The sequence below is a fragment of the Papaver somniferum genome, chromosome 1 (genome assembly GCF_003573695.1).
Source record: "Papaver somniferum cultivar HN1 chromosome 1, ASM357369v1, whole genome shotgun sequence".
In the NCBI taxonomy this organism is placed as follows: domain Eukaryota; kingdom Viridiplantae; phylum Streptophyta; class Magnoliopsida; order Ranunculales; family Papaveraceae; genus Papaver; species Papaver somniferum.
Window position 1 is genome coordinate 241,842,403 of NC_039358.1, and position 71,584 is coordinate 241,913,986.

Genomic DNA, 71,584 nt, shown 5'->3' on the forward strand with positions numbered 1-71,584 from the left:
GCGAAATGAGGAAGATGGAAATTGATCGCTCTTCTTGTTGTAATTTTTTGTTGTAAATTCTTGTAAATTTAGCTTTCATCTTTTTAATATAAATCTTCATTCCTTCGCTTCGTATTTATGACCTCTTCATATGCATATAAGACTATCAATATGGGCAAATAACACTTCCCTTGCATTCCCATTGTTGCCTCTTGTTATTTGGCATATCTAGATAGACCAAGTATGATTGTTTTCCTCTATCATAAACTTCTCTTGGTGCGATCACATGTGGAACTTCATGAATAATTTCTTTTCTTTTCTTGTATTATCTATGAGGTCTTATTTTTGCCTTCCTATGTAAAGGTCTTACGCTGCCTCTGTTTATGTGCGACGAAATCGCAGGCAGTCTTTACACCGTAGTGTATTGACCCATTGATATCGTCTTATCATTTTCTTGTACTATTTCCTCTTCAGGTTAATTCGTATAAATATCACAAGTCTTAATACTCGTATGAGTTAAAAGTCTTGTGACATTTACGACTTTTGACACAATTCAGATCCCTAATGGAGGGTGTCGTCCTTATCTTCCCCCTGGTTGACCCTTCAAGGAAGCTTACCTCTATCGGGTTAATATTATGGCTCTTCCCATCCAGTTTTTCAACAACCAGTTGATTTGTCTTGTAACCTTTCAGTTATAAGACTGCACCCTAAGTGGGGTTTCTTTGGACCGAGTGCATCATAGTTAGGACTTGTCAAGAGTGTCAAGGTACGCTCCAGACGTCCCGGGCACTCTTGACTCAACCGTGTACCTCGGCGCCCTGATCGAGTTTCTGCACTCCTTGGGAGAGCCTTTCTCACCTTAGGCTCTCAATCTAAGATTATTATCTTAGACTGAAAATTTAAGATATCTCTCCCGGATGGGCATTATCGTTTATTCTCACCCCAAATCTCCACAACTCAAGTTCCGACGTCGGTGTAGCCTTCCCTTGAGTCATGAATTCTAGGTTTCTCCAATTGTGACGTGCGATAGGTCTTACTATATTGCCTCTTGCATATAAGCGAACTAGGGTGCACGCCACATTCAGATTCCTAGATAATCTGATAATAAATATCATTTTTTGTAGCCTTTTATAAAGGTCTTATTATAAAGATTTCTCTTTTTGTTTTCTTATTATGGATTTACCATATGAAATTAATATTTCTCATTCCAATCTTTTAATTCGTACAACTCCAGTACATAAATGCTTTAATCGAATCATCTTGCTCAAAGAAAATCAGATACACTATTCATTTGTCTTCTGCACTTTCTGAATCTTCTTAAGTTCGCATATGTTTTCCAGAATATTCATTCGCATAACCATTCAGTTGGCTTTGTGCGAAAGTCATTGTACCCTCCAATTTTTGATATTTTTCCTCTACGCTTTTTCTTTCCATAGAAACTGTGTTGCTAATCTTGATTAACATTCTTTATTCGCAGAAGAATCTATTCCAGCACTTCGCATACTTGTTTCCCCAACTTCGTAAACCGCATCAACCATCAGTTTCTATGCTCTTTGACTATCTGCCGCATATGTTTTCCAATTCAGTCGCTTGAATTCTCTTGCTTCGCATTTGTCAACATCAATTTCTTGGCAATATTTACTTCAACTGTATCTCCTCTTATAATCCCAACACCCTGAGGTAAAGGAAACTTAATGCATTAATGAAATTTTGATGCAACAACTAATATACTATGCCTCCATGGTCTTCCAATGAGAGCATTATAAGGCGATTCAACATCCACTACACATAATGTGATATCCGTTGGTTAATTTTGTAGAAGAGTTCGCATAGTCACTTCTCCCTTTAGTTTATTCGCAGAACTATTAAAGCCATAGACTTTGTATGTTGAAGGGATTAACTCATCATCTCTTCCACCCATGGTTTTATATGTATGATAAAACAAAATTTCTACAAAATTTCCAGTATCTATAAGTATTCTATTTATCGCCCAGGTGTTTTTCTCATTTTCTTCCTCATCTTCTTCCAATGGCTTCAAATTAATTCCCAATCGCACTACCAGTGGACACTCATGTGATTCTCCTCCTCCTGGTGTTTCATCTGCGTCTGAACGAGATTTTCTGCTTTTGCCATTCCTTCAAGGGTGATATTTTTGCCAGGTTAAGAATTTCCCTTCCTTCAGCATCTCTTGCATATACTCGACTTAAGACAATATCATGAAAATCTTCAATGTTTTTAAACGAGTGTATGATCGAGTTACAATATAAATTCTTTGCCTTCGCGCCCACTTTAATAACAAATGTATTCCTATCTTTCTCCTTTGCATATGTATTTCCTTGAGGTGGTGGTGCTGGTAAATTCCTTGGTTGTTTTAGTAAGAAATGGTCCAACTTTCCTTGCTCAATCATTCGCAATATTCCTCACATTTCTACAGTTGCTTGTTGTCTGACCATGAAATATATGATAGACACAAAATTATAGTAGTGCATTTTACTTAGCTATAGCCACATTACACCGAAATCTCTTGTTTTGTCTTAAGAGGGGAACACATTTGCTCAGGAGCGGAGCCAAAAAAAATTGTTATGAGGGTGTAAAAAAGCAAAAGTAAGCATAGATATAGAAACTTTTTTGGTATTGAGTATAAAATAGGCCTTTGGAGCCAGCTGGACAGAGGGCACAAGTGCACACCCTTGTAATGCGCTGGCTCCGCCTCTGCATTTGCTCCTCGTTATAGCTAAGCGGTGCCTAAAGGAAACTCGGTTTACGTCAATTAAATTGCCTAAACTAAGTTCCCACATTCAATTTTTAATATATATGCTAAAGTTTAGAGATTTTCCAGTTTATACATTTAAAATCCGAAATATGGGACAAATAGTTTCGGATGGAAACTTCGTTTCTTCACCATAAGCCAAGAAATGCAAATCTGCCATAGAAATCTGTTTGAATAGTAGCAATGTTGCTCTCTTTCGGTTTAGCTGTATTGCAACAAGCTTTTGCTAATCTTTAAAAATTGTCAACGAAAAAGAATGCTTCTGTAAGAGAGATCTAATGATAATATTTGGAATCTGGGATTTTTTAGAAATCTGTTTGAATTTGAGCAAGACACCCGACTCAAAGGAGTCCAATTTTGTGCACACTCCTTTAAAGAACGTGCACAAAACAAAGTAATCTGATTGGTCCGTACAAACCAAGCCGTTTACTATTTATTAAAATTGTCTTATTTCTGTTTTAATTCAGTTGAAAACTTAAAAAAGGCAACCAATATAAATGATATCCAAAAATGCAGTGATTCTCAAAGGAAAATGAGTATTTGTCTTGTACTAATTTTTTTAATTCTTGTTCCTTGATATGTAATTAGTTAAGCTTATTCAATGTACAATAATTCATACGAAAGCATCAAACAAATGTATTCCATCTTTGTTAGTTAATCCTAATGTCCAACCATCGGACCATGATTAGTAAACCCAAAGCCCGTCATTATCGATTACAACTCCAACAAAGACAAACTTTTCATTACTAAGAGAATCAAATAATATAAGAATGTTATCACAATAAGAGAATTAAAATATGAGACAAAACATTATTGCAAAGCATCGACTGTGTATTTTAATCTTTTTCTTGCGATGTTCTTACAGCAATATTCGTATGATCATATACAATTATGATATAAGAATTTATTATATAGTGTTCTATTGAATCACTAATTCATAGTATATTTTTTCGGACTGCCGTTAGTTAGCGGATTGTAGAGAAGGTAAATACTGGACACACAATATTTTAGGAAAAGATGAGATATTATTGTCTTTATTAAATTTAAATAAATTTAAAAAAGAATAAAAATATAGGGCTCAGCTTGTTGTTAGGGTACCGACCAAAAACTGTGTTTGATTAATCCTTATTATTATTAAAGAAAATTGGATAACCGTCATTTAAAAAGGACCAATGAAATTACTTTGTTATGCGCACACTCTTTAAAGGGGTGTGCACAAAATTGGACTCGACTCAAAGTGTACCAATTGGAAGTTGTAAGAGTTTTGTGATTAGACTGGACTTCAAATCCCATAAACAAAAGCCCCATAGATTTATCATTGTTAGAAGGATTTTTTAGGGACCATGGTTTTTTTGGGGGACCATGGTCTTATTAGACCAACCTCCCTATACTTATAAGGGGTGTCCCAAAGTTAGATAAATACCCATTTACCCTTTATTTTAATTTAAATTAAAACTAACTTAATAACTATATAAATCTAATCATATACATCTAATCTAAATGAATTTATTAACCAAAATCAAAACCAAATCAAAATCAAAAGAACAATCGAAAGTTTTTAGTTTTGAAAAAAAGTTTATTCTCTTCTTCTTCTCTCTTTCCTTGACGTTCCTCGTTCGATTGAAAAACCCATCAATCTTTTTAATTCGTTTATGGATAGGAAAATTCAGTAGAAATCATCAAAATATGGTTTAAATGGATGTTAAAGTGACATGTTCGGTTAGGAATAATTTTAAAAAAAGCTAGTTTTGTAACCGAACATTCTGAAACCAAGAACACGAAGAACACTTCGGTTATCACGAATTTAATTTTTCATAACCGAACTCCGAGTTCGGTTGGTTTGAAAAAAATTCTAAAACTAGTTAGTAACCGAACTATATCCATAATACAAAAAAATTAAAATGTAACCGAACTGTGTTATTTTTCCTACTATGTTGAGTTATGATATAACCGAACTTTACCTACCTTGTTCGGTTGGTTCGCAAAAATTTCTAAAACTATCTAGTAACCGAACTCTACTTATATTCCAAAAAGAAATTTTTTTTCCAATGTAACCGAACTGTGTTATCTTTCCTACTATGTTGAGTTTCAACTTAACCGAACTTGTTCCACTATGTTCGGTTTGTTCGCAAAAAATCTTGACAAACCGAACTCTTCACTGATTGCATACATGTGGAGTTCGGTTAGATATGTTGTTGGGTTAAAGTTTGCGAACCAACCGAACATTACTCTGTAAGTCCTATAAACAAAGTTCGGTAACCTGCGTGTATGGAAAAGGTAACCGAACAACTAAAAACCTCCATTAAATAACGAGTTCGGTAACCTGCGTATATGGAAAAGGTAACCCAACTACACTTTCAGATGAGTTCGGTAACCTGTTCTTCACATAAGGTAACCGAACAAACCCAAATCTACCCTAAAAATTTACAGTTTTTTGAAAATTTGGAACAATTCAACTAACATTATCGAAGTTTGAAACATACCTAGGTACCCAAATACTCTTCCTTCTGTTGTGGTTGGTAAAATCCTTTGTTTTTCATGTTTTCCTTCTTCATCTTTTCCAACTTTACTCTCTCAATAATTCTGCTTCTTTTTAAAAAAAGAGCCATCTGATTTTTTAATCTCATTAATTATCTTTAACTTAATCATTTTACTAATCACTACGCTAACTATTATTAACACTAACTAACACTAACTAATCATTACCAAAAATTAATCAAAAGGGTAATTTAGGTATTAATAAAAATATCTAGATAAAGGGGTGACCTAGATTTACTTCTAATGTCTTTACCCAAAATAAAACCATGGTCCCCAAAATAACCATGTCCCCAAAAAAACATTTCTTTTTTTACCATACAACCGGATTCACCGCCCTAAATATCCGAGTCTCATGGTAAAAATGAAATTTCCCGAAAACCCGGCCAGTTAAAAATAAAGCAAACCCCAAAAAAATCTATTTTGTCTCTTCATTCTTATCTACAAAAATACCACAAAATCAAAAATTTCCACAAACCCTAGAGAAATCAAACACCCAAACCCCAGATTCACCCAAAAAAATCATCAGTCATGGCATTAGCAGGTGCAAGTAATCTAACTGCACCATTCCCAACCCCAAAATCCCAATTCAAAAAGCTTCAAAACAAACCCAGAATCTTTGCAATTCACTCCCTAGAGAAATCAAACTCATCATCGTCAAATCCATTAAAAATTTCATCAAATTGGAGTTTAGATAGTTGGAAAACTAAGAAAGCATTACAAATCCCAGCTTATAATGATAAACAGGAACTTGAAGATGTATTAAAACAGCTTGAGAGATTCCCACCATTAGTATTTGCAGGTGAAGCAAGGAAATTAGAAGAGAGATTAGCTGATGCTGCTGTTGGTAAAGCTTTTTTGCTGCAAGGTGGTGATTGTGCTGAGAGTTTCAAAGAGTTTGGTGCTAACAATATTAGGGATACATTTAGGGTTTTGTTGCAGATGGGTGTTGTCTTGACATTTGGTGCTCAGATGCCTATTATCAAGGTTTGACTGATTTTTATACCACTTTTGTTCTTCAATTGAACATTTTCTTATTGCATATTGTCTCTATTTAGTCATTGTGGTTGTCCTGTGGAAAATGGGTTGTTGCATTTTTAGATTTTGGATTGAATATGGGTGTTGCATTTTTAGATTTTGGATTGAATTTGTGTAAATTTGTTGTGTTTTAAGGTGGGAAGGATGGCGGGGCAATTTGCGAAACCAAGATCTGATCCATTTGAGACAAAAGATGGGGTGACACTGCCTAGTTATCAAGGAGATAATATCAATAGTGATGCATTTGATGAGAAGTCTCGCAGACCGGATCCACAGAGGCTTTTAACAGCTTATGCACAATCTGCGTCCACATTGAATCTTCTTAGAGCTTTTGCTGTTGGAGGATATGCAGCTATTCAGAGAGTTACAAAGTGGAATTTGGATTTTGTGGAGAATAGTGAGCAAGGTGACAAGTATAAGGAGCTTGCGCAGAGAGTGGATGAAGCTCTTGGGTTCATGGCGGCAGCTGGACTTACTGTGGATCATCCCATAATGACTACCACTGAATTTTATACGTCTCATGAATGTCTGCACCTTCCTTATGAGCAATCGCTGACAAGAGAAGATTCGACTATGGATGGTGGTCTCTTTTATGATTGTTCTGCTCACATGCTTTGGGTTGGTGAGAGGACTCGTCAGTTGGAGGGTGCACATGTTGAATTTCTCCGTGGTGTGGCCAATCCCCTTGGCATAAAGGTCTGTGCTCTTGCGTTCAAAGCTAGCGTGTTTAAAATGTACCTTAATTTAGTTTCTCTGTTTCATTTTACCTTGATATTCCTAAGAGAAACTTTGATGAACTGACGTAGCTAATCTTGCAAGCTTACATAGTAGTCTGTGTTGTTTCGTATTTGTTTAGGTAAGTGACAAGATGGATCCAGCAGAGCTTGTAAAATTGTGTGAAATTCTTAATCCTCACAATAGACCTGGAAGGTTGACAATAATCGTCAGGATGGGAGCTGACAAAATGCGAGTGAAGCTTCCACATTTGATTAGAGCTGTACGCCAAGCAGGGTTGATTGTCACATGGGTGAGTGATCCCATGCACGGCAACACCATCAAAGCTCCATGTGGCCTCAAGACCCGCTCATTTGATGCCATCAGAGTAAGTAAAAAACTCCGCAACAGTACTTTCCCATGGTGATTTGGTATCCTAGGAAGTAAATTTCTGACACACCATCTATTTAAACAATTTCAGGCGGAACTGAGAGCATTTTTCGATGTTCATGATCAAGAAGGAAGTTACCCAGGAGGAGTTCATTTGGAGATGACAGGACAGAATGTCACAGAGTGTGTCGGAGGGTCAAAGAATGTGACTTTCGATGACTTAGAATCAAGATACCACACTCACTGTGATCCCCGGCTCAATGCTTCACAATCTTTAGAGCTTGCTTTTGCTATTTCAGAGAGACTTAGAAAGAAAAGACTTAGAAGATCAGCAAACCAAACCGTTCTGCAAAGTCAGAACTAAGGAGCGTTCTGATTATTCTGCCTGCTTATAGCGAAATCTTCACATCTAATCCAATAATCTTTTTTTTTCTTCGATCCGTACAATGTATTTAGCTTCGGCAAGTTTTCTTGACAGATGCTTGATCTTTTTCTCACTGAATCGCTCGTTTGTAATTGTAGGAACAAGAAGAATCTGTGATGTTATCTTTTTTCGCACTGTTGACGGCCAATTTGCCTGAATAAATCTTTTATTATAATACTCTATATTAGAAGCTTATTTCAGCTGAAACTTCATCTTTAAGGTATCACCATGTTACTAGTATTTCATGAATTCCTTCAAACCAGCTCAAGTTATATTAAATCAAATCTTTTGCCGACTCCATCGTCGACGCATAACTTGATAAAGGTGCAAGTAACTTGAGACATTGACATTTCTTTCTTGCAGTGTATTCTAATTCTTCCTCGTCAAACTTCTGTTATCAAGCAATTTCTCACCGATTTCTGCAAAAATCCTCTCAACTTCTCTAAGTTAACGGCTGCAAGTACATTCTTCTTGAAATCATATTCTGAAAAAAGGAATTATACGTTATTCTTGCTTGCATAGCCTGCGCTTCAAGTCCGAAACCATAAAAATGCACTGGCCTTTCATTTCTATAAAAGGCGTACTCCATCGGCCAAATATCTCATCTCAACTATCTCAGTTTCTCTTAGCCATGGCAGAATTCAGAAACAGCAACTACATCCTCCTTTCAGCGGCGATTTTCTTCACAATCTTCTTTGTGACACTCCTGACAAATGCAGATGCAATCATTCATAATGTCGCCAGTTTTGGCGCAAAGGCAGATGGAAAGACTGATGCAAGTCCAGCATTTCTCAAAGCATGGATTGCTGCTTGTAGTTCTTCCAAACCATCTATGATATATGTTCCTCTTAAGAAGTATCTTATCGGTCCAACCGAATTCGTAGGACCATGTAAAAATTCCAATATTACTTTTCGGATTGATGGGATGCTCATTGCTCCGGATTATAAAAAGATGAAGTTCTCTGCTCAGCACTGGATAACTTTTAACTATGTAAATGGGATGTCTATACTTGGAGGATTTCTTGACGGCCGAGGCTCTAGCTTATATGCGTGTAAGGTTGCTAGAAAAGACTGCCCAGCAGGTGCCACGGTTCGTATACACTTCTTAACCATATCCGTATCAGTTATTTCAACTCTGCATATACCTTTCTCTTTTCTTTTTCTGTGAAGTTTCCAACTCTTTTTGTGTTATTTTCATGTGCAGTCGCTTTCCATCTATAATTCGCACAACATAAAAGTTCAAAATCTGAAATCCCTTAACGCAAAGCTGTACCATATCGTTGTATATGGATGCAAGGATGTAGTATTAGACGGAGTCCAGATTCGTGCTCCAGATGAAAGCCTTAATACAGATGGTATACACATACAAAAAGCATCCAATGTCCGTGTCTACAACAGCGGTATAAAGACTGGTGACGATTGTATCTCCATTGGTGCTGGTACTAGAGACCTATTGATTCAGCGCGTTGCTTGTGGACCTGGACATGGTATAAGGTAAGGCTTTCTCTTAAGCATATGAGACTCCGGACTGAAAACTAACTTGTGTTATTGTAACAGCATTGGGAGTCTGGGACATCAACTAGAGGAAGAAGGCGTGCAGAATGTGACGGTGAAAAGCGTAGTATTCACTGGAACGCAAAGTGGGATGAGGATCAAATCTTGGGCAAGACCCAGTAAAGGATTTGTTAAAGGAGTTGTATTCAAGAATGCTATAATGAACAACGTTCTATTTCCAATTGTCATCGATCAAAATTACTGTCCTGGTATCGAAGGCTGTCCTACCTTGGTACGTAGATGATTCAAGCCAAAACCTTAAAAACAATTAAGCTTGTGTTTGCATTGTTTAACATGTTCTTGAATTTTGATTTTGCAGAACTCGGGGATACAAATTAGTCAAATTACGTACTCGAATATCAAAGGAACATCAGCAACTCAAGTTGCTATGAAATTCGATTGCAGTAAATCGCATCCATGCAAAGACATCCGTGTTGAAGATATCAAACTTGTCTATCGTCAAGAACATCAAGAAAAAGAAGGTAAACCACAACAACCAGCTACATCCTTCTGTCGAAACGTTCATGGCATAACTCGAGGTTCAGTCTTTCCACCAAGTTGTGTATGAGTCGTATATAAAAATTTGTGAGCATCTCATTTGTCTGTAAATATAATTGATGAATAAAACTGCATTTGAATTTATTGAAAAGCGTCTCTACACGTCTTGGCAGTGAGCACTAGGAATGAACTTGATTGTTCAAATAGAAAGGTTCTGATTCTTTAGGATGTTTTTCATTTCTTTTACTGTTAATTTTTTTGATTGTTTTTTGAGTCACATTTTTAAGCATCAACTTTAAAATAAAAATTTCCATCGATCTGTTTTCAGTACATTTGGTTTACTTAAACTAAAATTGTTTTTCTATTTGCCTGAAAATGCATAAACTAAATTTTTGAAATAGACAGACTTAAGACTTAACTAGAAATGGATGCCTGCACATATTTCTTTCCAACGAAAATTGTAAAACCTTGCTCTCCAGTACTGTGAGCCTCCATGTTTACATCTGTGAACTCTTCTTCTGTTCCGGTGTTTTGATAAGTTAATAATTGTTGCCTATGATCATCTCGACACTCATATATAATCACATAAAGTAGAACTGTAGCCATCTTACTCTTCTTCCCTGAGTATGAAACCTCTAGGTTACTCTTCTTCCCGGCTAAAGATTTTCACCACAAATGATTTAGACACTGGTCTGTCACTTGGTTAGGCATTACTAGTTATAATACAATGTAGAATTGGTTTTCTTTTCAACTTTTTTCATAAGGACTGGTTGCAACAGTCTGTTTTTAAGAAATATCTTAAATTTCAAAAAGGTGGTTTCTTGTCTTATTCTTTGACAGCTAAGATTGTACTTCACAGACCCATACCTCTTCAGGCAAACCATCACCTTATGTTGTAGGAAGCCTTACCTCTAATGCTTAGGTCTTGTCTCTCTCCGTTACGTGTCCCTCTCATTCCTTATCTTTGTTTTTTTACCAGCTTCTATTCAATGCTTCTGCTGAACTTTATTGTCGCTATCCCAGTTTCACTTGCAAATTTTCTCTGCAGTGGAACTTTCTATCCTTTCTTTTTTTACTCTTCTCCATAAGAGTTTTCTATCCTTTCTGCAGTGGAATTTTCTATCACAGTTTCAGTTGCACTGCTTCTTTTAGCTTTCTTTCGATCTCCAGTTGTGCTTTTAATGAATCTACCAATTTTACTACCTGTGGTTTACAACCCTTAAATGCTCAACCAATCCTAAGACGCGCTTCAGCTAGAGACTCACCTCCTCAACCTCTTTTCCCTTTGATCATAGAAGATGTTAATAATGAAACTTCACCAGTGGGTAGAGTTTTCTCAACGTCTATTTTTGATAAGGACTACATCAAGTAGTCCTTAAAATACAAATGGGGTCCTAGGATTAAATTCAAAATCTCTTTTATTTCTGAAAACTTGTTCCTAGTTGATTTTCACCAAAGGGAACATGTTGCTTTAATACTAGCTTACAGACCTTGGCAGGTATATGGGGATGCTTTTCCTATGTGTCCCATATTCTTTGATGTCTAATAGAAAGAGACGCATTAAAATACATCTCAGTTTGGGTCCAACTCCTAAATCTCCAGAACTTTTATTACCATGACTGCATTATAGCTAGGATTTGTAAAAAGATTGGAAGGGTTTCTGAAATATATCCCCCAAATGCTATCCCTGAACCTGTAGACCCTGTTTTTGTGAAGGTAGAACTTAACATTGAGAGACAACTTCTTAGCTCTGTTAGAGCCAAAGTTGGGTCAAATATGGAATCTGTGATTCACTTTGTCTATATGAATCTTCCCCATCGTATCTGCCTAACTTGTAACAGATTGGGTCATGTGCAATCAAACTGCGCTATACTAGAGAATCGTATGTTAGAAGGGATCTATGACAGTTCTCCCTACATAGAAATAGATGATGAATCTCGAAGTTGGGAGATGAGTTTAAGGTGCTTTTAGATGAGGAAATTGATTTGGCAGGTTTTTCTGACGAAACTATGAGCTCTCCATCTTTTCTTTCTCCGTCTTCTGTTCTAGAAGATATTATTGATTTTGATTTCATAGATGCTGATGATTTTCTCGATCAATTATATGGACCTGACTCTGACTCATCTGCAATGGGAGAAGAGGAAGGTGAGTCAGACGGTGTTCTTTTGCCTTTAAGTGGGTCGGATTCGGTTTTGGATCATCTTCACTATCGGGTACTTGTTCATCACTGTCATCATCACTGTCTTCGCCACCTTCAGATTCAGAATTCTTGATTCCAGTACGCTTAAGCAGTTTCAAGATGGCATCTTGTAGCATTGGTCTTGTAACCGTGTTGCTATCACCAAAGTGTCTAATGTAGAATGGTTTCTGCCTCCATCCACCACCTCCCATCAAAAAGGTGTCATCAGTTCTTCTTCCTGCCATTCTTGGCGTTCCAAACATTACACCCATTTTTTCTGGTGTCGACGTGATAATGTGTGTTTCACCTCTTCTAACAAACTCAAATGTGAGCTCATTCTTGACTCGACCCCTTTTGTAACACTTCAAGTACTTTTTCACTGCACCTTCCAACTTTTCCCAATGACTTTCTGAGTACTTAGTGTGCCAGAACATCAAAAACATCTGTCCATAAGAAGATTCGGCTATCTTTTCCAATGTAGCTTCACTCAAAGTATATTTACTCTCCTTCATTCTGGCAACCAGGCTATGTAATGCTGTGAAACCAGACCTATACAACTTCCTAACAGATTTTGGCACAACCTTACCTGCAAAATTTAATTGGTTTTATTTCAGTATAACATTTATGGACTACACATTCATCATCTCAGAAACACAATCAATCACTATTGGCCTTATGTACTTCATATCCAAAGATCATTATCACATAAACAAAGAAACTGATGAATTTAGAGTACATAAACACTACAATGTCTCAGTTTTTTAGTTATGTACTGCCAATTATGTGCCAAAAACACAAACAGTGGTAAATAGCCACATAAACAATGTTACCCATTCACTACTGGACTTATGTACTGCCAAAAAACAACCTAATTAAGAAAAAACCTCAGTATTTGATATATGTACTGGTGGTTCTATGTATCAGAAATAAAATGAAACACATTGCATATCACTTTTGATTCTTATTCTACAGTTTTATAATTATGTACTGCCAATTCTAAGTGCTAGAAACACAAAGTAGAAGTTGCTTGTAAAGTCTGATGGGTTTTCATAAATTTTTAATCAGTACTTCAAATATGTACTTGTGGATCTATGTCCCAGAAACACAAAAAAATACTGAAAGTGTTAGAAATAGTACCTTTTTTTTTCTGAATTGGTATGTTTTACTCGGTTTTCTTCGTTTTATTTTTAGTACATCTGGAGATTCATCATCCGATGAAATTTTTGAAGTTTTTTTCTTCGATTTCGGTGTTTCAACCTTTTTACTCTTTTTCCTCTTTGATTTTCGTCCTGAAATTCTTGAATCGTCTTCTGATGTTCTAGGAGCAGTGCTATCATCCATCATTGTTTCTTCTTCTTGGATTGTTCTTGTGATTTTTCTTGTTTTAACCATTATCAGAAGAGAATATAGGTTTTAGGGTTTTTCTCTATTCTTGTGAATCAGAATCGTTGTTTGCAAACTATTCTCTAAATGATTTTTGAGATATGTTGTCTCAAAAATCTCTAAATGAATTTGGGTTTCTATTCTCTCTATGAAGAGAAATTTTTTTCTCTTTGAAAATCTCTGAATGTGAAGTCTTAAAACCGCAAGAAGGTGGTTGTACGGGAAAGAGAAACCGCAAGAAGGTGGTTGATTTCACACGTGAGCAGTGCTGGGGTAAGCTGGTCATTTTGCTAGTTTCAAATAATTATGGACCTAATGATAAGTCTAAAAATCGGTTGGACCCTACTATAACTAACTTAATGGGCTTAGGACCAACTAGCAAATTTTCCAAAAAAATAAAGGCAAAAGCCAAAAAACTACCAAAAAGGAGTTAATAAAAAGAGTAATGAAGTTGCTACCGGAAGAGCAACGATAGGTTTTCATATGTGTTGATCGATGACATTTAGAGACGTAAAACATATGCGATATTAGTTTGTTTGTTTTTTTGAAAATTACTTATATTGAAAGAAAAAATTACATAGAGGTACCCAAAATGTTGGTTTCCCTCATCTCATCCAGAGGATTTGAGATATTGGTGTCTACCAACATAATGTTAACTCCATTTTGGAAGATAGAAAATTAGCTGAATTAGAAAAACAAACATCAGATAGTAAAGAAGAATTTAAAAAATGTGGCATCAACACCCATTGTTGTTTATAAATTCCTTGTTTACGCGCTTCTTTTGATAAAATGTCTGCCACTTCGTTGCCATTCCTGTTCTTAAACATAAAACCCAAAAAGTTTTCACATGTCTTCAAAATCTTCACAGCTTCAGATACTATGGCTTTGTTTCTCCAAAAGATGTTGCTCTGCTTGTCCTGAGCATAAAGGATGAGCCTCTGAAAATCTCTCAGAGGCACCACCTGTATCGTCTCTCAGAATTATACCATATCCAGCAGGAGTAGAAGAATCAAACCAAGAAGCATCAAAGTTTATTTTGAGTTGGTTTACTTGGGGTTTTGACCATCTACTAGCATTTATATTAATATGACTATGTAACACAGAAGTGGTATTATTTATAACTCCCTGTTTTAATTGTCTCAGAGGAGACCAAAAAGCCAAGTGCCTCTGAACAACAAGAGATAGTTGAATGCTTGTTGTTGATTTTGATTGAAATATTCGTAGACATCTTTATTTCCAAATCAACCAACATTTAGTTGGCATGATTTCTATCTCAGATTTTTCATATATACCTGCTATCCAGTTAGAATACATTTGTGCAAAAGAGTAATCTAAATTACTACTATGATTTATACCCACAACAGGAGGCAGCAAAGCCACAGATTTAGCATAAGGGCATTCAAAAAACAAGTGCTTTAAAGATTCACATTCATGATCACAGAAAATGCATTTTATATCTATATCATCCATATGTTCACTCAATTTTTTCCTAACAGGCAAGGCATTATGAATACACTTCCATAAGAAAATTTTTATTCTTTGCGATACATTCAACTTCCAAAAAGATTTCCAAAAAACAGTTATATCAGTATTAATGGAAGCCAAAGAAGGATTTTTCGGTTTTTTTGTACATTGATTTAACCGTAAAATTTCCATCATTTTAAGCAGCCAACGTAATCTGTCTTGTTTCAACGTACCATTCATATTTGTGAAAATTCTAATTCCTAGAATCTTATCAGCAATTTCCGAAGTAAAGTTACTTTTAACTTTCGTTACATTCCACTTTTTGGTATTTGAGTTTAAAAACTCAGATACAAGTGTTAGGAGATTGTGTTTATTACCACAGTAAGATATTAGGTTTTGTTCCATACTTGGTATCCAAATGTCAGTCAAAATGTTGATAGACTTACCGTCGCTTACCTCCCAGCAACTAAATTTGTGGATTAGAGAAACCCCCTGAATAATGCATCCCCAAATCCACGAAGCATTGTAATGTTTTTTGGTATAGAAAATAGTTGAGTTTTTAAAATATTTGTTCTTAAGAACAGTGCCTAATAGAGTATTTTGCTGTGTTTCTATCCTCCAAGCTAGTTTAGCGATCATTGTCTTATTCATTTTATTTGCTTCCTTAAAGGCTAGACCACCTACTTCGACTGGTTCACACATAAAGCCCCAACTGATAGGATAGTAACCCTTAGAGTTTTTTTGTTTTCCCCACCAAAAGTCCCTTTGGACATCATCTATTTTGTCAGTGATTTTTATAAGCAAAGAAAAGAAGCCCATTTGGTATATGGGCAGGCTAGATAAAGCAGATTTAATAAGGACTTTTTTACTTGCTTGAACCAAAGTTGTGCCATTCCAACTTTGAGCTCTGTTTTCCATATTGGTGACAATCTTATCAAAAGTCTTGATTTTTGATCTATCAATAAATAAAGGAGCTCCTAAGTAGGAATCTGTAATGCTAATTTTCTTAATCTTCATAAGTCTAATCATAATCCTTTGAAATTTTGAGTGAATTCTTTTGCTAAAGAAAATGCCTGACTTAGAAAAATTTATGAGCTGACCAGATGCATTACTAAATTGATTTATGATATTTAAGAGATTTTTACAATTAACTAGACTATCTTTAGAGAACAACAGACAGTCACCTGCAAAGAGAAGATGAGAGATAGGGATACTATGCCTAAATATTTGTATACCAATTATATGCTTGGTTTTTTCTTTTGATGAAATAAGCCTAGAGAAAACATCCATACATATTAGAAAAATGTAAGGAGATAGTGGCTCTCCTTGCCTTAATCCTCTTGTAGGGGTGAAAAACTCACCTGGTCAGCCATTTAGAAGCACTGCAATTGATGCAGTAGACATACACTGATGGATTAAACCACACCACTCCTTACTGAATCCAAAAGCAGATAGGGTTTGAAGTAAAAAGTTCCAATTGACCCTGTCAAAGGCCTTGGATATGTCAATCTTAATGCCTAAACCTCCATGTTTCGTTTTCATTTTCTTTATTGAGTGAAACACTTCATGGGCCACTACAATGTTATCTGCAATTTGCCTAGAAGACAAGAAGGCCGACTGGAAAGGGGAAATCATCTTTTCTAAGCGAAGTTTCAACCTATTAGCTATTAGTTTAGAAAGAATTTTATATGGGGTATTACTCAGTCCTTTTGGTCTGAAGTCACTAGGGGATTTAGGTTGTTTGATTTTAGGAATTAAAAAGAGAAAAGTCTCGTTTAACTTTGGGTCAATTATTTTTGAAACAAAAACATTTTGATTAAAGCAACAATTTGGTTCCCGACTAGAGCCCAGTTATGCTTGAAGAAACTCACCGGGAAAACATCTGGTCCTGAAGATTTATTAGATTTCATGGATTTTACTACCATCCAAACTTCATCTGAAGTTGGGATTCTTAATAAATCCGCATTATCCTGGTCATAAATGACTTTAGGAATGAGATTCATTAATTCTTGGTCAGGCACTGTAGGGGAGACAGTAAAAAGGTTTTCAAAATGCATTTTTAATTCCTTGGCAATTTGAGGTTTTTGTTTCAAAATTTCCCCGTTTTGATTTAAAAGACAATCTATCTGATTCCGTTTTCTTCTTTTTAAAGTTTTCAAATGAAAATACTTTGTATTTATTTCTCCAATATTAACAAAGTTCTCTCTTGACAATTGTTTGGCGATTTCCTCTTGAGTATCATATAGATTTTCTAGATCTAAGAGTTTCTGATTCAGATGTTTCTGTTTATTATGAACTCTACTAGACGACTGAATTGAATCAATGCTTTGTAGGAGTTTTTTAATCTTCTTTTCAGGGACTCCGAAAACATTCTTCCGCCAAGACGTAAGGTTTTCACCTAAGATTTTTAGGTTATTAAGCACTACGTCAGTCACATTCAGTAAAGAAGGATTCCAAGTTTGTGATATTAACTGCATACAAGAGTTTTCTTTAAGCCAAGTATCAAAGAATTTAAAAGGGTAGTTTTGACTGAGAGCCGAGAAAGGGAAGAGGTCTAACCTAATTGGTATATGATCAGACCCGAAAGACGGGAGATGAGTTAAAGAAGAGTCAGGGAAATGCGAATTCCATTCATCATTTGTATAGGCTTTGTCTAGCCTTTCCTGAATGTTTTTATTGGCCTCTCTATAATTATTCCATGTGTAAAAGTTCCCTTGAAAGCCTATGTCTGAGAGTCCGGCCCTTTGAAAAAGCCTTTTGAAAGGCTCCGCTTCCATACTATTGAAGGGTAAGCCCCCCAATTTTTCAGAAGGACTGAACACTTGGTTGTAATCACCTATTACAACCCATGGAATACCAGAGTGAACTATTCTAGACGATATATCTTCTAGGAATTCCCAAGATTCTAGTTTCCTAGGTTTATAAGGGTTTCCGTAGAATGCTGTTAATAGCCAGAAATTGTCGAAGAAATTTGTTTTGATTAAAACATTTAACATGTTTTTGTTAGAATACACAATTTCGAAATGAAAACCGTCGACCCATGCCAAAGCAAGACCGCCTGCTTTACTAGAGCTGTCAACGGGGCAAGATAGGGTCAACCCTAGCCCTAGTACTATTCATGTACAAGCCAAAAACCCCAACCCTAACCCTAAGCGGGTCAGCCCTACGGGTTGACGGGTCAATGTTATTTATTTAAATAAAAAAAATAAGAATTCTGATGTTACTGAGAATCGAACCTAGCTCTACCAAGTTCTCACTTAGCATTTTGACCACTGGGCTACGGGAGCACCTTTGACTTTATCCCGTAAGTACATGGTTTACATAGTATCTTTTTCACCTAAAATAAAAACCCTACGCCCAACTACATTTCTCATTTCTTCTCCGTATCACCATCTCTTCCCTTCCTCGGTTGCTGCATCTCCTTCGCCCTCCTTCCTCTTTTTTTCATTTTTCCTTACTTGCTTCTCTACCTTTTTAGATCAGGATTTAATTATGATACAACCTCTCTATCCTCTCGCCTTTCATTTTGCTTCTTTGTTATTAGACCTAGATTTTTCTAGGAAGCTGTTCACAATCAGTTGATTATTATTTTTATTATTTATTGAATCAGTTGATTATGATTTGTATGGTAAAAATCGTACATAAAACATATCCATCCTACATTCCTCTCCTTACATGTTTGTTTCTCTCTTTGTTTGATTAATATTATGGTTGCTTGATTTGTATGAATTAAAAGAATGGGTATTAACTAAATCTTCAAATTTCTGGACTGGTTCTATTGTTCATCTTATTTGATAAATATATGTTTTTTTACCACTTGTTTGTGTATACTTAAAAGTTAATAAAGGTTTAGATGTACATACATATGATTAACATCTTGAAAATAAGAAATCAACGGGAATAAGGTCTAATCAGGTCTAGGTTTTCTATATTTCGTCAAGGTAATATAATTCAACGGGTTGGCTGGTAACCCGCGGGTTGACCCTAGCCCAGCTTGTTTTCTGTTAGGGCTATGTATGCCAACCCTAACCCGGCCCATTTAGGCAACAAATCAAGCCGAGCCGGGTTAGGGTCAACCCGCGGTCCAGGTTATAAATTGACAGCTCTATGCTTTACCAATAGGGTCAACAAAGTAACTATTAGGGAAATCAGACAACAATTTTTTTAGATAGTGTTTCTGAGACTTAGTCTCAGACAAAAACAAAATTTCAGATTTTTCAGTTTTTATTATATGATCTAAACGTTGCCTAGTTTTTTTTTTGAACCACACCCTTGCGTATTCCAAGCTACAATTTTCATTGTTCTAACTACAGAGACCTAAAGCAGGAAGAGACAGTGACACTAATTGAGATCTAAAGTAAAACTAGAAACCAACAATCCAGAACTAATATTAATCTACACACATTTAGTTTTCACAGAAAAATGCAAATTTGAATAGCAAATGATGAAAGGAAAAAGACAGGGATAAAGATATATTTGTGCAACAATTTATTTAGATAAGTCTACAACAAGATCATTTATAGCAGCAAGCAAAACACGTTATCAAAATTAGATACAAGGCACTGAGATTGCGAAAGATTGAGTTAAGAAAAGTACCTAAGACCCCTGATTTCCTTCATCAGCAGCCTTCATTATGGATACAATTTGCTCTTCAATAGGGAAAGATACTGGTATCGAAAATGCAGATTCTTCTAAAAAAGATCCATACTGATCAAACTCGTTTTGACTCGAATTAAATTCTAAATTTAAAACAGGAGGAGGAGGAGGATGAGGAGGAGAAGGATGAAATGGTCATAGGAATGACCATCCGAAGCTAACAAATTATCAGACTCAGAAGAAACATTAGAAGAAGAAAATTCACTTGAAGAAGACGAGAAAGTGATTATGAATGCAGGTTTCACAGGAAGTTCTAACAAATTATCAGACTCAGAAGAATCATTTGAAGAAGAAAATTCACTTGAAGAAGACGAGAACGTGATTAAGAATGCAGGTTTCACAGGAAGATCGTTTTCCGGAGTGAAGAATTGATTATCAGAGAGATGCAGTGATGTCAGATCTATAATCGCCGGAGCAGCTGAGGATTCACCCAGACAGAAATTTGTGTTCTTCACTAAGTCCCCTAAAAGTCCATCTGACCTAGTTTTGAAATCCCAATCTGAAATGTCATTGTAGTTGGGTAAGGGAGAAAAACTAGGGGTTATGGGTGAAAGGTCCGAATAAGGTCTTTTACCCATATTTGATGGATACTAAAACACTCCCGAGGACATCACTGGTTGTGTCGTCTATTTGTTGGTATCGATCATCTAGTACAAGCTTTTTTTTTCCAAGTACATATTTACTCTACTGTCATTTAAGTTTCTGTATTTGATTCTATTGATGTTATTTTGTCATAGTTGTTGTATGCGAAGTATACTCACTTGGTGAAACCAGTGACGTTACCAGATGATCGATACCTTCCCAGAGAGGCAAGGTGGAATGTGAGAAAGAGAAAATCTAAAGGTGATCCAAATCTGCAAGAACTTCCTAAAAAAGTGAAGAATGCACGCAAGTTGTTGAGCCTAAGGAAATCTCCGTTCTATAAGGATTTGAGTTCACAACAAAGAGCGCTTCTCTCTCCTTTTTTTGACAAAGCTACCTCAATGTGAGTCTCTCTTGGATTGGTCCCTTTCATTTTAACAAAACTTTATGTACTTTGTTTAGAATCAAACTTATAATTGATTTGGATTATTTGAATTTGCAGCACCAGTGATTGGAAAGCTCCTGCTGTGATTGGTCATCACATATTATCTGCAGAGACATTTGAAGATCTGTTACATAACAGGGCTTTTGAGGGAGATCTTATAAATTACTGGAAATACCAACTGAAAAAAGCATATCATAATGAGCAACCGGTGAATGGACAAAGAAAGTACATTCCAGTACTCCACATTGATCCAACAGGCTGGGTATGTTTTCCAATTTATCTCGATAAACAACATGCATCATGTCTTTGTAAAGTGCAGTGCATATCTCTGATATTGTGTTTTACATTGATTCTGAATTCATGCTTATTTGTTTTATATATTGAGAATTTGAATAGCATATCTGCGAAACTAAAACGAAACAATTTTTTTTAATGTTGTAACAAATATTATGCTTTCATAAATGTGTTTTACACTATAATTTTCAGTACATATTTACTACACTGTTGTAACAAATAGATATAATTTTCTTTTTTTTCTACCTTTTCAGTTTTATTTAAGTGACCCAGTACATCAAGTAGAAGCAAACACTGCTGTCTTATTACCCATCAGGAATATGGAGGAAGGAACCAGGAAGATTATTATTCCAATGTCACACCAAAACGTGCATTAGACGCTTCTTTTGTATGAATGCGAGAAAGGAGAATTCTTCCACTACAACACTTGGGAAGCTGTATCCAAAAACGAGTGTCTTGATAATGCTAACTTATGGCAGAATACTGCTTGTTAGCAATTAATGAACGCTTGTCGAGCCTGCGCCTTCCACTTGTACACAGAGTAAAGATGATTAGTTACCCAACACCTCAACAGGGAGACTATCCAGATTGCGCAATATATATCATGCACAACATGAAGAAAGTTGCAAAGGAGGAAGTAATTGATGGAGTGCGAATGAGCTTGGGAGACCCAGAAGAACTAAAGGACAAAATGCATAAGAAGATGATCTCTTTAGCATGCGACATACTCTCAGCAACATCTCCTCCTGAGGAGAGCTGGAATATTCATGCTCCAAAAGGTTTTTAAGACAATGCTTATATGAATTAGGGCTGCATAGTAGAAGTTATCATAGAGAACATATTCAGATTTTGCTAGTTTGTTTTAGACAATATCAAAGTTTAGTAATTATTCTTATTTATTTTGATAACAATTGTTCTCGAAACTATGGTGTTTGTTTTTAATCTATGTACAGTTGTTTCGCTTTATAAAAATGTTGACATGTTGGATGGTAAAAGTTCATAGTATGAAGTGTTTTGGTGTGTCTTATGTAACATAGACCAGCTATTAGATTCAATTGAAGAATATGATTGTCTAAATTTGTTAATCATGATGGGAGAGAACATGAATCTCAGAGCTGGTCTCTTTGTTTGGTGTGTCTTAATTGAACACACAGTACATAATAGTTGTACTCAGAAAGTCTTGAACAACCAGCCATAATGGCCTAGAAGAACTTAGGGTACATAATAGTTGTACTCCAAAAATCCTGAACAGCCACAATGACCTGGAAGAAACACATAGTACATACTCACTGTAATATTTATGTAGTACATAGGTGTGACATATTGTAACATTTTTCAGAGTGCACCTTGAAAAAAAATTTCATCTAGATAGTTGTTCATTACAAAGTAGATAACAAATCACTATTAAAACAAACTTGGAAATCAACCTGAAAAACCAATAATATTGAAAGTGGATAATGCAGTACAAAGTACCATTAAAAGAGTCTTAAATGAGCACAAAGTACCTTGTCCCAGAAAGATATCAAACAATACATAATTTCAGCACTCTAAAAAAAGCTAACAAAAGTGTTTAAAATGATGCGCAAAACAGAATCTGCATTGTGACCAATAAAACTAATAAGGGAGAACTGAAAATCTAAAACTCATGGGTATGAAGGAATGAAAGTGCACGTTGCCTTGTTGTGGTGAGTTTTGTTCTTGCAGTTGGAACACCGGACAGACTTCTTAGCTTTCTCCCATGCATTCTTGATACGATTTCCCTTTGACCTACCTGGTGGAACTCGTGTATGGGGTGGAAAATAGTATCCTCTAGCAGATACTGCTCTGGCCTGTTGTAGTTGGGGATTGGTCTGATAGCAATTGAATACAGCTGCTGAAAATTTGTAACTTTGAAGTAGTCTTCGATATAATCTACGTATCGATCACCCTTGGCAGAAATATATGATGTAGCATGAGAGCATGGAAAACCATAAACACGTCATCTTTGGCAGGTTCAAGTCTTGTTCAGCAGGTCAACTGTGTGAGACCTGCAGATGCGCAAAAAGCTTTTCAACACAAATAACTTAAAAGCAGTACATATATGCAGCACTGCAAACAAATACAAAAAAAAACAAAACATATGAATCACTCCTACATGTATGTTATAGTACAGTAAAAGTTTTTTTATGGGATAAAGCTAACCTAGGCGAATGAATCTCACACTCATACGCAGATGACTGAGTAACATTCCAAACTCGACCAATTTGAATATGTTCTTTAAGTAACGCCTCGCAGGTAGGAGTGAGATTCTCTGGTCCATCAACAGACTCATTTCGCGACGTTCATTCATCGACTCCATAACGCGTAACCTATGATTGGAACAAAAAGAACACATGTAATAAATTTTGAACAAAAAAAAATGAACCAAATACAAAGAAAACACCAACAACAAAAAAAACACACAAACCTGATCATGTCAACGAGGGCGCAGGCAGGCAACCTCTTGTCTTTCCGAATCCAATTATTGAAGGGCTCAGCAACGCTTGATGTAATCTGACCAAATCTACAGCCAGTGAAGAACGCGCTGGACCAATGTTCCCTAGGCATATTGCGGCAATACTCAGCAACCCCACTCAATTTACATTAGTGCTTCTTCATATCTTGCTGGTGTGAGAGCATAAGTTTCTTTTTTGAAACAAGCCATAACTTCTTTGTACTTCTCGTCCGATTTCCTGATTGGTAAGTTTCCTTGCAAGTGGTAGTAACAATAGCCATGATGGGAAGTAGGAAAGTGTTTAGGAATAGCCCTCAACAATCCTTCATGACGATCAAACATAAAGGTGATAGGACGGTCATCAACAATGTTGCTAAGATTGCGCATAAACCAATCCCAATTGTCAACATCCTCTCCTGGGACCAATGCAAAGGCTAGTGCATAAAAACCTGCAAAAAACAAACAGTACATATATTATATACTGTCACTAAGTATGTTGTTATATTAATAGACTTAACATATATTATGTACTGGAAAATAGACTAAGAATTTCCAGTACATAATAGACATATTGTACTCAAAAAAAGGTCTTATGCTTACATATATGAATTAGTGTGTGTTAGACACAATAACTTTTCAGTACATAAATGGTATAATCAAAAAGTTCCAACGATTAAAAGAAGTGAATAACTTGTAAACAATAACAATTAAAACGTAACAAAGAGCACTTGCCTTGATTCCCATTCAGACAAGTAGCAGCCATAAGGGTACCTCTAAATCTCCCGGTCAGAAAAGTTGCATCAACAAAAATCATTGGTCGACAAAGTCTATAACCTTCAATACAAGAGCCTATTGCAATGAATAACCTTTCAAATGTCTGAGTTGCATCGTTAAACTGAAAATCCACATAAGAGCCAGGATTTGTTTCTTTTAATGAATTCACCCACTAAACCAGATCAAAGTAAGACTTTACATCATTCCCAAAAATTTCATGGTGTGACCGTTCCAAACCATGATATGCATGGTGATATTTGATATTAACACCAGCACCAACTTTTATATAGTCTTCAATTTCGCGAGGTTTGATAAGTGGGTTGTGCATCACACGATCATGAATAAGGTTGTGTACCAGCTTCTTCGATACTTTAGGACTTCTCAATTTCACACCAGCTCCACAAGTGTGCCTCCCGACATACTTTTTTATCCTAAAAACATCGCAAGTAGAATCAATAGCAACTGCATGGATCATCCAAGTGCATGGGAATTTACTGCATTTCATTGTGAACCTTTCACGATCATTCTTCACCTTTGTTACACGATACCCAGTCTTCAAACAATACTTTTGACAGGCCAACCAATCAGCATCAACACCACCACCAAAAAGCTTGTTCGTATCATAAAAAACATTCTCCCACCCATCGGACAAAAGAGGTTTAACAATTTCTTTTTCATCAGTTTCATAAATATCTCTAGCTTACCTAATCAGTTCTAAATTGTTGTCGTTGTCGCTGAATGTAGAAGAACTACATCCACCAGCAGAAAGAAAATCCACATGCATCTCAAAGAACGCCGATTTCTTTGAAAAATGCAAGGCAGCGAGACCATGAAGTTGAAAGTCAACAATCACAGGCACTTTGACACCATTCTCAACATAAGTGATGATAATCTCAGAAGGGTTCAAGGTTCTCCAGTTTTCAGAAATAAGAAATTTCAGGTCATCAATACTAGACTTAAAAGTAACCAGGTGAGCAAAATGATGATGCTTATAATAAATGTATGCATAGAAGTAGGTATTTGGATTGGAACACTCTGCATCAGACATGTTTTGAACCTGCAAATGTGATAAAGATGTAACAGTATTAAAATACAGTATTTCACATACGTACTGATGGGTCAAACTGAAAAAAGTGAGAGATCTATGCAAGAAACAGATTCTAACAGCAGTTTCTATGAGTATGCCTTATATGTACTGCAGATTCATGAACTACAAAATCAACTGCATAACAAAGAATAATTAAGAATCTAGGAGAAACAGCAGAATCGAAGCGTGTAATACGGTATTTCACATACTACTGATGGGTCAAACTAAAAAAAGTGAGAGATCTATGCAAGAAACAGAATCTAAGAGCAGAAACAATGAGTATGTCATATATGTACTGCTGGATAATACGATCTGAAAGTGAAAACAAACCTGATTTTGAAAAGAAAACAAAAAGATAATCAAATTGAAAGCTAAAATAAGCTAAAAACTTAACAATCTATCCAAATAACGGAATAAATACGAACAAGATTCATAAAAAACAAACAGAACACAACCGATCTCCATGAAACTGTATTAGAAAGAAGAAAATAGAAAAGATTAAGCAACATACCTGTTAAAATCACTAAAGAAATCTTCAGAAACCCTAGTACGAAAGCGAGAAGAAGAAAGAGAGCAGAAACCGGATCTGAATTCGCTGGTATTTTTTTTAGAAACTTTGAAATAAGCTGCTTAAATATATGTAGGATTGGAAGGGTAGTTTAGGTATTTGAAAATTTCACATGATTTGTCCCGCACGTGTACAGGACCTGGGATTAAAAAATTGGATCCACTTTTAAGTTTTCTTTTTATTATGGACATCTAGTTACTAGACTTTAGTGGGTGGACCTGTCACTAACTAGTATCACTATAATAGTACCTATTGGTAATTCCTATTTATATTTTTCTTCATCGGGTTGATATTTGCTAAAAATTGATGTCGCATATATGATTATCTTCAGATGTAAGGGTGCCAGGTGTGGAAGCAAGTGCTAAGAAAAAAGATAACCGTGTCATTGGAGGAAACCATTTCTGCGGTAATACTATTGTGGACAGGAACACGCTCATCACTGCTGCACATTGTGTTGATAGAGAATTAGTACCCCATAATACTTTTGGTCGGCCTACACGATTTTCCTACTACCTCCGTTCTGTGAAAGAAGTATTGTCTAAATTTTGCCGAAATGGAGGAAATATGTTATTATCTGCTCTCCCCTTTCCTATTGGTTGTGCTTGTTTATTGGTTGTCCCCGGATAAAAACATGTATGTGGTACTTGGTGGCAACGCTAGAATGTAACCGTTACGTCTGAACTTGTTTTCTAAGTAATTAACTTTGGTGGCATTTTGATTTATGCTACCTTATGATTATTTAATCAAATGAATCGGTCCGACTCAATATGATTCCAATGTAATAGTGGAGTGAGATTTGGCTCTAGTGGTGTCATCACAACTTCTCTGTCAAAAATAAGAGAAAACCACAAAATTTGAAACCGTCGCCGGCTCGGATTTGCTCTTTACGGAGTGGATCTTACCCGGTTACCACCTAAAATCAATCTCATTCACTCTAATTTTGTTATGTTTTTACTAATTTCACGTGAAAATTTATAATAAATTTGACAACTTATCAATGTCATTCTGTCGAAACGTTCATGGGATAAGGTAATCTAAGATCCTGCGGTTTACGAGGAATGTACTTATCAATGCCGACGTTCATGAAAAATTGTGAATATTTCATCTATATGTCTATAAAAATATAATTGTAATTGATGAATAAGCTGCTTTTGAATTGAAGTTATTGAACATCTTTGTCATTATACAACTGGTGACATTTAAACAAGATAAACGTAATTGAAAACTAAAAACATTTGATATCTCAACCCAAAGGGAATTAGAAGTGATCATGTATTTGAACTACTTAATGCTTCAAAAGAGCAATAAGAGATACAACGAGCCAAGAGCATAAGAAAGCGCTAGAGATCGGTAAACCAATTGACGCAGCTCCTTTGTCAGGTGATGGTGCTGGAGATGAAACATCCTGAGCAGAAGCAGCAACAAACATGGCAGCAGCAACGCAGAACATTATCAGTGTTGTTTTGGTGCTCATCGAAGCCATTGATACGAGAAATCGAGTAAAACTTTGATAAGACAAGCAGAGAGAGTGAAAGAGCAAGCAAGTGAAGAAGAAGATGAACAGTGAGTAGTAGTATGTTGTAATGAAGGCAGATTTTGGGTCCTTATTATAGAGATTGGAGAAAGAAACAAGAAAAAGGAGTTTGGCTTTGTGGGTTCCATAATAACATGGGCAGCATAAAAGTGTATTCGACAGCAAGAACATGCAGCATATGATGCTGGGAACAGCTCAATTCCGCCGTAAAGGAAGCTTAGTGTTAAACCGAAAATTCACTTTTAAGGCTGCATTATTATGAAGATAAGGATATGAATTTTGTCTGATAAAGTTTCACATGGTTAGGTTGTCAGGTACCTTTTTTGGTGTACCTAACAATTGCCAGAGTTTTTGGCCTCAGATTTGTTGCACAGCCAGAGATTTTTATTTCAGAACCTGCCTTCTTCTTAGGTAGCTATAAGGAGCCACCGGATTCACCGATTAAGTTTTCGGTGGAAATGAACTCTACAACCTTCAAGCTTCTTACTGCACCTCAAAGTTACAGTGACATTTTTAGCATGTATCCGGTATATGAGGAGCTAGAAATTTTTAAACTAAGATTGGGTTTTTGCATGAGTTATTTGCATATAACGAAGATAATTGCATTTTCTATCATTGCAGTCACACCACCTAAAGAACGTACAGCTAAATTTAAACCTGTCATTTCCACAGATGTACATTCTTTTTACACATGAATACCCGACTTTTGTAATAGTCATATGGCCAAAGTTGCTCGCAAGCACGCAGTTGTAGGCCTACAGTGGGTTTCTGTTCACATCCTTGTACAGTAAATATCGTGATCGAGTTTTTCCAAGTGCAGCATACCTGAGGTGGAAGACAGAAGTGAAATTAGGCATGAAACTCGAGCGAAACTCCTACCAAATGGATGAGTAGTACTTACCATTGTGGTACAAATGGTGCCATCCAAATTGCGTCACCGGATTGAACTGGATACCTGTATCAAGACACAGATAGATTAATACAGATTTTTCTGCGTTGTTGAGTAAATCTGAAAATTTTCCCTGATATTTTTCCAGAGTGATGCATTGCTAATGGAAGATAAACGATACCCATTAACCACTCCGTCAAATCTTACCAGTTGTCTCCCAAGCGATAGATTCCTTGACCCTCTAAAAGCAATAAACCATGCTGGTTATAATGTACTTCCTGCAATCACGAACAAGTAAACCATATCACAGCTCTACCTTTCAAATGTTTATGTTAACGTGGGAACAGTATCATGTAAGTTCGTTTTCAAAATAAATAAGCAACTAATTCTTCTTCTTCTTCTTCTTCTTCTAAGCCTTTAGTCCCAGACAAGTTGGGGTAGGCTAGAAAGGAAAAACGAGGACTTCCCAAACAGTCACCCATGACCCATCTTGGTACTGCTCTCACCCTTTCCAAGGGAATGACTGGTTTTCAACCAAACAAAGGTACATGAGGACTTCCCCAGCGGTCACCCATCTTGGTACTGCTCTCGCCCTTTATTGGCCACCACTGGCTCGCCACACCTACCACGACCCTATTACATAGGGAAATGGCTGGGGTTCTACCACTGGCTGCCCACGCCAATCACGAACACTTCTCCTTTATCCTGGCTTGCGACAGGCTGTGCAGAAAAAATACACAGGCAGAGTTGTTTCGCACATACATAATTTCTTTAAATGTTCTAACATAAACTATTCCAAAGCAGGTATTGCCAATTACAAAAACAGAGTCCATGGAGGGCAATGTCCAGTCCCTAGGCTACTTCCCCACAATCCTATTCACCAATTATTGGTTCTGAAGACCAAATTGTTGGTAATTGTTAAACACAAACAAAGCTATTAAACAAACAACAAACCAGCAACGGCGAAGTGCTTCTCAACAACAAGCGGTACACCTACTTTAGTTTCCAAGGGTAGCACAGTTGACCCAACAGCATAGACAATCAGCTTAATAGCGTCAATAAGCAACTCATTTTATTTTACAAAATAAGTAAATTGAGACTACAGGATCTAAAGAATTGACAAGGTGACTTTTAGCAAAACTCAGAAAACTTCATCAACGAAGTAACAAAAGAAAATTACCTTGACATTAAGAAATTCCCCAGGTTGAAAATCCATGATCTGCATTTTTACAAGAACATGACGCTAAATTGGCGAGCAAAGAGTTACAAGAAAAAAAAAATAGTACTTCAGAACTGAACTAATGAATTATGATGGCGGAACATTCCTAAACAATATTGAATGACTCACATGGACATTGAAGTCATAAGGAGCTGACACAGGCAGAAGCTTCCTTAGCTCAAAAACCTGAAAGCATACAAAATGGAATAAAATGGTGACCAGATGAAAAATCTTATAGTATCAATCAATGACAGTTGCAAGAGTTATACTGTTACAAAAAAAGCCAGAATAATCCAAGTAAAAATATCAATATGGCTGGATATTACCCACACAGCAATAAAATGTATGATGAATGAAAATTTTGACTATTTGGAATGACAACTTTACCTCTCCTGGAGTTTCAAGAAGTGGCTGCTTATCCGTCGAGCCAACAATCTGCTCAGGAATATGATTTGGTAGACTGGCATACCTATATGAGAAAGAAAATATTTTGCAGATACTGAGCATTGTCTTGTTTGGCAACTTGCATTCTTGCAATAGATTTAACTCACAGCAATACACAAATTTGAGTGAAGTAGCCAACCTTCGTTCAAAAACAACAAGAGTAGCTGGTGCATCACAGGTCACTGAGTGCTCAAGATTAGCAGGTAGATATGCATAAGAATCAACCTGAATTCCGAACAATAGTTACAATAGGATTTCATATTCCGTTGCAGAAATAACAAAATATACAGCTGAAACTATAACATCAGAATATTCCTTAAAACTACTAAGAACCGTACACCAAAAGAGCGACAAGAACAAAAGCACACAAATAGCTACTCCTAAGCACCGAGTACAGCTTCTCATTGCTTTATCTGGGAAGGAGCGATCACCAAAATTTCCCTTACCCAGCTACTGTTCCAAGACCCTAAAGGTATATCCATATAAACTTACAACTAAACAAAGAAACATTACCAGTAATTTGTGAGCGTTTCCAGACACATTTGTCAGTGTAACAATTCCTTCCACCACGAATATGAACCTAAAAGAATAACCAAAAGAAGGACACAAGAAAAATTAGATTACCATCCAAACTTGTTTTCTCAAGCAAGACTTCAAAATCTCAGAAACATAAAAAACATACCTTTCAACATCCTTCGGAGGTAGTGCGGACCTTGAAAGCACTGTGACGGCAAAATTGAATAATCAAACTACTGAAAACAAAGAACTCATAAAATTCTAACAAAAATTTACACACCTTCCATCTTGGCAAGGTACATTACGAAATGTGCTCCCATTGCTGGTGTAACTAGATACGCTCCCAATGTATTTTTCCTACCAAATTATAAACAAAAAGGTACCAATTTTACACCAATTAACAGCCTAATTTTGATTCAAATCACAATTGAAAAGCTTCCACCCCGAATAAGAAGTTTACCATTCAGGAAGAGGGCTTAATACATGACTTTCTGGGGTTATAAGTGCATGATCTCTTTTATACACACTTCGAGTAAAACCTGGTAAATCTGCCCACCACAGAAAATCAAAATTGCCCAATTAGATATCATTTTGAATACATGCTACTGTTGAATTGAATTTAAGGGTGCAAAATTAAATTATTTGGTGAATCAAATTTGAAGTTTTTCATCATAGGGCAACAAAAAAACCCAGTTTTTTCAAAGAATCAATTCAAAGCAAGAAGTAATAGAGGGTAGGTAGAGATTAAACCTTGAAGATGTAGAGGAGAAAGAGTTGGATTAGTGACTTTCCAATACTGTGATTTGGAGTTTGAGTCTTCTTCCTCAGAAGGAGGAGCTGAACAAAATCTTTGTTCATTACCCACTGCAAATCTTAGCAAAACTGAAAAAACCAATTAGTCCAGTTAGTTCTACAAAAATTAAACTTTTTACTAAGAGAGATAGAGGAAGAGTACCAAGTGAAGTGAAGAAGAAGAGAGGTAGTAGTAATAATGATTTCAGCATGATGGGGTTTTCCTTCTGTGTTTTTTAAGCTCCTGCAATCAATGAGCGATCTCCTCTATATGCTGAATAGGTTTTTGTTTGGTTTATTCTTTTCCTGGGTGACTGAGTGTAGTAGTCAGTGGTGGAAGTTGATGTGGCTATTGCTAAAGTAGATAGAGTGGAGGTGACACAGACAGTGACAAAAAAGGCTCATAACCCAAAAATGCATCTGCATCTCTAGCTTGGGGACTGCAAAGCAAGGATTATAAAAATGAAACATAGAGTGAAGACTCCAGTCCAGTGCCTCTCCTGGATGGAAGCATAGTTGTTTTCTCTAGTCTGGTCAAAGGAGAACCAGATGCCAACAAGCAACAATAGCAACAGGCCTACAAGTTTCATTGGTTTTCTCCTTGCCATCTTCCCTCTAGAATCTTGACTTAATGAATTACAAATTGAAACATTGCTGAATCAGAGATCTAAAATTCAAAACTGCTCTTCAACAAAATTGTTTCAACAGTAGGTAAATGTCAAATAAAAGCTCAAAGAATTACAAGTACAACTGAAAATTACTGAATAAAGATGAGTAGGAGCAAGCTCTGCTTCTCTTACAACCTTTATCTAAGCTCTATACATGGAATCTGTCACACCACCAAGTAAACATCTCAGAACTCAAAACAGCAGAGCGATTATAAGCTTTCTGCTCTGCGATGCAGAAACAGAATCCATGTTACTCTTTAAAAATAAACACGGGTTTTCTTCAGACTGGTTCGCCAAGAGTAAGCAGCAGATTATTAACCACAAGGGATTGTACAGTAACAACTAACAATTCTAGAACAAGACTAAGAAGGGTAACAGAAGGCCTGGAAGTGTTCACTCAATGTAATAACAGACTACAAGATAAAACCTGGTCCCAGCAAATCAAAAATTACTCTTTCAAATGTCACTTGCACCATTGCTTCTCGTCTGTTTCCATCTTACAACTTGATGAGTCAGGCTTTTAGACTAAAAGGCCATAGGTTTTCTTTAATCCCTCCTTCATCTCTTGCGGCGTTTTCTCTTCTCCCTGTCACTCTCTGAATTGCGCCGTTTTCTCTTCTCCCTTTCACTCTCTGAACTTGACGATTCAGATTCTGATTCAGAACTCGAACTATCTCCACCAGAGGAACTTGAACTCCCAGATTCTCCTTCCGATTCTGAAACTTCTTTCTGTTGCTGCATAATGAGCCTTGGCATGTTCTTCAAGTATTCACGCAAGTTCTCTGTGATTCCACCAAGCCCTATTGATGTAAAGAAGTTAATGGAAAATCTAGTGTTTTTGGGATTATCCCTAGGGAAGATGGATTCAAATGAGTCCTGCATAGCAGGATCAGTAAGCCGCTCATTCAGCAACCTAATACCAAGGTGCTCAGATAATTCCTGCCAATACAAAATTATAAATCATAAGGTCATCAAAACAAAAGAAGGCGATGTTTTAATAAATGTCTTTCTCATACTACATAAGCGCTGCATCATAAAAAAAAATGAAAATACATACCTGGAACAGAATTTTTATGAAGATACGTGAAGATGAAGTAGTATCCTCCTCTGTCAGGCGAATATAAGCTAACACATGCCAAGGTAGAGCATCTGTACCAAGTAAATGTGCAAAGAATTTGGCGACGTTACGGAGCTTATTGGTTTCGAGCCTATGAATCATAGAATACTGTTGGACAAAACACTTCTCAAAATTTTCCTGATGGATTCTGTTGATCATGCAGAAACGCTGCCCTAAGAGACCATAATACCGGAGATAGGTTCTCTCCTGACTACAACACTCCAACAGCATTATGCACAGTTCCATCTGAAATACCCAATGCGAAAAAAGGTCAAGCACAGGTTCAAGGGCAATCATCAAATATTTCAATTATATTTGTAGAACTGGGGAAACAAAAAACAGTTTGTCGAATGCAGATCGGGAAGAGGCGTAAATCATGTAAAACACAAACCACATCCATCACTTACCTCTTGACCTGGCTCAAGCTTAATTTTTAGTAGTTTGTGTCCAGCTTCCTCAAAGTCCACACTCGACATAATAGTGAGGTAGATTGTCCTCCTTAGATTCACAAGATTCGTCTCGGTTTCATCCTGTATCTTCATTTGCTCCTCGTCCCCATCTTCCTCGTCAGAGTCATCATCATCCTCACCATCCGAGGGTGCATCAGAGCCTTCTTCTTCAGATGACTGATCATCACCAAGTATGTTGCGCTTCAGATCTTCATATTTCTTCTCATTCTCCAGAAATTTTGGATCCACCTTGAAAATATCTGAATAATTACAAACAACATGTTATATAAACGAAAGAGCAACCATAACGGTGTATCAGAGAAGACTATCTCAGGGAAGCTTTTTTACAAAATACATTACCTAGAGAAGTGTCTGGATCCATCGTATCCTCGAGGGATAATTCATGAGTAAGCTGGTCTTCTTGTTCCACAAGATCTAACTCAGGCCTGACCGCAGGGTGTCCCTGCATATATTCCCAACTATTTAGTATTTTTTCTTTTGCATGGTCTCAGCTATTAAAAAATTTCTGATACCAAACTGAAATGAAACTGCAAAGCATAACAGGAGGGGAAGTATGGGCATTACCTGAAATTTGGCTTTTCTGATGGCAAAGAGGCCTTCAATTAGAAACTGGACCCTTTTGTCTATCTCTCCTTCGTGAAGTATTCCACGAAACCGCTCAAAGATACCTTAGAACATGAAGTGCCACAAATAAGAGTTAATATTGACAGCACAAAAGAAAAATCAGAACTAGATAATATATGAAGATAGTGAATCAGTGCCCAGTACAGTACTATCATTTGATAATCAAGCGATAACAACAACTAGGGATTTCGATAATCAAGAGGAAGATGGATAAGAAAATAGTAAGGAATTGCATGTATTTAAGCTATGATAACAATGTTAAACCTAATCTGCAATGTAATCACCGTGTGCAGAATTACGAGAACAACGTTTGACAAACTGAAAATATATTCACAGGTGTACACAACCACAACATAACGTATCATGTTTCGCAAACCAATTACACTCCCTGCAACTGACCAGACCACACGTCAATCCCATTAACTAACAGAAAGTCACTAACCCAGATATATACCAATCTTACTCATTATCATCCCACCAACTCTTAATAAACGATTCGGTCACTTTGAGCTAAAAAGCAAAAAATTACCATGTTTGGCGGCAGAAGAAACTAAATAAGATTCAGCAGTTGTTTCTTAAAAAACAATTAAAATAAACTCACATTCTTAAGATGATAATTACCACAAATCTGTATTTCTATAATCAATTCACCTGGAAACTCATGCTAATCAACCAACAATGCATACTAAAGTATGAAGGAATGAGGCAACAAACTCGGATTAAAAAAAATGTAGAGAAAAATAAATAAGCAGTGATCTACAGTACAATGACCCCTGAAAATTCTCAAAATTTCACAGCACCAATGGGTAGATAAACCAGAAAATTCTCAAGGTTTCACAGCACCAATGGGTAAACAAACAACAAAATTGTGGATTATTTACCCACTGTTGCTGCGGTAACCTAGAGAATTTTCTCTTAAGCCTTTATCATGAACAACACAAAGAACACCTTCACAGCATTCTTCCACTCAACAAGGCTTTATAATTTTGTTGGGTGAATACACAGCTTCCCACTACAACATATATATAGTTTGTTCTAAAGAGAGTGGTGAGAGAGAGAGAGAGTGTCTCAGATGAGAAAAAAAATAAACGAAAAAAAATCTTGTTTCTTGGGTAGTTGGGTTTTTAGCTAGTTAGCCCACTAGTGTGGCATGCATTTTTGAGCTAGTTAGTTAGACCACTACTATGGCATGCATTCACAACACATGCCACATCAGATTTTGGAAGAGAGAAATAATAACGCTTTTTTTCTTCTTCTTTGGAACCCCTTTCCCCCCGGCTTTCGGGTTTGCGAACCAATTTCAGGATGCCATAAGACCTAGTTTAATATAACATGCTATAACCTACTAGTCTCTTGCAGTGTACCAGTGAAAAAAGAACAGAAACAAAAAAGGTTGTGGTGAATGAAGTGTCATAAAGCTAAGGTATTCATTCTTAAACCTGAGAAAACTGTCAAGTTGAGTTTCTCATGTGCTCATAAGGATGCCAAGCCTGTTATATATAGACAGAATCCATTTAACAAGGCATTGCCCAAATACAATACACGCTTGGGTCATTTAACAAACAGATCTTAATTGTCGACACTTGACACAAATCTAAGGTAGAACATCTGACAAGTTAACTATCTCATATGCTTATCACGAAATCAACTGTATCTAGTTATTCAAATCTTATGTAGCAATATTAATCAGTAATCGGTATCACGGAATCTATTAGTTTTCATGCTCACCAGTTTAGAATTTTTGATAGCCCCAAAAACAACATCTGTTAGTCTGTTTCACTTTTAGCTAAGGTCACTGACAAATGAGAAGTTAACTAAGGAAAGTTAACTTTTATCAAGAGAAACCAAATAAATCTATATGAAAGGAAAAGAAAAACAATGATTTCCCTAGACAGAACCAGTAATTTGTGTACCATGTTGCCCAACAAACTTGAAGGTTAGAAAAGCTTAAGAGCATACATACATGTCTATTGATAACCAAAAACTTATATAAAGAATAACAAAACTCACCATGGAGACCCTTGGGTGTAAGATCCTGAAGAAGCGAACCACACTCTGTAACAAAACCGACCGCAACCTCAACACTGTCATCAGTGGGATTCTCTAGTAATACCGTCAGAAGCTCCAAAGCAATAATCTCATGAGCAACTTGCTGGTTTACAAGATGAGCTATAAACTTGGTGGCAGCAAGTAACTGTGGCTTATCATTTCTCTTATAAGCTCTTTTCAACTGTAATACAATCCTCTTCAAAAGCAACTCACCCACTTCAGGAAACTTCGTATTAACCACAGCAGACAGTGCTGCGAAAACATCAGTAAAACCCGGAGAAGCCATTTGAGACTTCATACATGATCTACAGAACAAACCTCTTCCTCTGATAAGATTCTCAGCAAACAATTCAGGTATAATGTTCTTAATATTCATTGCATTCACTTTATTGACAAGTCCATTGATTGATTTACGCAATGCATCCCATGTCAATCTCTGGTATTCAGGACTACTCTTATCTTCCACATCTCTCATCATTCTAGCTAACCTAAACGGCGGAACGTATATTCCTCCACTCTTGCCCCCTTTTCCTAGATCAGCATAATCCACAATTTTCCTTGCTTCGGACGCTTCTTCTTCCGATTTCTTAACATCTTCTCCCACATCACCACCTCTTGCTCCTCGATCCTTGTCTCTTCTCCTACTACTTCTATCTTCATCTCTATCTCTATCACCTCTCCTCCTGCTACTTCTATCCTTATCATCATCATCATTATCCCTTCCCCGACTACTTTTTCGATGTCTATCCTCATCCTCGTCACTGTCATGTTTTCTGTGAGATCTTCTCCTATCTCTATCATCATCCCTTACTTTAGAAACCCTCCCTTCCTCGTCGCTGCTAGAATCATGTTTTCTGTGAGATTTCCTCCTCCTATCATCATCATCATCCCTAACTTTAGAAACCCTACCTTCCTCATCGTCACTAGAATCATGTTTTCTGTGAGATTTCCTCCTCCTATCATCATCATCATCATCCCTACTACCCCTCTTCTTATCATCTCTCACATTTGAAACCCTAACTTCACCTTCTTCACCACCACTGATATCATGTTTTCTGTGAGATTTCCTCCTCCTATCATCATCATCATCCCTACTAGTCCTCTTATTATCATCATCCCTTACTTTAGAAACCCTAATTTGACCTTCCTCGCCATCACTGCTATCATGTATTCTGTGAGATCTCCTCTTCCTATCATCATCATCATCCCTAATCTTCTTATCTCTGACTTTAGAAACCCTAACTTCACCTTCTACTTCTCTATCATACTTAGAACTCCCCATTACGATGCCCTAATTTCTAATCTAGATTGAGATTAATTTTTTTAGACCTAATTTCTTAAATCAGATTTTGAAACTGAGACTGAGATGTATATAAAGAAGATGATGAGAATCAGATTACCTGGTGAATCGATGGGTTTAATTTGCGTTGAGAATCGGAGTTGTGATGGAATCGGGATTTGGAGATTTTTCGTCCGCCACTCTCAGGCAGCCCTGGAAGAAGAAGAAGAGAAGAAAGAGAAAATCTCGAGGAGAATGAAGCGAAGGGAAAAGATATTTGGTGGTCTCAAATCTGGATTCAACTAGGGATGGCTATTTGCCCCACCCAAACCCATCCCCGTGGGTACCCGCCCCTATTGGATAGGATTTTACCCGTATAAACGGGGTTGGGATTGGATATGGGTAATACCCGAAATTAGTGAAGCGGGATGGGATTCTAGGTCCCCGCCCCATACCCGTCTCGTACGTTCCATTTTAGGATTTTATATTTTTATTATTTATTTATATTATCTTTTTTTTTATTTCTTTTTTTTTAAAACTAAGATATTATATTATATTATAAAAGAAAAGGTAAAAGTATAAGATATCATTAATTATTTATATTATATTATATTTAAACTAAGAAATTATATTATATTATATTATATTATAAAAGAAAAGGTAAAAGTATAAGATATCATTAATTATTTATATTATATTTAAACTAAGAAATTATATTATATTATAAGAAAGATACTTGATAAGAAATAATTAAGAACTAAAATGAATGATGTTCGTTTATAGACCAATTTGTTTTTCTTTGCTTGTTTTACGATGAATTTATGAGTTTGAAATTTTAAATTATTATTATTATTATTGGTTGAACTTAGGTATTGATTATTAAATTAACTCATCATATTTGAGCTTAATGTTATGGGTAACTCGTAAAAAAAACCGCTCTGTACGGGTATTTCCCATACCCGCCCCGTCCCAGATCAAGCGGATAATGGGGAGGGTGTGGGTTTTTTGTTTTTTTGAACGGGGCAGTGACTGGGATACAAGATCCCCGCCCCATACCCGCCCCATGACCATCCCTAGATTCAACTGTAATTTCTTACTTTCCTTTTTTTATCCTTTTTGTGGGACCTACTTGGTAACAAAGTTAAAATTTCGGGAGTAATTTTTTTTTTCCTTTTTGACGATGGTGAGAATTTGTAATGAGTTGGATCAAATTTGATCAAATTAAGTATTAACATGGGTTGAGAATGCTCACCTATTCGACCAAACTCTTTGATACACTCTTTCCATCGAATGAGTGTCCAATAGTCGAGATTAAGATGCTGGTCGTCGGTGTTCATGAAAGAAACTCCATGAGTGACAAATGTTTAGCCTCTTAGGATTTTTTCTTTTCAGTTTTTTTTTTATTTGTTTTAAACTCTTGTTTCACCGATGTCATATTCATTTTATCATTAAAAAATAAAAGATAAATCTAATAGGCACATGTTCAGCCGCTTGAAGAGAATTTTTTTCTCTAAGCGACTGAACATCAGCCTCTTAGTCTCTCCACTTGCTTCCCCACGGTCAGAAGTTCACACTTCAAGCTAGTCACTCACACTCACTCAGTTTGGCAGTGAATGAGTGTTAAAAACACTCATTCCATAGCCCTTGGTCTAACTGAATATGAATATTTAGAGAAATGTGGATATTTAGAGATACTCTTCTAAATTTTCAATCGAGAAATCTCTAAATTTGTTATCTTGTGGGATTACAAATCCCTCATAATTGAGAATTTCTGCAAACAAACCTCAGGACCGTTCCTGAAAATAATTTGCCCCGAAGCAAAAGATTTTTTATTTTGCTTCTATATAGGGACACCTAGAATACTTTTTTGTGTACGGTTACTAATATGTGAGGCGGCCGAAGCGAATTTTTTTCTTAATGAATCGAGTAGTTAGTTTGTAATTCTGATTTACAAATAGAGTGCTAATATAACAATAGACTACTAAAAGTTAAAATGTAAAAAAATCAATAACCAAAAGTGATCATATTATGGTTTATGGAAGAAAAATGAAATTTAATTAAATTTGTAAGAAAGTATTTTTTTGATTTTAAATAAAAATAAAAATCCACTTTAAATAATCTTCTGGGGTGGTTATCAGTAGACTAGCATATGATGGTCGACGATAAGGAAGAAAAAGGACGAGGCAAGACCTGGGAAGATGAATCAAAAAGAAAAATACTCAAAATGTTTTTATCTGTTGTAGGAATATTATTGGTGGCGTGGTTGACCACCCCCATGTGTCACTATGCATGGGAAACTCTCTCCATGTTAGACACATGTAGTATTTCCTCTAAATCAATCAGCACATGTACTTCTACCTTCTCTTTATCCCATGTACTTAAAGAGTAAAAGCTAATGAGAAAATACACCTGATTTCTCTTTCTTTCTTTCATACTTTGTCTCATTTATGTTTTGTCTCTTATTTTGTCTACCACTCTAAACACATTATTAGCACTTTGCCTAATCATTTGAGTTTCAAACCTTCAAACACAAAACAAAATAAAGTTGTTGGCTTCATTCTCAAAATCAAGTAGAATTTTTCCAAAAGAAGGTATAACTCAACCACTTTTTCCATTATCATGTACCTATTTACTCTTATTGAAAGTGATATATTTTTCTCATCTATCACATGACATGATAATATTAGCTTCTACTATTTATTTTAGTTACACCAAAAGTTAAAAGAAAATAATCCATTTGATTCTTACCAGTAGATTCTCAACTTGATAGTGATAGCTTATTTGTTTCTTTATGATCACATGCTTGTCTTCTAACATGAAAATGACATTTTTATCTCTAGTTTAATTAATTAAAATCATTTTTATTTTTTTGTGGAAAAGGACTTCACCTCCACTATCAAGCCAACTGTCGACGCTGCTCCGGCAACTGAGAAAGACAAAACTAATGCTCTTATGTTCCTCAAGAGGCATATCGATCCTAACCTGCGTTGGGGTTATCATCATTTGAAGACAACAAAAGAGCTATGGGATGCTCTCGATAGCCGTTTTAGGAACATTCATGATTCCTTAATACCACAATTGAACGTCTTGTGGAACGAAATCCGCTTTCTCGATTATGTAATAGTGAATGATTTCCAAAAAGACATGCTGCAATTCAGGCACGTATGGACTTTTGTGGAAAGAAACTTACTGATGAGGAGATGATTCAGAAAACCCTATCGACCTTTCCCACCTTTTCCATGATACTAGCAAACCAGTATCGTCTAGAGGTAGATAACAAAAGAATCACCATATTCAGTAGGTTGATAAACTTACTGCAAGTGGCCGAAAGGCACAATGAGATTCTTGTTAACAACAATGCTAAGCTGTCGGGAAAAAGAAAGTTCCCGAAGATAACCATGGAAAGGTCAATAGAGGGAAGCGCCCCAAAGGAAAGAGGGATCGACATTCTGATTCACATCCCTATGATTCATACCCACGTGGAGATAGCACCTCTCGTGGAAGAGGACGTAAGGGACATAATCGAGGTCGAGGGAGAAATGGTTATTCTCATGTTTGGTATAGAGAAGGAACTTCTGGACATAGTGGTAGTGATCCTAAGTTCGAGAAAACCCCTACGAATTTCGCCACTAAAAAGGTTGCAGATGGAAGTGCGCCTTGTTTTAAGTGGGGATTCACAGGATATTGGTACAAGCATTGCAAGGATAGCGCCAACGGAGTTCCGAGCTACAAAAAGTACCGGGAAGCTATCGAACATGAGGCTAACTGCGCAGAACAAAATACTGTTACCCCTGACGTTAACCTCACAATCTCAGATTTCCTGGGAAATGAGGACTTTGCCCCAACAATGGATGTGCCTGACTTTTCCTGGGCCTAAACATTTAGTTTCTTGTTTCATGGCTTGCTAGACTCTGTTGTTTTAATAGGTTGTTAGTTTCTTTGAGGTACTTTATGTTTTCTTAGTCTACCGTTTGTTTAATGGTTTGAGTAGGTGGTGTTGTTGCTAAACATGTTCTTAGCATCTTTATGTTATGTGTGTGGATTATCTATGAGTACTTGTTTTCTATCATGTTCAATAGAATTTACTTTGTTTATGATAATCTATTGTTTTAGCATGTATATTATAATGGAAAGGACGCCATTCTAATGGAACAGATTTCTCTAAAGAAAATGAGATAAACTGTTCATTTTTATAACCTTCTTGCCTAATGTACTTGTTGGAATATCTCAAGGAGAAATTGAATGTCTGGCTGATAGTGCTACCACCCTCACTATCCTACGAAATAGACAAATATTTGTTAACTTGACTCCTTATAATACATTTGTGACTATGATGATTGGATCATCACAAGTAATCATTGGGCGAGGTACTGCTCAATCTTGTTGTCAAACGGCACAATGATTAGAGTCACATAAGCTCTATATACACTAAGAGCTAACCGAACTTTGTTGAGTTTCAAGGATATCCGCGCAAATGGTTATCACTTGGAAACTCAATGTGAAAATGGAATTGAGTACATATACGTGACCTCTAATGAATGCGGAAGGAAGCGCATCTTAGAGAAACTAATGATTCAATCTAGTTGATTGTATATCACTACTATTAGGATTATTAAATATCATGTTGTTACCAACGATGAACTGTTGGACATTGACTTATATAAGATTTGGCACGATTAACTAGGGCACCCAGGTCGTGATATGATGATCCGTGTTTTGAAGAACTTGCACGGACATCCCTTCTTCCGAATGAAAAAGAAAATGGGACAAAGATTTTTACAATGCATAGTAACACATTCTAAAGTAAATGATGCACATTTTATGCCTTCTAAAGTAAGATAAACCCAACCTCCGTCTTCCAAAGTAATTGAAGCACACCCCCTGTCCCATTCTTCTTCGTTGTCCTTATCGAAGGCACATCGCTCATTCTACAAAGCTTGTTCTTTAGCAAAGACAGGATCGAGACCATCCTATGCTAAAGATACCAAACAAAATATTCCATTTTTAAAAAGAATACAAGGTGATATTTGTGGACCTATACATCCAGAACGCGTACCATTCAGGTATTTTATGGTTCTGGTTGATACTTCGACCCGTTGGTCACACGTTGCATTGTTGTCCACAAGAAATGTCGCATTTGCAAAGATCCTAGCACAAATTATACGACTAAGGGCTCACCACCCTGATCATCCAATCAAGTCTATCAGACTTAATCATGCTGGAGAATTCACATCTAAAGGATTTGATGGTTTCTGTATGTCTAATGGAATTGATGTAGCGCATCCCGTACCCCATGTACACACTCAAAATGGTCTCGCAGAAGCTACCATCAAAAGGTTACATATGATAGCTAGGTAATTGGTTATGCATTCCAACCTGCCTATTACTGCCTGGGGGTACGCCATATTGCATGAAGCATTACTTATTCACTTTAGACTCACTGCTAGCAAACCATTTTCCGCGTACCAGTTAGTAACTGGATATGAGCCTGATATTTCACATTTACGCATATTTGGTTGTGCCGTATACGTGCATATTACTCCCCCACAACGTACTAAGATGGGTCCACAAAGACGAGTAGGTATTTATGTTGGATACGAATCTCCAACAATTATCCGCTACTTAGAACCTATGATAGGCGATCTCTTTACCGCTAGAATTGCAGATTATCACTTTGATGAGACAACCTTCCTGTCGTTAGGGGGAGGTATGGAAAAGGACTTCTAAAGGGAACGACAGGAATTGTCGTGGTTTGTTCCCACGTTGTCTCATCTTGATCCTCGCACTCCACAATGTGAAAGCGAAGTGAAAAGAATTATCGATCTTCAAAATGTGGCAAATTCAATGCCTGATGCATTTACTGATATCCCTAAAGTGACAACATCACATATACCAGCTGCAAACGTGCCTGCAAGATTAGAAATTCCCGACAAGGGAAAAGGTACCATAAATATAGGTATGAAGGCTGCAGTCGGTGGAAGTGTAGCTGAAGTTGTGGCCCGCAAAAGGAAGAGGGGGAGACCACTTGGTTCGATCAATACTCAGCCAAGGAAGAAAAGGGCGAGTAAGGCACAAACCGATCCATATATATTAGATCATCAATACAAATAATCCATCTCATGATATTGTCTCTGATTACAGCTATGTCCATGAATCATTACTGGGGACGACCCGAAGTTTGAATTGATTCCAGAGAACAAAGAAATCTATATGGATTGTGAAAGTTCATACGTGTTGATGGAAAGATCCTCCACGCATATTGATGATATATTCGCATATACTGTTGCTCAAGAGATTATAGAGCACGATGATATCGAACCACGCTCTATTGCAGAATTCCAAAAGAGAGAAGACTGGCCTCAATGGATAGATGCAATCCAGGCGGAACTAGATTCACTGCAAAAAGACAGGTATTTGGTGCGGTAGTGCTAACCCCACCAGGTGTAAAGCCTGTAGGACATAAATGGGTATTTGTCAGAAAGCGTAATGAGAAGAACGAAGTATTGAGATATAAGGCTCGCCTTGTGGCGCAAGATTTATCACGACGCCCTGGGATTGATTACGAAGAAACGTACTCTCCTGTAATGGACGTCATAATGTTCCGTTACTTAGTCAGCTTAGTAGTTTCAAAAGGACTTGAAATGCAACTTATGGATGTGGGTACCTCATATCTCTATGGGGGTCTTGATATAGAGATATTCATGAAAGTTCCAGATGGACTCCATTGCCCAAATCAAGTAACTCTAAACCACGGAATGCGTTTGCAATACAGTTGAAACGATCATTTTACGGATTAAAGCAATCCGGGCGGATGTGGTATACTCGTCTAAGTGATTATTTGATTGGGAAGGGATATACAAATAATGAATTGGGCCCTGAGTGTTTATAAAGAAAACAAGTTTCGGATTTGCAATTATAGCTGTCTATGTCGACGACATGAACATAGTAGGTACTCTTGATGAAATAAGAGAAACCGCAAGCTATTTGAAATCCGAATTTGAGATCAAAGATCTTGGGAAAACTCGGATGTGTCAAGACTTGAACTAGGACATCGAGCTTGTGGAATATTAACCCACCAGTCTATATATGTCCAAAAGATACTCAGACAATTTAATATGGACAAAGTGCACCCTGCTAGCACTCTCATGGTTGGTCGAACTTTAGATGTACATAAGGACCCATTTCATTCAAAGGAAGATGGCGAAGATGTATTGGGAGCTGAATATCCCTATCTAAGTGCAATAGGCGCATTATTGTACTTAGCACAATGTACTCGACCAGATATCTCGTTCTCAGTGAACTTGTTAGATGGATATAGCTCAGCGCTAACGCAGCGTCATTGGAATGGTATAAAGAATATCTTTAGATACCTAAAGGGAAACATTGACTTATGTTTGTTTATCCTTACAAAGACGAAAGGAGAGATGTTAATGTAATTGCAACTCCATACTCCAAGACCCCAAATAATGTTTTGGTTGGTTTTGCTGATGCTGGGTACCTCACATACCCACACAAAGGTCGATCACAAAGTGCATATGTATTCGCTATCGGGAATACAACGATATCCTGGAGATCGACCAAGCAAACCCTTGTGGCTGCCTCCACGAACCACTCTGAGATCATTGCCCTACATGAGGCGGTTTGAGAGTGTATATGGTTAAGGTCTATCATTACACATATTCGAGGGACATGTGGTCTGAGTTCTACTACTGAAGAGACAACTTGCATTTACGAAGATAATGCAGCTTGCATCGAACAGATGAAGCAAGGGTATATCAAAGGTGATAATACGAAACATATATCACCGAAGTTCTTCTACAATAACCAACAACAATGTCTTCTAAACATTCACGTCAGTAAAGTAAAATCTGACGAAAATATGGCAGACTTATTTACTAAGTCATTACCTAAGGCCACATTTGAAAAACATGTGAGAAGTATAGGACTAAAGAGATTGTCCGAAATTCCCATGACCCCATAGGACTGAAGGAACTGTCCACTCCCATGAATGTATTAGACTAAATAAATTGTTCTGCATCAGGGGGAGCACCTGATGGTATGTTGAACTCTTTTCCTTCACCGAGGTCACTTTTTCCCACTGGGTTTTACTACTCGGAAAGGTTTTTAATGAGACAACAATAATACCATAATACAAATCATGGGGAGATGTCGACATCAAGGGGAGCATCTAACGATGCACTGATGACATCAGAGTGTGTTGTACTCTTTTCCTTCACCGAGGTTACTTTTTTCCCACAGGATTTTAATACTCGACAACGTTTTTAATGAGACAAAAAAAAACACTAGAGATACAACTTCAGTTGAGGTTATTCTTCTCCTTACGAGCATTCAGATTTTTGTGCGAAATACTTTTCCTGACACGGTTCTACAAAAGAGAAGAGTCCTGACAAGCGATGCCATTTCAAAAGCACAAGTGTCTTTCTCCTTTGACCAGTTTTTCATCAACAGTGTTTTATGGAAGGTTTTGACAAAGCAGTCACTTTACAATGGTGGTCATCCTAGGGAGAGTGTTGTAGGAATATTTGTTAGTGTGGTTGACCACCCCCATGTGTCACTATGCATGGGAAACTCTCTCCATGTTAGACATATGTAGCATTTCCTCTAACTCAATCAACACATGCACTCGTACCTTCTCTTTATCCCATGTATTTAAAGAGTAAAAGCTAATGAGAAAATACACCTGATTTCTATCTTCCTCTGTTTCATACTTTGTCTCCTTTATGTTTTGTCTCTTATTTTGTCTACCACTCTAAACATTATCATAGTTAAACTACTTTTATAAGTTAATTTTAACCGTTCAAATTTATATAACTAATAATTTAGTCCTTCTTATTTTTTATTTAATGAAAACACCCTATCAGAAAAGGGCTTTTTCTTGCCCCGGGCCTGTGTTGACTGCAAGTGGGGCTTACCCTGCTTGCCTATCAGGCCCGGCCCTGCAAACCTACCATATATTTATGTCTAATTTAGCATTTGACTACTTTTTTTCAAACGAAAATTTTGAAATTAATTTGTTTTTAGTTATTTTTATGAACTGCCAAGAATAATTCATACACCATCGTAGATGCTCTTAGATATCTGGATGTATTGGCGTTGAAGATTGTTTGATTGATCACGTTCTACTACACCGTTGTTGAAATCGTAGCTATTTGAGAATACTAGCAGAAGAAATTTTCAGGTAGAATTCCTTTAAGTTTACCTGTGAAATCTATTTTAAGTTATAGGTGTGTATATAAACTTTTTCTCATGCTACTTTATAATGAAAAATTATTAAGGATCCTTTTAGCCATACAAATTACCTCAAAAAAAAAACGACCCAGGTTTATATCTCTCATAGCGTGCAAGAATCTTATTTGATGTTCAATAGATTATATTCAAATATTATCAACATCATCAATAGCACTAGCGATTGTCTACAAGTATGGTTACATGCTATCAGTTTGGTATTTAAGTAATGAGCTCTTGTAATGGTATAACACTAACTCTATCGATCTTATCTTATTTGAAGATTGTCTCGTTTTATTTATTTTTTAGTTTTAGTTGTTTTCCTGTTGGACAAATTCAAATAACATCTCGGTTAGTTGAATCTTGACACCACTCTCAGAACGTATAATGGTTGTGTGTTAACTACAAATTTTTTTAGAAATACATAACTGTTATGTGTTTGCTATTTATAGCTACATGGTAGGAATAATAAAACAATGAAAAGAGGACTAGTATTCTTACGGTGAAAAATCTTAGACAATCTTTATTAATAAATCAGTACACGCAGATCATTTTGACCACTACTTCAGTTTTACTCTCTACGTCATTTTGTTTTCCTGATAAATTAACAGAGACAAGAATTTCATCATTTAAAAGCTGCAGGAGAAAACATAACAAATTTCAGCCTCCGTCATTTACTTGTAATGGTACTGTTGGTATTATGGAATGTGGTAACTGTTGATGGGATCATAAGATGAATGATTCTTCACCGCTTATGGGAAACGTGTTCTTCCACCAGTGTTATAATTAGGACCATACAAACTTGTCTTACGGAAAGAAAAGTTTGAAAGATGAGAATATGTTCAGGTTATTACATTTGATGGGGGTTTTCTTTACCCGTATTAGTGGTGGATATGAGAAAAATATATTTTAAAAGCATGTCCTAAATAATGGTGCTCTTTTCTCACATGTCTAGCTATTGGATACTTTTACATGTTGTGTTGCATCCATGGACTAAAAGATGTCTTCTCCTTTCAAGATTATGTATTGTTATATTAGAATTCAATTTTCTTTATTGTATATATATGTGCCTTTGTGTGAAATTATAATGACTGCATGAGATCTAGTAATACTGAGCATTTAGCGCAAGAAAAATGCCATTAATTGTGTTTCCAGGAAAGCACATGCAAATGACAGAAAAGAGACATTGCAATTCATACAATTGTTTCTATGTACTATCCCACCTATACTGCTTAAGTATAGTGTTTTTGGGTTTCTTGTTTTCTTATAAAAAAAAAAACTAAAAAATGATCAAGACTTCATAAACCTTACATGAGTTATTATAAGTAGTTTAAAGTCAAGTTTTTGTTCATTGCTTTAATTTATGTATAGTTGTTAGTACAATACCTCACTCCCTCGTATCATAAAATGAACATCTTATTACAATAAACAATAAAATGTGTTATCTATAATATAAAATCTATTCCGTTATAATATATTATTTTTAATAAAATGATCATTTTGGTATAAAGAAACTTTTTAATTTTTGCAATTGGCTCAATTTGGAGATGAGATGCCTATTCCTTACCCTAATTCTTATAATTTGTTCTCCACAAAACTTTTAACGGAATCTTGTGGTCACAATTTCCAATATAATGCAGCGATTGCATCTCGAATATTTTCCATAGTCTACAGAGAAGTGTACAGAGCAAGTCGGATACAACTTATATAATACCTCATTTCTATCAAGTAAGGAAATAACTCATAATTGGAAACCCAAAGAACTACTCCATCCGTTCTTAAATAATAGGCTGGTTTCTATAAATAAATGTTTGAAAAAAATAGGCTGGTTTCTTAATTGAGAAAGTTAAATGTTACTTTAGTTTTCTGGGACCACTTTTCTCTTAACTTCTTTTGATGACAAGTGTTTATGGACCATTTCACTTTTACTTCTTTTGCTGACAAGTGTTATGGGGACCATTTCACTTCACTTCTTTTATTGACAAGTGTCATGAGGACCACTTTCAATGAATGATTCTCTTAATTTCCTTAATTTTTCTAAAATCAATTAAAAAAGAACGGAGGGAGTTGTTAGTTTTGGAAAATAATTTTTGGTAAGTCCACTGTAATTTTAAATTCATCCCAAACCCATCAAATTCATCACATTTTCTTATAAAGTCTTCAAATTAGTCATTACAAATAAATTAAACTTGACACATACAATCAACACTTGATCAAGTTAGATGAATTACAAAGACAATTTAATGAAATACTTGATCAAATTAGATGAATTACAAACCCAATTTCATGAAATTGAGCAAATACGAAGCATTTCAACTTCAATTTCTTCCAATTTTAACATGAAAAAATTTCCAAATTAATTCCATCAATTTGATTACCAAGAAAAATTTTCAGTAGAAGCATCAGAGAGAGATTTGTGACATATTCTTCTTTAACACAAAGCCCAAATGTGTTAACGCGGAAAATTAAGCAGTAAATTAATTAGACATAAAATCATTAAAATCATCCTTATTCTATATATTATCGATGTGTGTCGTAGATACAATCAAATTAGTATCTTGTTTCCACTCAATTAACTGGTAATATAATGGAAGCAATGATCGTTCCCACGAAGAGTAGGGAGTTTAGTTGTCTAAAAGGTCACAAATGGGGGGTTTTTGTTTTAGAACAAAGTAAATAACAAAACAATTAAAAATAATTAAGTTGCAAGCAATGGAGAGAAATATGATCAGGGAATCCTTCTTCGTTACTAAACCGTCATCAAGTTATTATATTCATCCATTAATACAATTAATCACAGATTATTACCAACCGTGGAATAACAGCTAGCTCAGTACTATCCCCTAAATTCCTTATATTAATGGGTACGGAAGCTCTCCAATACCAAATTCTATTCATCTAAACCACCTAGTAGTAGCTCACTCAAGGTGTAATTTGTCCGAATGCTTTATCTTTTGTGAATTATAGATTGATCCTAGTAGTTAGACTCTTAGCTCAAGGTCCACTTTGTAGTGTTGTTTATATACACAATCGCTACACAGAATCCCTCTATATGGTCTTGTGTTCTCTACTTTTGTATGAATTATTCAACTATTACTTATCTCCTAACTCAATACTAGCATTTGATTGAATCAACAAATTAATTCAGTTGGCCACCTAAACAATCTATCAATCAATCATAAATATCTAATTAGTATAAACAATCAATCATCATGTGAAGAACTTCAAAATAGATTTATATAATAACTCAAATCATGTCTAGAACTTAGAATTCATCCCCAATCACTAAGAAGTTTAGCTACTCATGTTACTAACAAAACCCATGAGTTTCATATGATAAAATCGTAAAGAAATAGTTATAGTGATGGAAATAGCTCCAAACCCTAGCTTTTCTTCTCTTGAGTTCTCCTCTCCAATGGCTTTATAAAAAATTAAAAGATTTCTCAAAAATATTAGAAGAGTCTCTTATATAGGCGTCCCAATTATAGTTGTGCCCGTGCTCGAACCCCGGTCAAAATTTGTTGCCGAAAGCTCACCATATTCCAAAACTGGTTAACTGCCAAAGTCTGGCCGTGCAATTCTCTAAACAGTCCTATGGGCTTTCGTCCAAAGCAAGAACAGTCCAGCCCATTAATCTTTGGCTTGTCAGTTTAGCAAAACTGACAGCCTATTTCATCTTCTTTTATCACGGCCAGGTAATTCCATCCGCAAATCTTCCTGTAACTTTTCCCGAAAATCTTCTCTTCAGTTAAGTCCAGGACTTTCAGTCCGTATGTTCTCTTGGATGTTTTACTTGGAATTCTTTTCGAATCACGGCTGACTTTCTAGCCGTATACTCTCTTGGATCTTTTCACTATTTTTCTTGCTTTCTCTTCCCCATATCGACCACAGCTTCCTATTCCATCGTCTCTTTTCTTCCATCGAGCAGCAAAGTCCATCTATCGATCCTTGTCATCATCACACTGCCATGAACCATTATCGATCAATATTGCATCATGTTCTTCTAAGTTTTAATCACGACCAAACTCTCTCGCTGTTCTTTCTCCATTCATCACCGGTCAATCTTTATCTTTGCTTTGCTGGAACTGGAAGCAATTACGAGCTTCTCTTCTTCACTAAGGCCAGAACAAAAACCCAAACGAACCTAACACGTCAAAGACTCGTACATGCTCTCCATTTTTATCATCAATGGCAGAAAGCAACAACGCCATTCTCGATCACCATCAGCTCTTAACAGAAACTTCATGTTCATAAACTTCCATAGTCGAGTTATCTTCCATCATCAAGCTTACGTACTCCTTCATAAGAAGGAATAATCACTGCTGCCTTTCGTTGTACTACATTCTCTATGTTGTTCATCCGTTGCTCTGACTGTGCAGACTCTCCCATCTCGCTAACTCTTCTGACATTAGAGTTTTTTTTGGTGTAGAATTGTTGAGCATTGGAAGCCATACTCTCAATCAAACTGGTTGCCTGTGAGATTGTCTTCTCAGTAAGTGAACCACCAGCAGCTGCATCAATCAAATTATGTTGCTCTAGAAGTAATCCTTCATAGAAATATTGAATGATGAGTGTTGGAGATATATTGTGGTGAGGACAACTCGCCACCAACTTTTTGTACCTATCCCAATATTCATAAAGAGATTCCCCAGCAATTTGAAGAATACCACTAATCTCTTTACGAAGGATGCTGCCTTAGAAGCAGGAAAATACTTCTCTAAAAATAGCTTTTTCATCTCCGCCCATGTTGTAATACTCCCCGGAGGAAGGTAATATAACCATTCTTCCGCTGAATCTATTAAAGAGAATTGGAAGGCTTCCAGCATTGACGTATCACTGTCTTCGGTACTTTTCCTAAGACTTGTCATCTATTGTTGAAATTGTCGAAGATGACGATTCGGATCCTCGCCTGGAAGTCCCTTGAACTTTGGTAGATGATGAAGTAGATTCAACTTCAGCTCCACTGGATGTGTGATTGTAATACATAGTGGTTGTGGATCTAAACATGGAGATGTCAACTCTCGCAGCTTCCTCTCTGCAGGTGGAGGTGGTGGTGTATTATTTGTACCGCCTACCATTGTTGATGTAGAAGGTTCTTCTTGCAACTTTGGACGTGCTTGTAGTACCGTTCCCTTACGAGTTTGAATCCCACACCTCTGGTAATTCAAATCCTTTGGTACCAGAGATTAAGTACCTGAAACAAAATTCTCAAAAGCTAAATCAAAAACTAAAAATAAGACTAAAAACAAAAATAAAACAAAAAGAAATAACAACTAAAGCTACTGACTGCTCCCCGGTAGCGGCGCCAAAGTTTGATGCGTGTCGTAGGTGCAATCAATTTAATATCTTGTTTCCACTCAATTAACTGGTAATATAATGGAAGAAAGGATCGTTGCCACGAAGAGCAGGGAGTTTAGTTGTCTAAAAGGTCACAAACGGGGTTTTTTTGTTTTTAGAACAAAGTAAATAACAAAACAATTAAAAATAATTAAGTTGCAAGCAATGGAGAGAAATATGATCAGGGAATCCTTCTTCGTTACTAAACCGTCATCAAGTTATTATATTCATCAATTAATACAATTAATCACAAATTATTACCAACCATGGAATAACAGCTAGCTCAGTGCTATCTCCTAAATTCCTTATATCACTGGGTATGGAAGCTCTCCAATACCAGATTCTATTCATCTAAACCACCTAGTAGTATCTCACTCAAGGTGTAATTTATCCGAATGCTTTATCTTTTGTGAATTATAGATTCATCCTAGTAGTTAGATTCTTAGCTCAAGGTCCACTTTGTAGTGTTGTTTATACACACAATCGCTACACAGAATCCCTCTATAAGGTCTTGTGTTCTCTACTTTTGTATGAAGTATTCAACTATTACTTATCTCCTAACTCAATACTAGCATTTGATTGAATCAACAAATTAATTTAGTTGGCCACCTAAACAATCAATCAATCAATCATAAATATCCAATTAGTATAAACAATCAATAATCATGTGAAGAATTTCAAAATAGATTTATATAATAACTCAAATCATTTCTAGAACTTAGAATTCATCCCCAATCACTAAGAAGTTTAGCTACTCATGGTACTAACAAAACCCATTAGTTTCATATGATAAAATCGTAAAGAAATAGTTATAGTGATGGAAATAGCTCCAAACCCTAGCTTTTCTTCTCTTGAGTTCTCCTCTCCAATGACTTTATAAAAAATTAAAAGATTTCTCAAAAATATTAGAAGAGTCTCTTATATAGGCGTCCCAATTATAGTTGTGCCCGTGCTCGAACCCCGGTCAAAATCTGTTGCCGAAAGCTCACCATATTCCAAAACTGGTTAACTGCCAAAGTCTGGCCGTGCAAAAATTCTCTAAACAGTCCTATGGGATTTCATCCAAAGCCAGAACAGTCCAGCCCACTAATCTTTGGCTTGTCAGTTTAGCAAAACTGACAGCCTATTTCATCTTCTTTTATCACGGCCAGGTAATTCCATCCGCAAATCTTCCTGTAACTTTTCCCGAAAATCTTCTCTTCAGTTAAGTCCAGGACTTTCAGTCCGTATGTTCTCTTGGATGTTTTACTTGGAATTCTTTTCGAATCACGGCTGACTTTCTAGCCGTATACTCTCTTGGATCTTTTCACTATTTTTCTTGCTTTCTCTTCCCCATATCGACCACAGCTTCCTATTCCATCGTCTCTTTTCTTCCATCGAGCAGCAAAGTCCATCTATCGATCCTTGTCATCATCACACTGCCATGAACCATTATCGATCAATATTGCATCATGTTCTTCTAAGTTTTAATCACGACCAAACTCTCTCGCTGTTCTTTCTTCATTCATCTCCGGTCAATCTTTATCTTTGCTTTGCTGGAACTGGAAGCAATTACGAGCTTCTCTTCTTCACTAAGGCCAGAACAAAAACCCAAACGAACCTAACACGTCAAAGACTCGTACATGCTCTCCATTTTTATCATCAATGGCAGAAAGCAACAACGCCATTCTCGATCACCATCAGCTCTTAACAGAAACCTCATGTTCATAAACTTCCACAGTCGAGTTATCTTCCATCATCAAGCTTACGTACTCCTTCCGTCAATCACCAGTCAACCCCATCGTCAGTCATTATTCTCGGTTTCACTCGAGACTAACTCATTGCTAACCACCGATTCCATTGCCGTAACTTTACTGACATTGCTGTCATCATCACTCTTGACCATCAACTACTCCTCACTTCCACTAATATCAGCAGTCGATCATTCTGCATCTCAGTCTCTCAGTCTGAAACCCCACCAGCAAACTATTCACTCCCTCTCTGAGATTCACAACAAACGAACCTCTTGTCACTGCCATTATCTCGCGCTCTTCATTCTAATCTGCAGTCAATGCTCCATCGTCATCCCTGCCTACTGCCAAAGCTCGATATTTTTTTCGACGTAAAACCACCATCGCTGCATGCCATCATTACTGCCAATGCAACAACACATCCGTCCTCTCTTGTGGTTGATCAAAACCCACTAATCTGTATCGAAATCCCAGTTGCCGAGATCAATCAGCTCTGCCATTATTCAGTCTCGTCACTGCCATGTTTGAATCAAACTTTCAACTGTCAGTCTTGGGTGACTGACAGTTCAGTTTAGAAATGGATTGACTGCCCCTAGTAATAGGCGTGTCTGCCTTTATCAATTCTGTGATGTAACCTTTTTCGACACATTTGACTTGCTTCGAATGATCCTAACTTCTTTATACGACGTCGGAATGACCTCGTTCTTTCGCCGTTGCCTTCGTATTTCCGTCCTCTTCACGGTGATAGCAAGTACTCATACATTTGAACGAGTTTAACTTGGTCTTTGGCCCTTTTATGCTTGTAGCTAACTCCTTTCCATGCACAATTAAGTGCCAGTTCGCTTCATTCCTAATTTGCATCACCGGCATGATTAAATCCATTATTTAACACTCTAACAAGCAAGAAATCCAGCACAGTTCCCTAACACTACTAAGTTCAGTTATGTCGATCAGAATCTCTATGTAAACATACCTAGAAGTATGCTAGTGACTCTAAAATCTCTACAAGTTGAAGGTTTTATGCAAAAAAAAAATGAAAAATCTATATGCAAAATACTCCTCCACACTTAAACTTCACATTGTCCTCAATGTGTAAAACCGAAAATTCTGAATTCTGACGTAACAGCAGATAAAACACAAAAATTTTGCAAATTGGTAAGGAATTTGGAAAAACTCCATTTCACAAAAGTTGTTCATCTAAGTGTTTTCTACAAAGTGTCAAAAGGGAACATTGTTTCACTGAACGGTCTGACAGTTATAGTGTCTGAACTGAACTACGCGCAGTCTGAATTTTTCCGACGAAAAGGTATTCGTCATAATTCTCTTCTAAGATAGATTCCGGACTCAATGAAATTAAACATGGGGATGAAAATATGATATGAAAACAATAAAAACAAAAAATAAAAGGGTTTAAAATACAAAACCTATGGGTTGCCTCCCATTAAGCGCTTGGTTTAAAGTCGTCATCCCGACTTGGCATTCTCCTTATTACTCCTCCAGAGGGAGTAAATCTTTAAGCTCTATATCATCCATCTTCTCTTTTCTTCCATCGAGCAACAAAGTCCATCTATCGATCCTTGTCATCATCACACTGCCATGAACCATTATCGATCAATGTTGCATCATGTTCTTCTATGTTTTAATCACGACCAAACTCTCTCGATGTTCTTGCTCCATTCATCACCGGTCAATCTTTATCTTTGCTTTGCTGGAACTGGAAGCAATTACGAGTTTCTATTCTTCACTAAGGTCAGAACAACAACCCATACGAACCGAATACCTCAAAGACTCAGACTTGCTCTCCATTTTTATCATCAATGGAAGAAAGCAACAACGTCATTCTCGATCACCATCAGATCTCAACAGAAACCTCATCCTTATAAACTTCCATAGTCGAGTCATCTTACATCATCAAGATTACGTACTCCTTCCGTGATTCACCAGTCAACCCCATCGTCAGTCATTATTCTCGGTTTCACTCGAGACTAACTCATTGCTAACCACCGATTCCATTTCCGTAACTTTACTGACATTGTTGTCATCATCACTCTTGACCATCAACTACTCCTCACTTCCATTAATATCAGCAGTCGATATTTCTGCCTTTCCGTCTCTCCGTTTGAAACTCCACCAGCAAACTATTCACTCCCTCTATGAGATTGACAGCAAACGAACCTCTTCTCACTGACACATGTGTATCTTTCTCTCTCCGGGAACTAGTGATCCTCAAGCCGGATTTAGGCTAGATTTCTACTTTGGGAAGGAATACTGATTTTTAGGCAGTATTCTTAGATAAGGAAATATTCTTAGACAAGATAATATTCCTAGATAAGGAAATATACCTAGAAAAGGAATATTTCCTAGACAAGGTAATATTTCTAGATATGGAAATATATACCTAGATAAGAAAATATACCTAGACAAGGAATTATTTCTAGAAAAGAAATTATTCTTAGATAAAGAAATATACCTAGAAAAGGTATTATTCTTAGATAAGAAAATAGATTCCTAAGAGGTTTTGGAGACCTTTAAAGCTATAAATAGAGATGTTTAGCTCATAGCTAAGACATCTAGAGTGTGGTCTGTGATACAGACACACCTAGACCAGATAGGGAGGTTTGTGAGACAAATCACCTAGAGATAAGTTTGTGAGGCAATTAATTATTGTAAAAGCAAGCTTAGAAAATATTTTAAGATTATTTACCTAGAGAGATTGTGAGCGTAACAAAGAGAGAATTGTAATAGTTTTCTTGTTCATATTCTAGAGAAGATATATTTCTTCGGATCCGGTTTCTAGTGTGTTCTTTTTCTAGTTTTCGTCTATTATTATTCTGAATTCCGCCTCTATAGTAATAGCTGCCAAGGTACAGAGATCATACGTATCAAGTTGGCATCAGAGCAAGGTTCGTTCTTTTAAGGAAGATTCTTGTGGTTTATGGTTTTCACTAGGTATCTCTACGTAAAAATTGGTGAGGTGCTCGAGAAGCTAGAAGACGTTAGGAGAACAAGGAATCAAAGATGGGAAAGTCAGTTATTGATCCTAAGAATAGCGAACCACAAACTATGGAAGAAAAGGTGCCTGAGCTACAAAAAGATAGGCAGTCGGTTCAAGTTACCCTTAACGAATCGCATAAAGGTATTCATTCTCATACACCCATGCGGAAGGCGAAGAAAAAGACTACGTATCCGTCTGGTGTTTTTGAAGAAGAAGAAGAAGAAGAAGAACCGCTCAGAGAAGATCGCATCATGGAATGAAGAGTGACTAAGACAAGACGAAGAGATTTGAAAGCAGCAGGGTGAAAGGAACCCTCGAGTTCCCTAACCTCCAAATATAACTTTCACAGAAGTTCAAGTTCTTGAGTGGGGGCGCATGATACATGTGTATCTTTCTCTCTCCGGGAACTAGTGATCCTCAAGCCGAATTGAGGATAGATTTATACTTTGGGAAGGAATACTGATTTTTAGGCAGTATTCTTAGATAAGGAAATAGTCTTAGACAAGGTAATATTCATAGATAAAGAAATATACCTAGAAAAGAAATATTTACTAGACAAGGTAATATTTCTAGATATGGAAATATATACCTAGATAAGAAAATATACCTAGACAAGGAATTCTTTCTAGAAAATGAATTATTCTTAGATAAAGAAATATACCTAGAAAAGGTATTATTCTTAGATAAGGAAATAGATTCCTAAGAGGTTTTGGAAACCTTTAAAGCTATAAATAGATATGTTTAGCTCATAGCTAAGACATCTAGAGTGTGGTCTGTGATACAGATACACCTAGACCAGATAGGGAGGTTTGTGAGACAAATCACCTAGAGATAAGTTTGTGAGGCAATTAATTATTGTAAAAGCAAGCTTAGAAAATATTTTAAGGTTATTTACCTAGAGAGATTGTGAGCGTAACAAAGAGAGAATTGTAATAGTTTTCTTGTTCATAATCTAGGGAAGATATATTTCTCCGGATCCAGTTTCTAATGTGTTATGTTTTCTAGTTTTCGTCTATTATTTTTCTGAATTCCGCCTCTATAATAATAGTCACCAAGGTACAGAGATCAATACGTATCACTCACTGCCATTATCTCGAGATCTTCATTCTAATCTGCAGTCAATGCTCCATCGTCATCCCTGCCTACTGCCAAAGCTCGATATTTTGTTCGACTCAAAACCACTATCGCCGCATGCCATCATTACTGCCAATGCAACAACACATTCTTCCTCTCCCGTGGTTGATCAAAACCCACTAATCTGCATTGAAATCCCAGTCGCCGAGATCAATCAGCTCTGCCATTATTCAGTCTCGTCACTGCCATGTTTGAATCAAACTTTCAACTGTCAGTCTTAGGAGACTGACAATTCAGTTTAGAACTGCATTGACTTCCCCTAGTAAAAGGCGTGTCTGCCTTTATCAATTCTGTGATGTAACCTTTTTCGACACATTTGACTTGCTTCGAATGATCCTAACTTCTTCATATGACGTCGGAATGACCTCGTTCTTTCGCCCTTTCCTTCGTATTTCCGTCCTCTTCACGGTGATAGCAAGCACTCATACATTTGAACGAGTTTCCCTTGGTCTTTGGCCCTTTTACGCTTGTATCTAACTCCTTTCCATGCACAATTAAGTGTCAATTCGATTATTTTGGATGATTCACCTAGCAAAACATAAATAAGAGAAAACAAACGTAATACACAATAATTTGCAAGAATATAAGTAATTACTAGCATGGATTCGACAATAAATATATGCAAAATATGCACTTAACAATTCTCTAGAAAAGTGAAATTCTTTTTTTCAATTCTAATTTCTTCCAAATTCTTCAACTTCCAGTCTCTTTCTAAGTTACCAACAAGTAGATGCAATTTTACAACATTGCTGTGATTTCACTAGTATCCCTTTCAATTACTCTCTGCACAATAGTGTTACAATTGAAAATATGAAAAACATTCATCGAATTAAGCCAACGAATGTGTTAATATCATATAAACACAACTCTAAATCGTGAAAAATTGTATATATAATTTGAGTACAAATTGCTGGCCTCACATTGAAAGTTAGGCCAAAAGCTTGAATTATAGAACTTTTGGCCCCCGACCAATAAGAATTGAGAGTTTTGAGATCTTTTTGGTATACATGATCAATATTTAGATACCAAACATACTCGCCAAGCCAAACCGATACCCTAATTCATGAACACGAAAATAAAAACCCTAATTTCCATTTATGCAACCGATTTCCCTCTGCCTATTTTTCTTTGTTTTTACAGCACCAAGAAACGTTTGTTGTCGATTTCCCTCTGTCGGTTCTTCTTCATTTTTACAGCACAAAGAAACGCATGCCTGCTGTTTTTTTTTCTTCTTCTTCGCCAAGCCAAACCGATACCCTAATTCGTGAGCACGAAAATAAAACCCTAATTTCCATTTCTGCAGCCGATTTCCCTCTGCCTATTTTTCTTTGTCTTTACAGCACCAAGAAACGTTTGTTGCCGATTTCCCTCTGCCGGTTCTTCTTCATTTTTACAGCACAAAGAAACTCATGTCTGCTGCTTTTTCTTCTTCTTATTATTTGGTTTTTACAACAACATCCAAACCTGTTAGCATGCGTAGAGAACAAAGGAGCTTCCGAGTTCTTTCTAATGGCATGAGACCTAAAATCTCTGCTGCCTCTTTTCTTCTCTGTATTCTTCTTCTTCTTCTTTCATTTTTACAACAACATCCAAAGGCGTCAAGGTACCCTCTTTGTCAATTTTGTTTGGTTGTCAATTTATTTCGAGATTATTAAGTTTTGAAATACATGGTACCTCTTCGTGAATTTTATTTTCGATTATTAATATTCAACTCAGCTACTTATGATGTAGAATCCAATCGCTTTTGTCCAACATGAATCACTTTTGAGGTAATATTCTTTGGGCATATCGTATTGATGTATAAGTTTGGAGTTTCTATGTTTATTTGCATTCTTAGTAGTCTCTTATGTAATGGAAGTTGATTATCAGGTTCCTAACTTCTATTGCAATGGTGATACGCCAAACAAATGAAAAAATGACGCTTGCTCATGCAACAAGTGCACAATGTATTTAAGGTACAAAATTATTCCGTCGGCATATGGTGAATCTTATTCCGTCGAATGTTAACACCACATATTGGTCCTTAAAGTTGCTACCAGTTAAGTCATTATTGAAGGAGTGGATGCCTGGACAGTAGTAGCTGTTATGGTTGTTAGGTGAACGAGGTGTGTTTTCTATATCCATAGAGTAACGCATACAATAGTAGATGAGAAATATGCAAGCGCTTGCATGGTATGCATGTATATCACAATCAGTATATAAAATAGTAATCTATAGGAACTATTACTCAAAGAGGGATAACCTAAAATGACCTGACACGGTACTGTAAATCCCTTTGTGCATGGATGTGTACTTGAAAAAATGTCTCAAGCAGCGATGGGATAGGGATCTTTGTTTACTGAATTATTTTATAGATGTAACTTGAGATTTCCCCCTCCCCTGCGCTTTGCTATACGTAAATCATCTGGCGTGTATTGTTTTTGTAAATAGTAGATTCATATGAGTTTTTTCCCCCTTTACTTTGTTACACTTGATTACTGGCATATGAGTTTTCCCCCCTTTACTTTGCTATATTTTACCATTCATAAGTATTCGTAAGTGGTTGATCCAGATGACCTATGTTTCCTCCTTTGCTTTGATACGTAAATCATCCGGTATGTATTGTTTTTTAATATGATGTATCCATATGAGTTGTTTTTCTCCCTTTCCTTTCCTGTATTTGATCATGTATTATGTATTTATTTATTTTTGAAATATTTTGTATAATATGCTTTGGTTGTCGATGCGAGTTAATGTTTATGCTTAACCAATGATTGAGTTTCCATTAAATCCTATTTTCAAAAAAGATGTCAGCTCCATGTTCTCATCTTAACCTTATCTTATAGGCTGTTCTTAATAAGATATTAAGGAAAAACAAGAGCTTGCAGCCCAATGAAATATGTCAGGTAAAGGGTGTAAGTGGCGCGAAGGTACGTACTTGGGTGTTTTCATACCAGTTTCTACTTGGGCGATTTAAGTTTGAGGGTGAATGTCTGAGCTGAATTTTTGGAGAGATTGATTGTCTCTTTCTCTGTATAACTGATGTAGCTCACGCATATTGGAGGGTGGCTGCGTGATCATATAGATCTTTCAAAGCCACCCCTATAAGAACATCATTAAGCTCCCTGATTCTGGGGGTACCACAACATATTTAATATGAATGCAGGATTGGGATGCATGGGTTCACTCTCCCAAATCGTGGGTCATGAACGTCATGCCTAAGCGTGTTTAATCTGATGAGTAAGTTTCTTTACATCTTTTAATCTAACGAGTAAGTTTCTTTTCTCTCGAATAACAAGCTTTAGAGTGTAAAACGAGTACAAGGCTCTTTAGGCGCTTATATAATTTTTGTATTGTTGGTTAAAAATAATAATCATCACCCTTTTGTTCACCAACAACAGAATTATATACCGGAACTATGCACCATGGGTAAGAAGTCTTGGTTAGATAGATAAAATTCATTCTGAGATGATCCAAAGTGTATTTATTAATATTTTTTCTTCCTATGCCCCTGGTGTCATCCGCAGATTGAGTCTATTAGACATCTTTTACTTTATTGCAGTATGGAGAGAGCAGTTTGATTTGTTCTTTTACCTGAATCGATATTTTATGTCGATTCATCCAACTCAGTTCATCAATCGATAAAGAATCGGGATAATCACGCGTACAGTCAGTATATTTCATTTCAAAATCCTTATGTGATCAACTTGGCATCTCTAGAAACACAAATGTTTTATAGTGTTCCAACATAAAAGTCATGAACTGAGAGCTAAAAATTCACATTATGTTCCTCTTATAAGATGGACCTCATCTCATATCATCAACATTCTCATAATAAATCTATTAGGTCTCATCGTAATAATCTGTATTGGACTCATGCACCTCCATCCAATGGGGTAAAATTACACTTGCAGCTTTTAATACTGACACTAAAAAAGCTGGTATTGGTTTGATACTTGCTGACTCGGCGGATGGGTTTATGGCGGGGAAAGCAGAAACTAATACTGCTACAGTCTACAAGCGCAGAGCAGGCCGAGGAATTAGCGTTATTTGAAGCTGCACAATGGTTCAAGGATCTTAACTTACCACTATCTTCAAATACAACATTCTATGAAAGAGATTGTAAATATAAATCGAACATATGTTAGGATAGAAAACTATCTATGGGAAATTTTCGATATCGGCTGGGTAGTTTGTCCTCCGAGATTTAGTGTACGGGGAATTCAGTAATGGTTAACTTCATATGACATAAGTTTGTGATATTCAAATAGAAAAAAAAATGATTTACCCCCTCATCTTGCATCCGATTTTCATTGTTTTTCATTGTTTGTTGTTGTTTTTACATTGAATTCTTCATTTGCTCAACTTGCCTCCAATTTTCATTCTTTAATGGAGAAACTCCTTAATATGATAGCGTTGTGATAAAATACAAATACACTGATGCGATCTGTTTGGTTTAATAGGCTGATTTTATTACTCCAGAGTATAGTAGAAACTCTATAAATTAATGTTGTCGGGACCATCAAAATTTATTAATTAAACGAGATATTAATTAACCGATAAATTAATAATTATTAATTAATATTTTATTAACTTATAGATAAATTTCATATTACAAGTTAGACAAAATTGATGCTTTCGTCATTGTAAACTTCGATCAACAGATAACACAAGTTTAGACAATTTGGATGAACATACAGACAGTGAAATCACTCAAGACTTGCGAAATCTGATCGAGAAATTGGGCTATCGCAATTCGATGAATGTCGAAGATGTCCTAAATTATCCGAAAGAAAATGAGGTTACACAGTTGTTGACTGATGAAGAAATAATCAAGAGCGTTATGGGACTTGATAAAGATGTAGAATAAGATGATGAAAGTTCTAAAATAGAGTCCCCTTCACGAAACGAGGTTACTAAAGCGAAAATAACATTGAATAATTTCTTGCTGAGCTATGAGAAAACAACACCAAAAGAATGATAAGAAAAATTAGAGATGAAATTCAATGCAATATTGATTAAATCATTTTTCAAAAAGTCTGCGTAAATCACTAATGTATTGAATATATATATATATATAAGCATTCTTAATTTATATTTGATATCGGGTCTACATAGGTCATCAAAAATGTATTATCTTATAATTATAGCGAATTATTAATTTGGCACGTTGTCCCCGACTCGGGACCCGCCAAAAATATTATTTGAAAGAGTTTATTAAATAATCGAGTATTAATTAAAAGAGTTTCCACTGTAGTTAACTTTTTTTACTTTAACAAAGATATAAATCTAATCTTGGACGACCAATTTATAAAAAAGGTTAAAGTTTATGAAGTCTAATCTTGGAGTATCAAATATTTGCAATTTATATATGTTTTCGCAGCTACAACTATTTGATCTGCTAATACTACATTTTTACACAATAGGAGAGACCCATATCTTCATTTTTCAGAGCCAATTACACTACAATTAACTTAACCCCGTGCAACGCACTGGCAAAACACTATTTAAATATAAAGATTTCAATTGCATAACCAGAAAGTACCTGTTGACCCATGTTTTTTTCAGAAAAAAAAAAGGAACATACCCAAGTTACAAAGTCAATTCATAGTACAATTTTTTTTTTTACAAAACAAACGAAACCCACAGATCTTCCAATGCTTATTCCTAGTTTAACAAGTCAGAGAGTTACTGCAGATTTTGCATTATTTCAATACTAGATTATTTGACATTGAGCACCTGTAATCTAAGAGATCCCAATTTTCTTGAAAAATCAATCTAATCTGCAAGATTAGACCTTTCGAATAATAAAATCCATGGAAAATACCTTAATGGATTTCAAAATTGGCAATGGAAATCTTCGAATATTAAATCTTTCTAACAACTTTCTGGAAGATCCTTTTGGATCCTTACCAATCAATAGTTTTCAAAGTAATTGAAATATATAGAGTTTCACTCCAATATGCTTTGGATCCTTACCGGCTTAATGGAGAAAAAACAACGTCAACATATGCGAAGATATTGGACTTCAAATTTTTGATCTTTCATATAACAACTTGAATGGAAAAATACCCCCATGTCTGGGGTCCTTCGCAAGTCTTTTTTTATTTATTTTAAAATCTAAGAGTAAACAACTTGAATGGACGAATACCCAATATCTATGTACAACCATTGTTTAAAGATACTTAGCCTTTGACAATAGTCAATCTTAATGGAAACAAATTAGATGGCAACTACCAACATTTATTTGCAATTGTACCATGTCAGAGTTTTTAGATGTTGGAAACAAATGAATTTTTTTCTTTCTTTGTTATTAGGATCCATATCCGAATTAATATTTATTGTGTTATGCTTCAACACATTTTACAGTCCCGCAAAAAAATCAAGAAAACGGGTTAATTTCCCAATGTTACATATCATTGACCTATCCTCTAACCAAATTTCAGGTGTTATATCGAAAGAAAGCCTTTCTGGTTGGAAGGTCAGGATGACTTATGAAACATAAGCAAAATGGAAACGCAAGGGTCAAATATTAGGATTTGAGCATTTAGTAGGTCGCAAACTGAATTACCAAATAGAAAGTACAAATCAAAGGAATATAAATAAGGTTAGTAAAGATCCTAACTACTTTTACAAGCATCCACTTCTCAAATAATACTTTTGAAGAAGAAATCCCATGAGCCACTGAAAATCTCACGCCACACTACAATTTCAACTTCTCAGAAAAATTTCACAGGTTCAATTCCACCAACTTTTGGAAAAATTAAACATTTTGAGTCATTAGACCTTTCGCAAAACAAATTGATCGACAAGTGAAATCCCATTCCAGATAGAAACCTTGTAGTCTCATTCGGTCTTAAACATATCTTTAAACCAACTAGTGGGGAGGATCCCATTAGGTTAGGATATCAGTTTCACCCAACTTCCTTTGATCTTTTATTTCCAAAGAATGCAAATTACTTTCCGGGTCAGCACAAATAGCTTGAATCTGAAAATGAGCAATTCGACTGAGTACTATTCAAATCGACATGTTTGGGATTTTAAGTGGATGCAAGTATAGTAATTGGACCTCAATATTTTTGAAAAAAATGAAAAATAATGTATCAATTATGGGTGAGAAGTAAAGCCATACCCTAGGATTTCATCCGACCCAATCCGTCTTGTAGCGTGTGGACACTCTGACTGTATTTTGGTGGATTGGACGTGGATGGATTCTGAAACCGTTTTTCTATTGCTTTGGACGAGGGTAGTACATCACCCATCCGTCGAACAACCAATCAGAAGGATAATTTTGGTATTATACAAAAATATAAAGGATATCATAGGAAAACGCTAGGTGCTATATATATATATAATTAACTTACAGATAAGGAACTATATATGTTTAGAGAAATTTGTTCCCACATCCGGCTGTTGTAAATTTGTGATTCTCTCCCTTTGTTCTCTTTTGTTTTTCTTTCATTAAATCTTGATTTTGTTTCTTCATGAGTGGGTAATTTGTCTCATTCTATGTATCTTTATATATAACATACTAAAGTAAGATTAAGCTAAAAGTTGGGGGATTCTCAAAATCAAGATTTAGGTAAGTAGTAAATTCATTGAGTGTGATTATGGTTTCATATTTAGTTCTTATATTATCATGTGATTGTAAATCCAAGGTAGACCCTTGCCCTAATAAGCTGATCTTTAGGATGACCGAACTCGAGCATCTAGCAAGATTGTTTGGACTTTCGGCATTGCAATCCTGTCAGTGACTTTTAGGTGGTTTGCCATTAATCTTGCATATGATGGCAACAATGGATTCCCCAAAATTGGGGGTAGGACAACTTGGAATTTTCATATGGTCAATTTTAGTTGTTTTCTTTTTCGTCTTTACAGGGAGGTAGTCAATTGAGATTTCAAATGACTTTCAGAGAGTTTCCAAATCTACTGTTAGTCCATAAAGATTTTCAGAGAGTCTCTTGATTTCGACTTTTCCTTCATGATGTACTAATGAATGTTCTGCACCGCAAAAAAGGGGTTTAAAACTTGCTTTTTCAGATCACGATGTTGCACTACTTTATTGAATATGCCAGAATTACAGCAGCCTTTTGAGTATATTTGTAATACCCGCATGTTTAGCATGGCGCATGCTAAAAGATGCACATGGCTCGAGATGAAGCTTCATCCAAAGCTTCCATTGCATAGTAAGATGCATTTGGCCAGGGGCCATATTTGGTTCCAAGGAAGGCACATCGCGTAGGAATATTGGCCAAGGGCCAATGTTGCATCATCATGATGCATTAGGCCAGTTGGGTAGACGACCTCGAGTTTGCAGCATAATCATTGCGCATTATGAAAGTTATTGGCCTAGAGCCATTATCGCACAATCATTGTGCATCGGGCTTGAGAGGGATGGCCGCGAAAATATTGCACAGTCGTTGTGCAGTATGTCAAAGAGTATGTCGCGCAATCATTGTACAATAACCAGAAACAGTGTTGCACAATCATTGTGCAACACTGGTGTGAATAACCAGAACGCGTGCCGCGCAAACATTGTGCACAATTATTGCTCATGAATAGTGAAGCAGACATGTCAATCTGCTCCCCTTTCCCTACTTGTAGAAATTCCATTAAGATATATATAGGGAGGGGTAGTGGGTTGAAGGTGCATATGTGTACCATGTACCAAGTAAGCTTCATAGCTTAGCCGGAAGAGTATAAATGATGCCTAAGGCTCATTTGTAGATGCGTAGCCTTGCGAAGAGGGAATTTGATGCTTAGGAATCACTGTGTCATGTCGCGGACCCGATAATGCATAATCATTGTGCATCTTGACGGAACAGCCTATACGGACCAGGCCATTACCACTATTGCTAGGCCACAACCTTACAAACGAGTTGGCTTAAGTTGTTGTCCCTTCGTGGATGAACTACGATTTGTGCTTGATCCATTTAAAGTAGGGTAGGGTACGTAGGCAGCCGCAATGAGTTGCAGCACTGTCGGTCCAGCACGTTGTCGCTGATATCATCTAATTGGGAGATCATTGTGGCATTCTGGACTCTCATACCATCTGGCTCGGTATTGCGATGCAAGAGATGATTGTGGCCAACTTTATGAGGCTAGTTGCATGCCATTCACTGGATGCTCATACTACCTATCAAGCTACATAAAGTTGGCATATGCGTCAATTGCGAATTGGGCATGGCCTCAGAGGTAAGCTACATCGATATGCAAGTTATAGGAGCTTGCATAAGCCTAAAGAGAGTACGAAATGAGCCTTATTGATGCAACCTTGGCACGAGCAAGACAAGTGCATTCTCTCAGCATGTTTCAAAGCTTAGTGTAAAGGACGTAAAGGGTTACTTATCCAGATAGGAAATTCAGTGAAGAATTCCCTACGTTCAGGCAAGGCTTTATGCCCTTGGCCTATGGTAAGTTGGAACAGTGTGGAAGCTAGCTGCACCATGCTCCACGAGCATGCCTGCAAGGGCAGATGAACGTGCATTTGCCTACCTTAAAGGATCGGATCGTAGCTTCATTATGACGCATCGGGGAAGTTACGGCCTGCGGGGCAACACGCCAAAGGCGTAATTTTCCGGTCCGCCCATTAGCGAGTGTTTTTTTGAAGGGAATTCTAAGTAGGTAGGTAGGCCAACTTATGCGCAAGTTGGTAGGGTAGGCTAACATTTGTGCGACAAGTATAGACTTTTCTTAGTATTGTGCCAATGCTTGGCTTAATTTAGGCACCTGACCACCGGAGACTGTCTGTGATAGTTGTATGTATCCATCATACTGTGGTATTTGGGTTGATTACCCCTCACTCGTCCAGGACGGAGTGTCATGTCGTTGCTAAAGTCTGAAAAAACCTGCGGACATGACATCTGGGGCGGTAAGTTAGCATTCCGGGGGAGTAAACAATTGGGGACAATGAAAGACCGATGAATCTAACTACTCTGGCACTGGGCCACACAGTACTACATAAAAAATGGCTTGCCATGTTGGATTTTGCCAAAATCTTGGCAAATGACCCTGTGAGCTTTGAGGATTCCTGAGTGTTTGGTATAGGACGAGTACTTAAGGAATCCGAACCCTGGTTTGGTTGAATTTCGGGGACGAAATTATTTAAAGGGTGTAATAATGTAACACCCGCATTTTTAGCATGGCGCGTGCTAAAAGATGTGTCATGGACCGCATTTAAAGGGTGTAATAATGTAACACCCGCATTTTATGTGTCTAATATGATCCCAGTTGTACTTTTTGTTAGTACCCGTTTTTGTTCTTATTATGGTGCTTTATGCTTTTGTAGGTATTTTTTTGGCAATAAACGTTTTTGGAGAAATCGGCTCGAAAAGTTGCACCCAGAGGACACCTACTATTCGGACTCTCACTTTGGATAAGGGGAACCCTAGTTGATAAAGGATATCAATCGCTATTTGCACCCGAGAGCTACTATTTCTGCCCCACGGCTAATGGGACTCCTATTCTGGTTAGGGGGTGCACCTTTTTCATTTTCAGAAAAAATAAATTTTGGCGGGAAAAACTGATTTGAAAAATCAGTTTACATCGTGAATTACAGGCTAGATGTTTAAGGAGATTGGGCTCGAGTTCTTCATGGAAATCGAGTGGACTTAACCTGTATTTTTGAAACGGGGTTAGTAATGGGCTTATATTCGAAAAAAAAAAGTACTATAAAGGTCTTATTGGAAACTTGTTGTACCTTACACATACAAGACTCGACATCATGTTTGCTTCAAGTATTCTTTCTAGGTTCATGAGTTCACCTAGTCATCTATATCTTGGCGCGCCAAAGAGGTTGTTAAGGTATATTCAAGGAACAATGAATTTTGGAATCATGTATTCAAGAAATTTGGATGTCAAATTAGTTGGCTATTGTGATAGCGACTTGGGAGGGTGTATTGATGACATGAAGAGTACATCCGATTATGTTTTTTCTCTTGGTTCGGGTATATTCACATGGGCATCGAAGAAGCAAGAAACCTTAGCTCAATCCACAACGGAAGCGGAGTACATTTCGGTATCAATAGCTACATATCATGTTGTATGGCTAAGAAGAATCATGGAAGACATTCAAGAGAAGCAAGAAGAAAGCACCGTAATTTTTTGTGACAACAAATCTGCAATTTCTATGTCTAAAAATTCGGTTGAGCATTGTAGAGCAAGACAAATCAAACTCAAGTATCACTTCTGTTAGAGCATAGCTCGGTCAACCTCGCATGCGTTGCTATCTCAAGCATGTTTGTCAATGTTAGTGATCAAAACTATGAGTATTGATTTCTATCCTACATATCTAAGTCTCGGACTAGGATATAAAAGTTTAGTTGAGATCAAGGACTTCATGAAGATTCATCATACAACGACGAAGATATATACAAGGAACCGTGGAACTTCATCAACAAAAAGGTATGTGGAGACTTGAACTTATCTATCACTCAAAAGTCTATCTCTTCTATCTCCTACTTCTTATGAGACAAAATTTGTATGCTATATAGACTAGATCATACACATTTGACATTTCGAGTTGAGCATTCATTGCTTATCTTTTTCTCGAAATCGTGTGTTGGTAAAGCGTTTCGCTTTGATCAAGTTTATCTTCACCTAGTGACGAAAGTCATGAAAAGTTTCAATCAATTTGAGAATTGCTCTAATGTGAATAACGGCTACATAGCGTCCTCTGAGAATGTCTCAATGATTGAAATGAGAGTTTAAATTGCATAACCATGTATTCCTTGAACCGAAGTTTCCGAACTTTGTTGATCAAGAGAAATCGGGAGGATTGTGGAATTGGCTTGCCAAGTCCGTGAACCCAGTCCGCAGACTAATTCCGCGAACTGTCGGAAGTTCTCGACCGAGAATTTCTGCTGGATTTTCCAAAACTCGTTTGTGTGCTAAGTCCACGAACTGGCAGAAGTTCTCTTTCCGAGAATTTCTGCTGAGTTTGGAAAACTCAACCGATTAACTTAAGTCCGCGAACTTGTTTGTGAACTTAAGAGGTTATGATCTAAAGATGTGCTCTGAATATGAAACTTAGATTACTAAGGAATGCTTTATGCAAACCGTGGCTATAAAGTTCATGAGCCGATTCAATCGAATCGAATCATCTTTGTTTCAATTGTGTCTTGTGTAATTACATAAGATCTCATAGCAATTGAACAACTCTTTAACTAGTTTATTTGAGTCACTTGAACTAGTTATGGTGAAGAAGAAAAAGGTTAAAATGAAATGGTCATATGGTTAACCTTTTGGGTTACTTGTTGAACCAACATACATGTATACGTTTGGGCATGGTTTTCGCAAACCCAGTAAACGTTTACCCAAGTGTGTGTGACAAGTTAAGTTTTCGATCTAACGGTTGAGAAATATTATCTTGAATCTAAATCAGGTTTTCATCTAACAGTGAATAAGGATTTCTTCGTAACTAAGGCAAAACCCTGATTTGAAGGCTATATAAAGGAGACATCTAGCTTTGAGCAAAACTAATCCCCATACGTCTGTGTGATACTAGTGCGCTCGCTAGAGTCGATTCTCCTTTAACCTTTGGTTTTCTTCTCTAAAACCAGGTTAACGACTTAAAGACTTCATTGGGATTGTGAAGCCATACCGATACTACTTTCGTCATAGTTGTGTGATATGATCTTGCATCTTCTATCGTACGAGTACAGTCGATTAATTGTCTTGATATCATGAGAGTTCTCCGATATGCAAGATAAAGAAGTCACAAACATCTTCGTGTCACTGTTTGTGATTCCTCGACAAACCGCTTGTGTAGTCAGGAAGGGTTGTATAGAGGTGATTGATTAATCTAGGCTGTTCTTCGGGAATATAAGACCGAATTATCAATTGGTTCCTGTTCACCTTGATTTCATATCTTAAGACGGAACAAAACCTAGGGTTTATCTGTGGGAGACAGATTTATCCTTTTATAGACTTTTCTGTGTGAAACAGATTTGTTTATTATCAAGTCTGCGATTTTGGATTGCAGCAAGTCTTGGTTATGGGTGAGATCATCTAAGGGAATGAAGTGCGCAGTATCCTGCTGGGATCAGAGGCGTAGGAGTACAAATGTACCTTGGATCAGTGGGAGACTGATTGTGGTTCAACTATAGTCCAGTCCGAAGTTAGCTTGGAGTATGCTAGTGTCTGTAGCGGCTTAATACAGTGTATTCAATCTGGACTGGGTCCCGGGGTTTTTCTGCATTTGCGGTTTCCTCGTTAACAAAACTTCTGGTGTCTTTGTTATTTCTTTTCCACATTATATTTTATATAATTGAAATAATACAGGTTGTGCGTTCGTGATCATCAATTGGAAATCCAACCTTTGGTTGTTGATTGATATTGATTGATCCTTGGACATTGGTATTTGGTACCGTCCAAGTTATTCCTTGTATTTGATAAAGACTCGCTATTGTTTTTAGCTTGAGTAAAAATCAAATAAAGAGAGAGATATTAACTTCTTGAGATACTTTTATCTAGATTGAGTCTGACTGTGTTTGATTCTCTAGCAAAGTATTTCTGAGTTAGTCCATACAGATTGCTAAGCGAAATATTGTGTGGTGTTGTTAGACCCCCGCTTTTTCAATTGGTATCAGAGTAGGAAAACACTTTAAGACTCATCAGTCTGTGTTTGTAGCGATCTGACTCTATGTACAAGAGTACTATCTCTGACAACACAACATCAATACATGACCACTTAGATAAGTTTCAAAAATTTGAAACCACTGAGGAAAACTCCTTCTCGTCTCCTTCAACCGGATC

General features: G+C 36.6%; 6 protein-coding genes across 6 annotated transcripts; 2 read left to right on the top strand and 4 right to left on the bottom strand.

The window, feature by feature from the left end:
* Positions 1-5,708: 5,708 nt before the first annotated feature.
* LOC113321897 (phospho-2-dehydro-3-deoxyheptonate aldolase 2, chloroplastic-like) lies at positions 5,709-8,034 on the top strand. The gene is made up of 4 exons (XM_026569851.1): positions 5,709-6,271; positions 6,458-7,018; positions 7,179-7,424; positions 7,518-8,034. Exons 1-4 carry the CDS (start codon positions 5,816-5,818, stop codon positions 7,788-7,790), a joined length of 1,536 nt encoding a protein of 511 aa, XP_026425636.1. The 5' UTR covers positions 5,709-5,815; the 3' UTR covers positions 7,791-8,034.
* A 306-nt stretch (positions 8,035-8,340) lies between these two features.
* Positions 8,341-10,194, top strand: LOC113321903 (polygalacturonase-like). Its single transcript, XM_026569864.1, has 4 exons — positions 8,341-8,940; positions 9,055-9,344; positions 9,408-9,636; positions 9,724-10,194. Exons 1-4 carry the CDS (start codon positions 8,401-8,403, stop codon positions 9,970-9,972), a joined length of 1,308 nt encoding a protein of 435 aa, XP_026425649.1. The 5' UTR covers positions 8,341-8,400; the 3' UTR covers positions 9,973-10,194.
* A 1,778-nt stretch (positions 10,195-11,972) lies between these two features.
* Positions 11,973-17,924, bottom strand: LOC113274788. The gene is made up of 3 exons (XM_026524175.1): positions 16,800-17,924; positions 14,757-15,018; positions 11,973-12,667 (listed from the first exon to the last, which is right to left on the bottom strand). The coding sequence occupies exons 1-3, from the start codon at positions 17,922-17,924 to the stop codon at positions 11,973-11,975; spliced, it is 2,082 nt and encodes a 693-aa protein (XP_026379960.1).
* A 4,183-nt stretch (positions 17,925-22,107) lies between these two features.
* On the bottom strand, positions 22,108-27,290 carry LOC113274796. Its single transcript, XM_026524187.1, has 11 exons — positions 27,164-27,290; positions 24,857-25,010; positions 24,508-24,583; positions 24,111-24,324; positions 23,527-23,827; positions 23,352-23,447; positions 23,087-23,253; positions 22,923-22,993; positions 22,677-22,832; positions 22,321-22,332; positions 22,108-22,167 (listed from the first exon to the last, which is right to left on the bottom strand). Exons 1-11 carry the CDS (start codon positions 27,288-27,290, stop codon positions 22,108-22,110), a joined length of 1,434 nt encoding a protein of 477 aa, XP_026379972.1.
* Positions 27,291-27,929: 639 nt separating this feature from the next.
* LOC113321920 ((S)-ureidoglycine aminohydrolase-like) lies at positions 27,930-31,614 on the bottom strand. The gene is made up of 13 exons (XM_026569887.1): positions 31,365-31,614; positions 31,160-31,291; positions 30,870-30,957; positions 30,690-30,766; positions 30,576-30,615; positions 30,407-30,473; positions 30,033-30,118; positions 29,837-29,918; positions 29,579-29,635; positions 29,411-29,449; positions 28,438-28,508; positions 28,243-28,296; positions 27,930-28,166 (listed from the first exon to the last, which is right to left on the bottom strand). Exons 1-13 carry the CDS (start codon positions 31,411-31,413, stop codon positions 28,097-28,099), a joined length of 912 nt encoding a protein of 303 aa, XP_026425672.1. The 5' UTR covers positions 31,414-31,614; the 3' UTR covers positions 27,930-28,096.
* Positions 31,615-31,856: 242 nt separating this feature from the next.
* On the bottom strand, positions 31,857-37,666 carry LOC113321913 (pre-mRNA-splicing factor CWC22 homolog). The gene is made up of 6 exons (XM_026569874.1): positions 36,091-37,666; positions 34,021-34,124; positions 33,796-33,898; positions 33,394-33,695; positions 32,927-33,232; positions 31,857-32,808 (listed from the first exon to the last, which is right to left on the bottom strand). Exons 1-6 carry the CDS (start codon positions 37,409-37,411, stop codon positions 32,428-32,430), a joined length of 2,517 nt encoding a protein of 838 aa, XP_026425659.1. The 5' UTR covers positions 37,412-37,666; the 3' UTR covers positions 31,857-32,427.
* Between the last annotated feature and the right edge of the window lie 33,918 nt (positions 37,667-71,584).

Bases quoted from the DNA above. Each gene is read 5' to 3' on its own strand.
- LOC113321897 (XM_026569851.1), top strand. From the start codon at position 5,816: ATGGCATTAGCAGGTGCAAGTAATCTAACTGCACCATTCCCAACCCCA. The intron at 7,019-7,178 runs GTCTGTGCTCTT...GTATTTGTTTAG, and splicing joins CCAATCCCCTTGGCATAAAG to GTAAGTGACAAGATGGATCC. The intron at 7,425-7,517 runs GTAAGTAAAAAA...AAACAATTTCAG, and splicing joins GCTCATTTGATGCCATCAGA to GCGGAACTGAGAGCATTTTT.
- LOC113321903 (XM_026569864.1), top strand. From the start codon at position 8,401: ATGCACTGGCCTTTCATTTCTATAAAAGGCGTACTCCATCGGCCAAAT. The intron at 8,941-9,054 runs GTTCGTATACAC...TTTCATGTGCAG, and splicing joins ACTGCCCAGCAGGTGCCACG to TCGCTTTCCATCTATAATTC. The intron at 9,345-9,407 runs GTAAGGCTTTCT...TTATTGTAACAG, and splicing joins GGACCTGGACATGGTATAAG to CATTGGGAGTCTGGGACATC.
- LOC113274788 (XM_026524175.1), bottom strand. From the start codon at position 17,924: ATGTTAAATGTTTTAATCAAAACAAATTTCTTCGACAATTTCTGGCTA. The intron at 15,019-16,799 runs GTGAGTTTCTTC...TCTTTTTGGAAG, and splicing joins CAGGACCAGATGTTTTCCCG to TTGAATGTATCGCAAAGAAT. The intron at 12,668-14,756 runs GTATATATGAAA...TAAATTTTGCAG, and splicing joins GTATTCTAACTGGATAGCAG to GTAAGGTTGTGCCAAAATCT.
- LOC113274796 (XM_026524187.1), bottom strand. From the start codon at position 27,290: ATGGCTTCGATGAGCACCAAAACAACACTGATAATGTTCTGCGTTGCT. The intron at 24,584-24,856 runs GTAAGCTAGAGA...CGATGTTTTTAG, and splicing joins AACAATTTAGAACTGATTAG to GATAAAAAAGTATGTCGGGA. The intron at 23,448-23,526 runs GTAAATTGAGTG...CACTGGCTGTAG, and splicing joins AGATATGAAGAAGCACTAAT to ATTTGGTCAGATTACATCAA.
- LOC113321920 (XM_026569887.1), bottom strand. From the start codon at position 31,413: ATGCTGAAATCATTATTACTACTACCTCTCTTCTTCTTCACTTCACTT. The intron at 30,616-30,689 runs GTGTGTAAATTT...TTGCCGTCACAG, and splicing joins GTACCTTGCCAAGATGGAAG to TGCTTTCAAGGTCCGCACTA. The intron at 29,636-29,836 runs GTAAAGTTGTCA...GTATGCTTTCAG, and splicing joins TTCTTGAAACTCCAGGAGAG to GTTTTTGAGCTAAGGAAGCT.
- LOC113321913 (XM_026569874.1), bottom strand. From the start codon at position 37,411: ATGGGGAGTTCTAAGTATGATAGAGAAGTAGAAGGTGAAGTTAGGGTT. The intron at 33,233-33,393 runs GTAAGTGATGGA...TGGGTATTTCAG, and splicing joins AGCTTGAGCCAGGTCAAGAG to ATGGAACTGTGCATAATGCT. The intron at 32,809-32,926 runs GTATGTATTTTC...TTGTATTGGCAG, and splicing joins TCATAAAAATTCTGTTCCAG to GAATTATCTGAGCACCTTGG.